The sequence below is a fragment of the Salarias fasciatus genome, chromosome 17, assembly GCF_902148845.1.
Source record: "Salarias fasciatus chromosome 17, fSalaFa1.1, whole genome shotgun sequence".
Classification (NCBI taxonomy): domain Eukaryota; kingdom Metazoa; phylum Chordata; class Actinopteri; order Blenniiformes; family Blenniidae; genus Salarias; species Salarias fasciatus.
Window position 1 is genome coordinate 14,097,312 of NC_043761.1, and position 70,421 is coordinate 14,167,732.

The window sequence follows — 70,421 nt, forward strand, 5'->3', positions numbered from 1 at the left end:
ATAGCGAGTGATCTTCCTCCTGAAGAACACAAAGAACTTTTCGTGTACCTGAGAATGCATTATAGCAGAGAAACCATGGGAAGCGGCAACAAACTGAAGCGTGGAAACCCGTGACATCGTTCTCAGACCCCAGGCTGAACACTCTTCGGGAGGCACGACGCATATTGCCCTTTTGGTCAATAGCGAGTGATCTTCCTCCTGAAGAACACGAAGAACTTTTCGTGTACCTGAGAATGCATTATAGCAGAGAAACCATGGGAAGCGGCAACAAACTGAAGCCCAGAAACCCCGTGATATCGTTCTCAGAACCCAGGCTGAACACTCTTCGGGAGGCACGACGCATATTGCTCTTTTGGTCAATAGCGAGTGATCTTCCTCCTGAAGAACACGAAGAACTTTTCGTGTACCTGAGAATGCATTATAGCAGAGAAACCATGGGAAGCGGCAACAAACTGAAGCGTGGAAACCCGTGATATCGTTCTCAGACCCCAGGCTGAACACTCTTCAGGAGGCACGACGCATATTGCTCTTTTGGTCAATAGCGAGTGATCTTCCTCCTGAAGAACACGAAGAACTTTTCGTGTACCTGAGAATGCATTATAGCAGAGAAACCATGGGAAGCGGCAACAAATTGAAGCCTAAAAACCCTGTGATATCGTTCTCAGAACCCAGGCTGAACACTCTTCGGGAGGCACGACGCATATTGCCCTTTTGGTCAATAGCGAGTGATCTTCCTCCTGAAGAACACAAAGAACTTTTCGTGTACCTGAGAATGCATTATAGCAGAGAAACCATGGGAAGCGGCAACAAACTGAAGCCCAGAAACCCGTGATATTGTTCTCAGAACCCAGGCTGAACACTCTTCAGGAGGCACGACGCATATTGCTCTTTTGGTCAATAGCGAGTGATCTTCCTCCTGAAGAACACGAAGAACTTTTCGTGTACCTGAGAATGCATTATAGCAGAGAAACCATGGGAAGCGGCAACAAATTGAAGCCTAAAAACCCTGTGATATCGTTCTCAGAACCCAGGCTGAACACTCTTCGGGAGGCACGACGCATATTGCTCTTTTGGTCAATAGCGAGTGATCTTCCTCCTGAAGAACACGAAGAACTTTTCGTGTACCTGAGAATGCATTATAGCAGAGAAACCATGGGAAGCGGCAACAAACTGAAGCATGGAAACCTGTGATATCGTTCTCAGACCCCAGGCTGAACATTCTTCGGGAGGCACGACGCATATTGCCCTTTTGGTCAATAGCGAGTGATCTTCCTCCTGAAGAACACGAAGAACTTTTCGTGTACCTGAGAATGCATTATAGCAGAGAAACCATGGGAAGCGGCAACAAACTGAAGCCTAAAAACCCCGTGATATCGTTCTCAGACCCCAGGCTGAACACTCTTCGGGAGGCACGACGCATATTGCCCTTTTGGTCAATAGCGAGTGATCGTCCTCCTGAAGAACACGAAGAACTTTTCGTGTACCTGAGAATGCATTATAGCAGAGAAACCATGGGAAGCGGCAACAAACTGAAGCCTAAAAACCCCGTGATATCGTTCTCAGACCCCAGGCTGAACACTCTTCAGGAGGCACGACGCATATTGCTCTTTTGGTCAATAGCGAGTGATCTTCCTCCTGAAGAACACGAAGAACTTGTCGTGTACCTGAGAATGCATTATAGCAGAGAAACCATGGGAAGCGGCAACAAACTGAAGCCTAAAAACCCCGTGATATCGTTCTCAGACCCCAGGCTGAACACTCTTCGGGAGGCACGACGCATATTGCTCTTTTGGTCAATAGCGAGTGATCTTCCTCCTGAAGAACATAAAGAACTGTTCGTGTTCCTGAGAATGCATTATAGCAGAGAAACCATGGGAAGCGGCAACAAACTGAAGCCCAGAAACCCGTGATATCGTTCTCAGAACCCAGGCTGAACACTCTTCGGGAGGCACGACACATATTGCTCTTTTGGTCAATAGCGAGTGATCTTCCTCCTGAAGAACACAAAGAACTTTTCGTGTACCTGAGAATGCATTATAGCAGAGAAACCATGGGAAGCGGCAACAAACTGAAGCCTAAAAACCCGTGATGTCGTTCTCAGACCCTTGGCTGAACACTCTTCAGGAGGCACGACGCATATTGCTCTTTTGGTCAATAGCGAGTGATCTTCCTCCTGAAGAACACGAAGAACTTTTCGTGTACCTGAGAATGCATTATAGCAGAGAAACCATGGGAAGCGGCAACAAACTGAAGCCTAAAAACCCCGTGATATCGTTCTCAGACCCCAGGCTGAACACTCTTCGGGAGGCACGACGCATATTGCTCTTTTGGTCAATAGCGAGTGATCTTCCTCCTGAAGAACACAAAGAACTTTTCGTGTACCTGAGAATGCATTATAGCAGAGAAACCATGGGAAGCGGCAACAAACTGAAGCGTGGAAACCCGTGATATCGTTCTCAGACCCCAGGCTGAACACTCTTCGGGAGGCACGACGCATATTGCCCTTTTGGTCAATAGCGAGTGATCTTCCTCCTGAAGAACACGAAGAACTTTTCGTGTACCTGAGAATGCATTATAGCAGAGAAACCATGGGAAGCGGCAACAAACTGAAGCCCAGAAACCCCGTGATATCGTTCTCAGAACCCAGGCTGAACACTCTTTGGGAGGCACGACGCATATTGCTCTTTTGGTCAATAGCGAGTGATCTTCCTCCTGAAGAACACGAAGAACTTTTCGTGTACCTGAGAATGCATTATGGAAGAGAAACCATGGGAAGCGGCAACAAACTGAAGCATGGAAACCTGTGATATCGTTCTCAGACCCCAGGCTGAACACTCTTCGGGAGGCACGACGCATATTGCCCTTTTGGTCAATAGCGAGTGATCTTCCTCCTGAAGAACACAAAGAACTTTTCGTGTACCTGAGAATGCATTATAGCAGAGAAACCATAGGAAGCGGCAACAAACTGAAGCCCAGAAACCCGTGATATCGTTCTCAGAACCCAGGCTGAACACTCTTCGGGAGGCACGACGCATATTGCCCTTTTGGTCAATAGCGAGTGATCTTCCTCCTGAAGAACACGAAGAAATTTTCGTGTAACTGAGAATGCATTATAGCAGAGAAGCCATGGGAAGCGGCAACAAACTGAAGCGTAGAAACCCGTGATATCGTTCTCAGACCCCAGGCTGAACACTCTTCAGGAGGCACGACGCATATTGCTCTTTTGGTCAATAGCGAGTGATCTTCCTCCTGAAGAACACGAAGAACTTTTCGTGTACCTGAGAATGCATTATAGCAGAGAAACCATGGGAAGCGGCAACAAACTGAAGCCTAAAAACCCCGTGATATCGTTCTCAGACCCCAGGCTGAACACTCTTCGGGAGGCACGACGCATATTGCCCTTTTGGTCAATAGCGAGTGATCTTCCTCTTGAAGAACACGAAGAACTTTTCGTGTACCTGAGAATGCATTATGGCAGAGAAACCATGGGAAGCGGCAACAAACTGAAGCCTAAGAACCCCGTGATATCGTTCTCAGACCCCAGGCTGAACACTCTTCAGGAGGCACGACGCATATTGCTCTTTTGGTCAATAGCGAGGGATCTTCCTCCTGAAGAACACGAAGAACTTTTCGTGTACCTGAGAATGCATTATAGCAGAGAAACCATGGGAAGCGGCAACAAACTGAAGCGTGGAAACCCGTGATATCGTTCTCAGACCCCAGGCTGAACACTCTTCGGGAGGCACGACGCATATTGCCCTTTTGGTCAATAGCGAGTGATCTTCCTCCTGAAGAACACGAAGAACTTTTCGTGTACCTGAGAATGCATTATAGCAGAGAAACCATGGGAAGCGGCAACAAACTGAAGCCCAGAAACCCCGTGATATCGTTCTCAGAACCCAGGCTGAACACTCTTCGGGAGGCACGACGCATATTGCCCTTTTGGTCAATAGCGAGTGATCTTCCTCCTGAAGAACACGAAGAAATTTTCGTGTAACTGAGAATGCATTATAGCAGAGAAGCCATGGGAAGCGGCAACAAACTGAAGCGTAGAAACCCGTGATATCGTTCTCAGACCCCAGGCTGAACACTCTTCAGGAGGCACGACGCATATTGCTCTTTTGGTCAATAGCGAGTGATCTTCCTCCTGAAGAACACGAAGAACTTTTCGTGTACCTGAGAATGCATTATAGCAGAGAAACCATGGGAAGCGGCAACAAACTGAAGCCTAAAAACCCCGTGATATCGTTCTCAGACCCCAGGCTGAACACTCTTCGGGAGGCACGACGCATATTGCCCTTTTGGTCAATAGCGAGTGATCTTCCTCTTGAAGAACACGAAGAACTTTTCGTGTACCTGAGAATGCATTATGGCAGAGAAACCATGGGAAGCGGCAACAAACTGAAGCCTAAGAACCCCGTGATATCGTTCTCAGACCCCAGGCTGAACACTCTTTGGGAGGCACGACGCATATTGCTCTTTTGGTCAATAGCGAGTGATCTTCCTCCTGAAGAACACGAAGAACTTTTCGTGTACCTGAGAATGCATTATGGAAGAGAAACCATGGGAAGCGGCAACAAACTGAAGCATGGAAACCTGTGATATCGTTCTCAGACCCCAGGCTGAACACTCTTCGGGAGGCACGACGCATATTGCCCTTTTGGTCAATAGCGAGTGATCTTCCTCCTGAAGAACACAAAGAACTTTTCGTGTACCTGAGAATGCATTATAGCAGAGAAACCATAGGAAGCGGCAACAAACTGAAGCCCAGAAACCCGTGATATCGTTCTCAGAACCCAGGCTGAACACTCTTCGGGAGGCACGACGCATATTGCCCTTTTGGTCAATAGCGAGTGATCTTCCTCCTGAAGAACACGAAGAAATTTTCGTGTAACTGAGAATGCATTATAGCAGAGAAGCCATGGGAAGCGGCAACAAACTGAAGCGTAGAAACCCGTGATATCGTTCTCAGACCCCAGGCTGAACACTCTTCAGGAGGCACGACGCATATTGCTCTTTTGGTCAATAGCGAGTGATCTTCCTCCTGAAGAACACGAAGAACTTTTCGTGTACCTGAGAATGCATTATAGCAGAGAAACCATGGGAAGCGGCAACAAACTGAAGCCTAAGAACCCCGTGATATCGTTCTCAGACCCCAGGCTGAACACTCTTCAGGAGGCACGACGCATATTGCTCTTTTGGTCAATAGCGAGTGATCTTCCTCCTGAAGAACACGAAGAACTTTTCGTGTACCTGAGAATGCATTATAGCAGAGAAACCATGGGAAGCGGCAACAAACTGAAGCGTGGAAACCCGTGATATCGTTCTCAGACCCCAGGCTGAACACTCTTCGGGAGGCACGACGCATATTGCCCTTTTGGTCAATAGCGAGTGATCTTCCTCCTGAAGAACACGAAGAACTTTTCGTGTACCTGAGAATGCATTATAGCAGAGAAACCATGGGAAGCGGCAACAAACTGAAGCCCAGAAACCCCGTGATATCGTTCTCAGAACCCAGGCTGAACACTCTTCGGGAGGCACGACACATATTGCTCTTTTGGTCAATAGCGAGTGATCTTCCTCCTGAAGAACACGAAGAACTTTTCGTGTACCTGAGAATGCATTATAGCAGAGAAACCATGGGAAGCGGCAACAAACTGAAGCCTAAAAACCCGTGATGTCGTTCTCAGACCCCAGGCTGAACACTCTTCAGGAGGCATGACGCATATTGCTCTTTTGGTCAATAGCGAGTGATCTTCCTCCTGAAGAACACGAAGAACTTTTCGTGTACCTGAGAATGCATTATAGCAGAGAAACCATGGGAAGCGGCAACAAATTGAAGCCTAAAAACCCTGTGATATCGTTCTCAGAACCCAGGCTGAACACTCTTCGGGAGGCACGACGCATATTGCTCTTTTGGTCAATAGCGAGTGATCTTCCTCCTGAAGAACACGAAGAACTTTTCGTGTACCTGAGAATGCATTATAGCAGAGAAACCATGGGAAGCGGCAACAAACTGAAGCGTGGAAACCCGTGATATCGTTCTCAGACCCCAGGCTGAACACTCTTCGGGAGGCACGACGCATATTGCCCTTTTGGTCAATAGCGAGTGATCTTCCTCCTGAAGAACACGAAGAACTTTTCGTGTACCTGAGAATGCATTATAGCAGAGAAACCATGGGAAGCGGCAACAAACTGAAGCCCAGAAACCCCGTGATATCGTTCTCAGAACCCAGGCTGAACACTCTTTGGGAGGCACGACGCATATTGCTCTTTTGGTCAATAGCGAGTGATCTTCCTCCTGAAGAACACGAAGAACTTTTCGTGTACCTGAGAATGCATTATGGCAGAGAAACCATGGGAAGCGGCAACAAACTGAAGCGTGGAAACCCGTGATAACGTTCTCAGACCCCAGGCTGAACACTCTTCGGGAGGCACGACGCATATTGCCCTTTTGGTCAATAGCGAGTGATCTTCCTCCTGAAGAACACAAAGAACTTTTCGTGTACCTGAGAATGCATTATAGCAGAGAAACCATAGGAAGCGGCAACAAACTGAAGCCCAGAAACCCGTGATATCGTTCTCAGAACCCAGGCTGAACACTCTTCGGGAGGTACGACGCATATTGCCCTTTTGGTCAATAGCGAGTGATCTTCCTCCTGAAGAACACGAAGAAATTTTCGTGTAACTGAGAATGCATTATAGCAGAGAAACCATGGGAAGCGGCAACAAACTGAAGCCTAAAAACCCCGTGATATCGTTCTCAGACCCCAGGCTGAACACTCTTCAGGAGGCACGACGCATATTGCTCTTTTGGTCAATAGCGAGTGATCTTCCTCCTGAAGAACACGAAGAACTTGTCGTGTACCTGAGAATGCATTATAGCAGAGAAACCATGGGAAGCGGCAACAAACTGAAGCCTGAAAACCCCGTGATATCGTTCTCAGACCCCAGGCTGAACACTCTTCGGGAGGCACGACGCATATTGCCCTTTTGGTCAATAGCGAGTGATCTTCCTCCTGAAGAACATAAAGAACTGTTCGTGTTCCTGAGAATGCATTATAGCAGAGAAACCATGGGAAGCGGCAACAAACTGAAGCCCAGAAACCCGTGATATCGTTCTCAGAACCCAGGCTGAACACTCTTCGGGAGGCACGACACATATTGCTCTTTTGGTCAATAGCGAGTGATCTTCCTCCTGAAGAACACAAAGAACTTTTCGTGTACCTGAGAATGCATTATAGCAGAGAAACCATGGGAAGCGGCAACAAACTGAAGCCTAAAAACCCGTGATGTCGTTCTCAGACCCTTGGCTGAACACTCTTCAGGAGGCACGACGCATATTGCTCTTTTGGTCAATAGCGAGTGATCTTCCTCCTGAAGAACACGAAGAACTTTTCGTGTACCTGAGAATGCATTATAGCAGAGAAACCATGGGAAGCGGCAACAAACTGAAGCCTAAAAACCCCGTGATATCGTTCTCAGACCCCAGGCTGAACACTCTTCGGGAGGCACGACGCATATTGCTCTTTTGGTCAATAGCGAGTGATCTTCCTCCTGAAGAACACAAAGAACTTTTCGTGTACCTGAGAATGCATTATAGCAGAGAAACCATGGGAAGCGGCAACAAACTGAAGCGTGGAAACCCGTGATATCGTTCTCAGACCCCAGGCTGAACACTCTTCGGGAGGCACGACGCATATTGCCCTTTTGGTCAATAGCGAGTGATCTTCCTCCTGAAGAACACGAAGAACTTTTCGTGTACCTGAGAATGCATTATAGCAGAGAAACCATGGGAAGCGGCAACAAACTGAAGCCTGAAAACCCCGTGATATCGTTCTCAGACCCCAGGCTGAACACTCTTCGGGAGGCACGACGCATATTGCCCTTTTGGTCAATAGCGAGTGATCTTCCTCCTGAAGAACATAAAGAACTGTTCGTGTTCCTGAGAATGCATTATAGCAGAGAAACCATGGGAAGCGGCAACAAACTGAAGCCTAAAAACCCCGTGATATCGTTCTCAGACCCCAGGCTGAACACTCTTCAGGAGGCACGACGCATATTGCTCTTTTGGTCAATAGCGAGTGATCTTCCTCCTGAAGAACACGAAGAACTTGTCGTGTACCTGAGAATGCATTATAGCAGAGAAACCATGGGAAGCGGCAACAAACTGAAGCCTGAAAACCCCGTGATATCGTTCTCAGACCCCAGGCTGAACACTCTTCGGGAGGCACGACGCATATTGCCCTTTTGGTCAATAGCGAGTGATCTTCCTCCTGAAGAACATAAAGAACTGTTCGTGTTCCTGAGAATGCATTATAGCAGAGAAACCATGGGAAGCGGCAACAAACTGAAGCCCAGAAACCCGTGATATCGTTCTCAGAACCCAGGCTGAACACTCTTCGGGAGGCACGACACATATTGCTCTTTTGGTCAATAGCGAGTGATCTTCCTCCTGAAGAACACAAAGAACTTTTCGTGTACCTGAGAATGCATTATAGCAGAGAAACCATGGGAAGCGGCAACAAACTGAAGCCTAAAAACCCGTGATGTCGTTCTCAGACCCTTGGCTGAACACTCTTCAGGAGGCACGACGCATATTGCTCTTTTGGTCAATAGCGAGTGATCTTCCTCCTGAAGAACACGAAGAACTTTTCGTGTACCTGAGAATGCATTATAGCAGAGAAACCATGGGAAGCGGCAACAAACTGAAGCCTAAAAACCCCGTGATATCGTTCTCAGACCCCAGGCTGAACACTCTTCGGGAGGCACGACGCATATTGCTCTTTTGGTCAATAGCGAGTGATCTTCCTCCTGAAGAACACAAAGAACTTTTCGTGTACCTGAGAATGCATTATAGCAGAGAAACCATGGGAAGCGGCAACAAACTGAAGCGTGGAAACCCGTGATATCGTTCTCAGACCCCAGGCTGAACACTCTTCGGGAGGCACGACGCATATTGCCCTTTTGGTCAATAGCGAGTGATCTTCCTCCTGAAGAACACGAAGAACTTTTCGTGTACCTGAGAATGCATTATAGCAGAGAAACCATGGGAAGCGGCAACAAACTGAAGCCCAGAAACCCCGTGATATCGTTCTCAGAACCCAGGCTGAACACTCTTTGGGAGGCACGACGCATATTGCTCTTTTGGTCAATAGCGAGTGATCTTCCTCCTGAAGAACACGAAGAACTTTTTGTGTACCTGAGAATGCATTATAGCAGAGAAACCATGGGAAGCGGCAACAAACTGAAGCGTGGAATCCCGTGATATCGTTCTCAGACCCCAGGCTGAACACTCTTCAGGAGGCACGACGCATATTGCTCTTTTGGTCAATAGCGAGTGATCTTCCTCTTGAAGAACACGAAGAACTTTTCGTGTACCTGAGAATGCATTATGGCAGAGAAACCATGGGAAGCGGCAACAAACTGAAGCATGGAAACCTGTGATATCGTTCTCAGACCCCAGGCTGAACACTCTTCGGGAGGCACGACGCATATTGCCCTTTTGGTCAATAGCGAGTGATCTTCCTCCTGAAGAACACAAAGAACTTTTCGTGTACCTGAGAATGCATTATAGCAGAGAAACCATAGGAAGCGGCAACAAACTGAAGCCCAGAAACCCGTGATATCGTTCTCAGAACCCAGGCTGAACACTCTTCGGGAGGCACGACGCATATTGCCCTTTTGGTCAATAGCGAGTGATCTTCCTCCTGAAGAACACGAAGAAATTTTCGTGTAACTGAGAATGCATTATAGCAGAGAAGCCATGGGAAGCGGCAACAAACTGAAGCGTAGAAACCCGTGATATCGTTCTCAGACCCCAGGCTGAACACTCTTCAGGAGGCACGACGCATATTGCTCTTTTGGTCAATAGCGAGTGATCTTCCTCCTGAAGAACACGAAGAACTTTTCGTGTACCTGAGAATGCATTATAGCAGAGAAACCATGGGAAGCGGCAACAAACTGAAGCCTAAAAACCCCGTGATATCGTTCTCAGACCCCAGGCTGAACACTCTTCGGGAGGCACGACGCATATTGCCCTTTTGGTCAATAGCGAGTGATCTTCCTCTTGAAGAACACGAAGAACTTTTCGTGTACCTGAGAATGCATTATAGCAGAGAAACCATGGGAAGCGGCAACAAACTGAAGCCTAAGAACCCCGTGATATCGTTCTCAGACCCCAGGCTGAACACTCTTCAGGAGGCACGACGCATATTGCTCTTTTGGTCAATAGCGAGTGATCTTCCTCCTGAAGAACACGAAGAACTTTTCGTGTACCTGAGAATGCATTATAGCAGAGAAACCATGGGAAGCGGCAACAAACTGAAGCGTGGAAACCCGTGATATCGTTCTCAGACCCCAGGCTGAACACTCTTCGGGAGGCACGACGCATATTGCCCTTTTGGTCAATAGCGAGTGATCTTCCTCCTGAAGAACACGAAGAACTTTTCGTGTACCTGAGAATGCATTATAGCAGAGAAACCATGGGAAGCGGCAACAAACTGAAGCCCAGAAACCCCGTGATATCGTTCTCAGAACCCAGGCTGAACACTCTTCGGGAGGCACGACACATATTGCTCTTTTGGTCAATAGCGAGTGATCTTCCTCCTGAAGAACACGAAGAACTTTTCGTGTACCTGAGAATGCATTATAGCAGAGAAACCATGGGAAGCGGCAACAAACTGAAGCCTAAAAACCCGTGATGTCGTTCTCAGACCCCAGGCTGAACACTCTTCAGGAGGCATGACGCATATTGCTCTTTTGGTCAATAGCGAGTGATCTTCCTCCTGAAGAACACGAAGAACTTTTCGTGTACCTGAGAATGCATTATAGCAGAGAAACCATTGGAAGCGGCAACAAACTGAAGCGTGGAAACCCGTGATATCGTTCTCAGACCCCAGGCTGAACACTCTTCGGGAGGCACGACGCATATTGCCCTTTTGGTCAATAGCGAGTGATCTTCCTCCTGAAGAACACAAAGAACTTTTCGTGTACCTGAGAATGCATTATAGCAGAGAAACCATAGGAAGCGGCAACAAACTGAAGCCCAGAAACCCGTGATATCGTTCTCAGAACCCAGGCTGAACACTCTTCGGGAGGCACGACGCATATTGCCCTTTTGGTCAATAGCGAGTGATCTTCCTCCTGAAGAACACGAAGAAATTTTCGTGTAACTGAGAATGCATTATAGCAGAGAAACCATGGGAAGCGGCAACAAACTGAAGCGTAGAAACCCGTGATATCGTTCTCAGACCCCAGGCTGAACACTCTTCAGGAGGCACGACGCATATTGCTCTTTTGGTCAATAGCGAGTGATCTTCCTCCTGAAGAACACGAAGAACTTTTCGTGTACCTGAGAATGCATTATAGCAGAGAAACCATGGGAAGCGGCAACAAACTGAAGCCTAAAAACCCCGTGATATCGTTCTCAGACCCCAGGCTGAACACTCTTCGGGAGGCACGACGCATATTGCTCTTTTGGTCAATAGCGAGTGATCTTCCTCCTGAAGAACACGAAGAACTTTTCGTGTACCTGAGAATGCATTATAGCAGAGAAACCATGGGAAGCGGCAACAAACTGAAGCCTAAAAACCCTGTGATATCGTTCTCAGACCTCAGGCTGAACACTCTTCGGGAGGCACGACGCATATTGCCCTTTTGGTCAATAGCGAGTGATCTTCCTCCTGAAGAACACGAAGAACTTTTCGTGTACCTGAGAATGCATTATAGCAGAGAAACCATGGGAAGCGGCAACAAACTGAAGCCCAGAAACCCCGTGATATCGTTCTCAGACCCCAGGCTGAACACTCTTCGGGAGGCACGACGCATATTGCCCTTTTGGTCAATAGCGAGTGATCTTCCTCCTGAAGAACACAAAGAACTTTTCGTGTACCTGAGAATGCATTATAGCAGAGAAACCATAGGAAGCGGCAACAAACTGAAGCCCAGAAACCCGTGACATCGTTCTCAGAACCCAGGCTGAACACTCTTCGGGAGGCACGACGCATATTGCCCTTTTGGTCAATAGCGAGTGATCTTCCTCCTGAAGAACACAAAGAAATTTTCGTGTAACTGAGAATGCATTATAGCAGAGAAACCATGGGAAGCGGCAACAAACTGAAGCCTAAAAACCCCGTGATATCGTTCTCAGACCCCAGGCTGAACACTCTTCGGGAGGCACGACGCATATTGCTCTTTTGGTCAATAGCGAGTGATCTTCCTCCTGAAGAACACGAAGAACTTTTCGTGTACCTGAGAATGCATTATAGCAGAGAAACCATGGGAAGCGGCAACAAACTGAAGCCTAAAAACCCCGTGATATCGTTCTCAGACCCCAGGCTGAACACTCTTCGGGAGGCACGACGCATATTGCCCTTTTGGTCAATAGCGAGTGATCTTCCTCCTGAAGAACACGAAGAACTTTTCGTGTACCCGAGAATGCATTATAGCAGAGAAACCATGGGAAGCGGCAACAAACTGAAGCGTGGAAACCCGTGATATCGTTCTCAGAACCCAGGCTGAACACTCTTCGGGAGGCACGACGCATATTGCCCTTTTGGTCAATAGCGAGTGATCTTCCTCCTGAAGAACACAAAGAACTTTTCGTGTACCTGAGAATGCATTATAGCAGAGAAACCATAGGAAGCGGCAACAAACTGAAGCCCAGAAACCCGTGATATCGTTCTCAGAACCCAGGCTGAACACTCTTCGGGAGGCACGACGCATATTGCCCTTTTGGTCAATAGCGAGTGATCTTCCTCCTGAAGAACACGAAGAACTTTTCGTGTACCTGAGAATGCATTATAGCAGAGAAACCATGGGAAGCGGCAACAAACTGAAGCGTAGAAACCCGTGATATCGTTCTCAGAACCCAGGCTGAACACTCTTCGGGAGGCACGACGCATATTGCTCTTTTGGTCAATAGCGAGTGATCTTCCTCCTGAAGAACACGAAGAACTTTTCGTGTACCTGAGAATGCATTATAGCAGAGAAACCATGGGAAGCGGCAACAAACTGAAGCATGGAAACCTGTGATATCGTTCTCAGACCCCAGGCTGAACACTCTTCGGGAGGCACGACGCATATTGCCCTTTTGGTCAATAGCGAGTGATCTTCCTCCTGAAGAACACAAAGAACTTTTCGTGTACTTGAGAATGCATTATAGCAGAGAAACCATAGGAAGCGGCAACAAACTGAAGCCCAGAAACCCGTGATATCGTTCTCAGAACCCAGGCTGAACACTCTTCGGGAGGCACGACGCATATTGCCCTTTTGGTCAATAGCGAGTGATCTTCCTCCTGAAGAACACGAAGAAATTTTCGTGTAACTGAGAATGCATTATAGCAGAGAAACCATGGGAAGCGGCAACAAACTGAAGCGTAGAAACCCGTGATATCGTTCTCAGACCCCAGGCTGAACACTCTTCAGGAGGCACGACGCATATTGCCCTTTTGGTCAATAGCGAGTGATCTTCCTCCTGAAGAACACGAAGAACTTTTCGTGTACCTGAGAATGCATTATAGCAGAGAAACCATTGGAAGCGGCAACAAACTGAAGCCTAAAAACCCCGTGATATCGTTCTCAGACCCCAGGCTGAACACTCTTCGGGAGGCACGACGCATATTGCCCTTTTGGTCAATAGCGAGTGATCTTCCTCCTGAAGAACACGAAGAACTTTTCGTGTACCTGAGAATGCATTATAGCAGAGAAACCATGGGAAGCGGCAACAAACTGAAGCGTGGAAACCCGTGATATCGTTCTCAGACCCCAGGCTGAACACTCTTCGGGAGGCACGACGCATATTGTCCTTTTGGTCAATAGCGAGTGATCTTCCTCCTGAAGAACACGAAGAACTTTTCGTGTACCTGAGAATGCATTATAGCAGAGAAACCATGGGAAGCGGCAACAAACTGAAGCCCAGAAACCCCGTGATATCGTTCTCAGAACCCAGGCTGAACACTCTTCGGGAGGCACGACACATATTGCTCTTTTGGTCAATAGCGAGTGATCTTCCTCCTGAAGAACACGAAGAACTTTTCGTGTACCTGAGAATGCATTATAGCAGAGAAACCATGGGAAGCGGCAACAAACTGAAGCATGGAATCCTGTGATATCGTTCTCAGACCCCAGGCTGAACACTCTTCGGGAGGCACGACGCATATTGCCCTTTTGGTCAATAGCGAGTGATCTTCCTCCTGAAGAAGACGAAGAAATTTTCGTGTACCTGAGAATGCATTATAGCAGAGAAACCATGGGAAGCGGCAACAAACTGAAGCCTAAAAACCCCGTGATATCGTTCTCAGACCCCAGGCTGAACACTCTTCGGGAGGCACGACGCATATTGCTCTTTTGGTCAATAGCGAGTGATCTTCCTCCTGAAGAACACAAAGAACTTTTCGTGTACCTGAGAATGCATTATAGCAGAGAAACCATGGGAAGCGGCAACAAACTGAAGCCTAAAAACCCTGTGATATCGTTCTCAGACCCCAGGCTGAACACTCTTCGGGAGGCACGACGCATATTGCCCTTTTGGTCAATAGCGAGTGATCTTCCTCCTGAAGAACACGAAGAACTTTTCGTGTACCTGAGAATGCATTATAGCAGAGAAACCATGGGAAGCGGCAACAAACTGAAGCGTGGAAACCCGTGATATCGTTCTCAGAACCCAGGCTGAACACTCTTCGGGAGGTACGACGCATATTGCCCTTTAGGTCAATAGCGAGTGATCTTCCTCCTGAAGAACACAAAGAACTTTTCGTGTACCTGAGAATGCATTATAGCAGAGAAACCATGGGAAGCGGCAACAAACTGAAGCCCAGAAACCCGTGATATTGTTCTCAGAACCCAGGCTGAACACTCTTCGGGAGGCACGACGCATATTGCCCTTTTGGTCAATAGCGAGTGATCTTCCTCCCGAAGAACACGAAGAAATTTTCGTGTACCTGAGAATGCATTATAGCAGAGAAACCATGGGAAGCGGCAACAAATTGAAGCCGAAAAACCCTGTGATATCGTTCTCAGAACCCAGGCTGAACACTCTTCGGGAGGCACGACGCATATTGCTCTTTTGGTCAATAGCGAGTGATCTTCCTCCTGAAGAACACGAAGAACTTTTCGTGTACCTGAGAATGCATTATGGCAGAGTAACCATGGGAAGCGGCAACAAACTGAAGCCTAAAAACCCCATGATATCGTTCTCAGACCCCAGGCTGAACACTCTTCAGGAGGCACGACGCATATTGCTCTTTTGGTCAATAGCGAGTGATCTTCCTCCTGAAGAACACGAAGAACTTTTCGTGTACCTGAGAATGCATTATAGCAGAGAAACCATGGGAAGCGGCTGCAAACTGAAGCCTGGAACCCCGTGATATCGTTCTCAGAACCCAGGCTGAGCTCGGGCCCATGTCTCTCTCATCAGAGATAGAGAGAGATGTGACAGCCTCTGACTCGCCTCCTGTCACTGAAGTCTCCAATTAAACGGTTATGAAGCCTCCCAGTGGCAAGATACGGCTGTGACCCACATGAGGACATTTTCCTCAGCTCATCCTCCTCCAACATGAGGAGCTAAGTTCTCATAATCCAGCTCCACACTTACTGAATGAACTCTGACACAGACAAACTGAACTGGACCTGACTGTCTGATGACATCATCATGAAATGGAATCCACTGCCAGTCCTTTATGACATCATCACGAAATGGAATTCAACCTACTAAGCCCCACTGACTAGCTCACTTTCCTGTTGCTAGGCAACAGATACCACTCTTCGGACCTGTCTGAGCAGACCTGTGCTCAGGGGCAGAGCCAAGGGGTCGCCAATGGTATCCACAGCCAACATGGAGAAATTGTAAAGTGCTTATCTGCATACATGCAGTAGCTACGGAATTTTTTTATTCATTCTTTTTTTTCCCACCTCTTTTTAACAGTTTGTGCATTTCATAATTAGACTTGATCAGATTGTGGTGACCGACAGAGGCACGAAATTTGTCCTCAAGTTTGGGGCTGAAATCAAAATTAGGAAGCCATGAAGTTCAAAGTTGCAAAACCAAGTGTTGACATGTGTTAAATTAATCCCCCTCTCACAAGGACTCTGTATGATGTGGACAACAGCATGCAGAGCCATGCCAAATCAGGCAGGTCCAGACTGAGTGGAAAGTGGAGACTGAAGAAGAGACAGGAAAGCAGAATTAATGATACCAGAATAGAGATAAGATATAAAGACTTCCGTTATGTTTCATCTTTTCTATTCAAAGAACATAGCTGCTTTTATGATCCACAGTAAATTAAAACAAGAAAGCAAAGCGATGCAGAGACACGAGCCAAGTGAGCACACAGCCTCCTGCTGTAATGTAGGAATTAAACTTGGTGTGAACTTTCGGCAGCAGCAGGACTTGTTTTCTCTCAGTAGACAAGAAACTTTGCCAGCGTGACAGATGATAAGATGAATCCTGGTTCACTCAAGGTTAAATAAAACAAATACCTCCACCCTTGCCACGATTAGACCTTCCTTCCACCCTAGCCATCCCTTTCAGCATGGATAATATCTGGATCTGAAGGATGGGAGGACTGAAATAATAATTCAGGCCAGAAATGTAACACCTGCTCTGGCCACCCTGTGCAAAAAACAGGCTGAAATATGGCTGACCCTGTTGTTTATGAAGCAGGGAGTTGAAATGTCAAGAATTTCCCTCTTGGATTAGCACAGTGTTTCTACATATTATAAATCTGAAAGTAATGTTATTAGGAAAGAGAAGTACGAGATTGAAAAATGTTCTGTTGATCATATTTCTGTATTATTTTCATTGCAAAAGGAAAAACCAGAACCAAATCTGACATGTATGATCACTGAGAAAATGACAGTTAAATTACAAGAGATATTTTGCAGTACTTCTTAGGATTCTTCTTAATGATGTACCAACAATGAAATCAAGGGGACAAGCTGCACTCTCTCCAGAAGACAAAAAGCAATAACCAATTAAAACTAGATGAAGAAATAAATGCACTGATCAACCAATACAACACAAATCAGCTTTGTTCACAAAATAGTTTGTTGACACACTTCTCCTTAATGACTGAAGAGCAGAGTAAATTTCCAAACAGAAGTCACACACAATGAATCTGATAATGCTAATACATTTTCTAGCATGTCCAACACTGATTGAGGAAATAAATTTGAGAAAATCCATCCACTAAACATTAATTATATAGAAAATATTTTTTTTCTTAAAGGAAAAAAAAAAACCACTAAATAATCAAACTTGCATTTACTCCCAAACCAATTAACTTAGGTTATTTGGAAATGAGCCAATCAAAAATTATCCCAAGAGAGAGTGGAATAGAAAGAGAACAGGGTATAAATGCTGATGGTATTTTTATAACTTACCTGGTCATTTTCTGCAGTTTGTGCTTCCTGCGTGATTCAGTCCTCCCAGTCCCACTTTCATAGACCACCAGTTGAAGAGTTGTCATAAATATTACCAGCAGGAATATCTGGGTGGCAGCAGGAGTCACGAAAAGTCCGTTTTTATTACAGTTGCTCTGAAGGCCTTCGAAAAAATAAAACTACTTCCTGGAGTGTTGGAGCACTTTAACAGGTAAACTCCGCTTTGCTCTGTGTTTTCCGTCCTCTGCAGAATTAGTCCACAAATTCAAAAACATATGTGACTGTACTTTAAGGTCCAAACGAAGCTTTCAATAATCTGCATGATTCTTGCTTTTAATTAGAGGAACGCCTGAACACGTGCGTACAATCAAGGGGTAAATTTTATTTAATGAGATTCTTCCCGAGTACTTTCAAATTAAAACAGGTTGGCAATGGCTCTTCAGATCTATTAGTGTCATATAGCATAGTCTTTTACTTTGAAAGAGGAAGCGAGGCCAGTATATCCTGTTTTAGTTTTTAACCAGCAACTGTCACGCCTGATAAGGCCCTCGTTACTTTTACATTACCTTACGTTCTATTGTTGTTAATAATGCATAATACAGTGAATATTTGTTTTAAAACTCAATTCTCTTGTTTTTCTCATAATTAAAAAATTACAGAATCACACCTTGCTGCAAATTGAAAAACTGCCACAGTTATGAAGTTCATCAACTTTATTTATTCATTTTTATTCATTTTATTTATTATTTTGTTTATTCATTTATTTATTCATTCATTATTATTCATTCATTTATTCTCCATCCATCCATGCAGGGCGCTGGAGACAAACCAGCTGACTCTCTGAGGGCAGGATATAAATGACCTCTGAACTGAGGTACCTCTGCTCATTAGAAAGTTTAATTAAGTTTTTATCATTAATTTTTCAAAGTCTTATGAAATCCCATGAAACACAGCCAAATGGTTATATCTCAGGAGTGACAAGAGATTTCAGCTAAAAGAGTTTTGCTCTGGATCTGCCAGCATTCTAACAAACTTGGTGCTGAAAAATCAAACCGTGACAAATAATCCAAGCTTTTCACCTCCCACATCGTCCCTCAGACTGCCTCCCCCTCTGTTTGTGTCCGGCGGAGCCCGGTGGGTCCAGGCTCATTAAGAAGCCCTAAACAAACCTCACCAGGATTTGGGGAATGGGGTTAAAAAGGGGGAAGGCCCAGGCGTCGATCTAAGCACAGGGGGAGGAAAGAGTGTATGTGTGTGTGTTTTTGTTTTTCCTGGGGGTATTGCGTCTCAAGGCTGAATGACAATGAGTGACAGAGTGTGAAAGAGGCCAGAGGAGAGTCTGAGTGCAGCGCTCTCCGCTCAGCTCCACACAGGACCTATCATTACCAGATGTCACAGTAAGAGCGGCTGCCAGTCGAATCACTGCTTATTCCCTTCAACTCTCTGCCTCTCTCTCTTCCTCTTTCTCTCTCTCTCTCCTGTTCACTCTGCTGGGTTTTTTTTCCCCTCCCTTCTCCATTTCCAGCTGTTTTTGGAGCCGGCAGCGAGAACGAGGGGAAGTTCTCCACCAATTGTTTCGGTCCTGAGAGGAGCCGGGCGGTTGGACCCTCCCTCCATCCCCTCTCTCCCCTGTTACACTCTTCCTCTCTCACCCCCTCTCTCTTTCTCGCTCTCTCTCTCTCCTCCCCTTGTTGTGACAGAACACACCTGCTTGATCTTGGCTGCACGCGCTCCGAGTCCAATTACCCCATAGGCCCTCTCAGCCACTCCACAGTCTCATCCCCCCACTCGGCTGGATTTTGGGAGTCAGGCTCATCTCAACCACTTCTCCTCTCCTCGCTTCTCCCGAGAACAGGTAAGTTCATCTGTGAACTTTTTGGGAAAACTGAAAAGTGTAGCCCTTGATGGATCATTTGGGACAGAGAATTCAGCTAGATGAGGCAGTGGGCTTATTTCCAAAGACAAAAACTTCTTGAAAAGTATTCTTGCAAGAGCTCTAGTTCATTTTCAGGGTTCCTGTGTCAGACAGGAACATAAATGCATGATGTGAAACTCACAGTATCTGCCGATGACGTTATTGTATAGTGATGGAAATAACTTATAGCAGCATGCGTGCACATGTGTGCCATGTTGGATTTCGGTCCGTTCTATTCTGGTTCTCAAACATCATATTGCTTCCATCTCCCCCTGCAATCATGTGTTGTGTGTATATTCCACGCATGTTGCCAGGCCTTGTTCCCACAGAACGTTTGGCTTTCGTGATGAGAGACCTTAATCATTCCCAGTCTGATCTGCATGCAGCCAAGTGAAAAGAGCAGCCGCTAGGGAAGGGGGTGTGGTGGCGGCGTTGATGCTGGTACCTCACTCCTCTGCCAGCATTTCTTCTTTTGACCCAAGTTTCCCACTGAATGGTCAGCCTGCACCTTTGTGATCCGTGAGATCCCTTTGTCCGACCGGAGTGTTTTGACATTTGTTTGTTAATCGATGTTTACCGTCTGTCAGTGTGTTCCTCAAGCTCTGTTTTCCCCATGTGTTAAAGTTTATGCATAGCTGTTGCAGTCCTTAAACACAGACAATGGTTTGAGTGTAAGAAAAGAGAGAGAGAAAAAAAGATGTGGTATTATTTTTTTCCCCCTCTTTCTGTCTTTGTTTAGCCATGTTTCATTCTTTCTCCCTTCCTCTCTGTTGCTTTCGGCCCAGTCTACAAACTAATGGGAGGGGGAAAAAAAAAAAAAAAAAAAAGTTGAGACGCTGATGAGAATTTCTTTGTGTTGATTCAGCCAATTACAACCTGTCAAGGTTGATTGGGAAACGTTGCTTTCGGTGCTTCTCACACTTTCCGTTCCAGCAGCTCATTTCAGATAGCAGCCAGACCGTTCTAACCCCAATCTCTTATCTGTCTGCCGTGCAGCTCTGCTTCTTTTCAGTGTGTGGCTCCTCTGCCCGGCGTGGCATGCTGCTGCTGTGTTTCCACAGAAGCAGAACAGCACCCAAATTGCTAGGGGCAACATCGAGCGAGAGGCTTTGAAGAAGAGATGAAAAAAAAAAAAAAAAAAAAAAGAAGTGCTCTACCTGGCAACACACAGTGCTATTAATCCTGTAATGGTACAGCTTCCTCTATCAAAGAGAGGTCTGACGGCTTCCCGGCAAGCCACCACACAACTCCCAGCTAACTCATTACATCCTTTTTGCCAGCAGGGAAAAAAAAAAAAAAATCTAATAAGGCTCAGCTGCGCTGAATGGAGTGGAATGAAACCAAGAAACAAAACAGAATCAAAAATGGCACTTAGGAAAGCGTACAGTCTAAAAGAAGAGCGTACTGAAATACACGCGGAGCTATAAAAGTTGTTTCAGGAGTTACATTTTTTTAGTCGAGCCGAACAGATGTTTAACATTTGAATCAGAAGTGAGTGAACTGAGGAGACAAGGCCCAGATTTGCACTCAGGGGCTTCATTTTTTCCATCTGGACTTCAATTCTCTGGGTCAAAGAGAGCGAAAGAACAATGAAATCAAATGGAAATCAGCCATGAAGTCTTTTTCCCCTCCTCACCTGTTTTTTTTTTTTTCTTTTTTACTGGAATACCAGAAAGTTCCACATGTCACTCTTTTGAGCCAAAAGTTTTAAGAGTCAGACAGAGAAAGAAAATACCATAGGCTGAAAGAGAGAAGCCGGGGAAGGAAGGGAAAGAGCATAAATAGGGAGGAGGAGATGGAAAGAGAAGAAAGGGGGAGAGGGTTGGGCAGTTCGTCCACGTTTCTGCAGCGCAGACGGTTGATAATGGGACTGAGGTTGATGGCAGGCCGACAGCTCTGCTCATGGAACAGCTGAAATGTGGTTCAACCACCTACTGGCTTTCCCATACAGTGACTGTAAAAACAAAAAAAAACAGGCATGCTTAAAAGACCCTGAAATGATCTGTCAGTAATCGTTATTGGTCAGACACTTTTTCATAGTTTTGCTGCTTAAAGACGGCACATTCATCACAGGGGGAAATTTCTTGAGCCAAAAACATCCAGATTGATGCAACGTTATTCATATTGCAAAACTTTTTGGCTCTTAAAATTGTTTACTGGCTTTCCTCTTTGGCACATTTTCCACCGCACAAATCCTTACTCATAAAATCCCCTGTTATATAGCAGGAATTTATTGAAAGTGTTGAGCACTGACTACTGTTTCAGCTCAACTTCAGTTATTCTTTTGTGTCTGAGCATGTGTGTTTTGGAAAGCAGGTAGGAGGGGGACCTATCATTCACTCTCCGATGGGTTAAAAGGGCCACACGTGTTTCAAATGTCCTGTGGCCTTGTAAATACCTTCCAGTGATTCATTGCCGACAGACGCTCTGCAGAGGCAGATGCAGGCCTGTGGAGAGTTTAGAGGGGAGGGGCAGGTAGCGGACAGGGGTGGAGGGTGGTAGCCAGTGTCTGCTTCACGAATTGTGGAATCACGGTGCGTTAATTCTCACCCCTGCTCCGAGAGGCTGCCGTAGAAATCTACTGCGATCTACAGTGATTTCGGTGGCCTCAAAAGTGTCAATGAGAAGCAGAAACAAGGAGGAGAAAGTGACAAAGCAACAGAGGGAAAATGACTCTGCTCCCTTATGCAAGCTCGGCTTCCTGTCTGGGAATCATTAGTAATGGTGGAGCCAGACTCGGGGAGGAGAGCGGAGGGAGGGAGATGAGACAAAGGAGGGAGACAGGAGAGTTGACACGAATGCCGACGCCACAGGAAATGTCAGTCTCCTCCCCCTTTTCTCCTGGTCGGACATGACATGATGAATCGCAGGTTTTGGAGAAACACCGTAATAATTAGTGTTCTATCTTGGATGGATTGTAAATCTTTCGAACATGGCTCCCAAAGTTTTTGCAGCTGCCTGAGAGTGTATCTCAACGTAATCTTTTTGAAGAGTTCCATCTCGTAATGTCCAACGTTCTTCAGGGAAATTTCAGAACAACACAGCGTGAAACAGTGACAAAACCGGGTTATATGCAGAGGATCTTCAGGGTAATTGGTCCGAGGGTTTCCCACTTTCACTCTCTGACTTAAAGGCCACGAACAGGAAGGTTATTGTCCACCAGTTTTTCACAATTAGTGTCAGTCCACTTCTTGGGAATAAAGACTGTCCCATTTTCATCCTGGACACTGGCGTGCAGCCACTGCAAGACAATGCAGGACATGTTTCATGAACGAAGCAACACTGACCTGAAACACACTGCAAGAAATGGACAAATCAAAGTTTATGATCTTGCAAACATGGTTGAAAACTATTTTATAAATTAAAATAACCAGGAAGAAGAGGCTTTCAGCTCACAACACTGTGTTATGTGTTGCTGAGTTGATCTGAGGCCCTGATACTGCTGAGACCTTTAGGTCAAGACAAGCTCCAGCACGCCGCTCTGATGTCTGGATTAAAGGCACACACACACACACACACACACGTCTGTCATATGTTTCAATTGATTCCCAAAATCCATGTGCGTGTGTGTGTGTGACTGTTTAGTAAGAGGAGATCCAAAATGTGATAACACACTCACATTAGTAGAATTTGAAAAAAAAAAGGAGACATTTTTAGGGTGAGACGTGTGTTAAGGTAGTGATGGATAAGGCTACAGTCAGTCTGCAGGAAATGAATGTGAGTCCACGTGTGTGTGTGTGTGTGTGTGTGTGTGTGTGTGTGTGTGTGTGTGTGTGTGTGTGTGTGTGTGTGTGTGTGTGTGTGTGTGTGTGTGTGTGTGTGTGCGTTCACATGTGTGGAGTTGAAAGAAGGGGACAGCGTGTCAGCGTAGGGTCCGTCCTGCAGGGGCCTGCTGTGGATGCACCGGAGCAGGCTGGTAATGAAAGAACCGACGCCTGGGGCTCAGCAAGTTTTCTCATGTATCTGTCCGTCGCTTCATCCCAGCTGGGAAAGCCTCCAATGTTAACGCTTTCAGTGAATGCTGGGAATCGAAAGACCCTGGCATTAGGTGACCACATACTCATTATTTTACCACTATTCATTTTTTTAAAAAAGCCATAAATTTCCACACAGTCCAGCCCAAAGTTCCCAAACTGAAAACCCCTTAAGTCAATTAACACTAATATCACTCCAAGTTTATTCTGCAGATGCGGTTAAAAATTGTTATTTAATGTCTGGAACACTAATCCTTGAAAATCCCCTATATTCACTTTTCCTGATTTCATTTCAAATTCACATAATCAGTAACTTCAGAGCCTGTTCATGGCTTCCAGAGTAACTCAAGCTTTTCCAGAAAAGCTGCACTAAAAACGTCATGAGATATCACTCTTCTGCCCGTTCTTCTTCTTCATGCGATGGTCCAGATGTTTGGGGAAGTCTTCTCCAAACAGATGTACATCATAGGGTACAGCTACAGCAAGAGAAACAAACAAAAAATGGGAACTTTTTAATTTTATTCTGGGCCAGTCAGAGAGAGCAGCGAACCGCAGCCGGCAAAACAAATTAGAGAAATCAACAGAGTGAGACGCGAACGTGTTCTTTGTGAGGCTGATTAAAGAAAGACTTTAACTTTAACTCCTTCAAATGGACAAACAGTGCCCAGGAATTTGTCAGTGTTTGGCATTTTAAAGGCATTTTGTCCTCTGTGGTTGAAAATGAGGGTTTTGGACGGTTCTCGATGTGAGTTCTAGGATTGTAATGAGTGCATGTTGGTGTGTACATGCATGTGCATGAATAGACTTTTGAAAATCTTCTTCTTCTCTGTCTGGCTTCCATTAAAGCTGTCGAGATGTTTATGGAGGAAGCCTGGCAGATTGATGGTGGGACACACGGAGGGCTTTCTGAAACTCGGCACCAGCAGAACAGGGACTTGTATATCTGTTTATGTGCTCCTGGTCACAGGTCAGAGCAGGGAGATAGGGTTCAGCAGTTGGCAGTAAAATCAGTGCTAGTTTGTGTGTATTGCCGTTCCTTCAAACAAAAGCTGGGATCCCGGCTTTGTACTTGACACACAATGTCTCAACATGCAAGATGAACCAGATGTGAGGATTTCAAAAGCTCTGCAAACCGTCTGATGAGCCGAGTTCCTAATGCTGTTACAGTATTGGCAGTTAATGTGTCATGCAACAGGACGGGCCCAGCCAGTCTGGCATCTCCGAGGGGGAAACATCCAAAGGCATCTAAAGCTATTGACCCAGGAGTGGCTCGCATCCCTAAATCCAAAAAGACAGCAGAGAGCCGCTGCCAAGTCTGCAAGACAAGGTTTTTGTTGGAGCGAACTTGCAGCTTTACTGAGATATGGGAGCCGAACACGGCCAAGATTAGTCAGCCCGACGACGGCTGGAACAGCATGTCCTCTGGATGCGCTGTACGTTCAGACCGGCGCTCTTTGTTTCACAACACCTCCCACTGCACCACATACCAACTGTATGGAAAACTGCATCGAGACGTTAAACACAGTGTGACACAACTGCAGGCTTCCTGCTTCAGCCCTTTGAGTATTTTTCCGCTTTGCAGCAACAGCACAAGAGTTAAAGAAAAAAGAAAAACGTCCATTTTGAAGGAGAGTCGCCTCATTCAACAGAATCTCCTCCTGAATGGAAGTGATTTCAGTCCCGGTCATACTGCATGGAAGGCCTGTGACCGCCGGACCGAGGCTGCACGCTGTGTCAAAGCGGCAACTGTTTCACGGACAAAGACTGTAATTACCGTTTGTGTATCGAGTCGCCCTGAGCCGTGATCCACATGACCTGATGCAACCTTAGCCAGGATTTACATTCCGCCAGCAAATATCCACGTCCCGCTTTTTCACTCATTCTCACCGAGGCGCCATTAAAACTCTTTTACGAGACTTTAACCCAGCCGTCGCCTGTGGCCTCGCACAGTCGGCACAGTCAGAGGAAATCATTTAATATTCCCAAACGCAAAGTTGGGCGAGTTCATGCGGTGTCACGACACTTTGGTGCCAACGCGATGCAGTCCGGCTCGAGTGCTCGAGATACAAAACATTGCTTTGTTCCACATAATTAAGCACACAGACATGGGAACATGCTAATTCACAGCAAAGATTCGGCGTGTAAAGCATCTTCTGAATGCTCACAGGCCATATAAACCAGCCCCAAGTTGCTCTCAGCTCTCTGAAACTGCTGCTTTTGGGTTAGTTTCATCATCCCGGTCATGATGTTCAGGTCAAGGTCTGCTGCAGTCCGGCTGCTCCCAGATCATTTGTTAGCATCTGCGGCTCAAATCAGCCCTTTAATTATTGTGGCACCGCGAAGGAAGGAGAAGCTGCAGCGAGGAGCCTGCCGGGCTTTCGAGACCGTCTGGATGTGTGTGAGCGGCAGGCTGTGTGTGTGCGTGTGTGTGCGTGTGCCATTGTGTTAAAGGTCAGGAGGTTTGGAAGTATGACCACACTGAGGGCAAGAGAGTGTGTTTTTGTGTCAACCCGGTTGTGGTAGTGTTCAGAAATAGACAACTGCGAGGAAGTTGGATTCTCCCAGCAACTCTGCATTCAGAGATATGCCGAGGATAAAAACTGTTCCCATTCATACACTGATCTTTAAAACGCCAGGGAGCCAGTTTAGCAGTCCTTCACAGGGAAAACTGACTGTCAGACTGTCGCACACACACTCATATTCACACCCACCAGCAATTTCAGGACACTAATCAACTCTGAATGCATGTTTTTAGACCGTGAATGGAAATACTGAGAGAAAACCAAAGAGAACATTCAAAACTCTCACAGAAAGGCTCTCCAAAGGACTGTTTGACAACAGCTGCACCTATGAAACTTAGAGCAATGGAGGTTAATGCAAATATTATTTATGCAAAAAGCAAATGGAAGCATTCTCAAAATTGTAAAAACTCTGTGTTTGTTAAATTCCGCTGCTAAATAGTGAAAAAAATACTTGCAATTACTCAAAACCTGCACAGAGAAAGAAAATTGAGAAGTTTTCTACTCCTTTTCCATGTTAGTGAAAGTGCTTTATATAATTAAAGGATTCCAGAATACACTTGTCAACTCAAATAAAAACCGTTTCTCATCTGATGAACTTGTGAAGTAATTTAAGTTGCTAAAATCAATGGATAAATGTTTGAAATCTCAAACTTCTGCTACTTTAATTGTTAAAAGACAAACAAGTTGCACAAGTTGCTTTTTTTTTTTTTTCCAAAAACTGGAATTAAACTGTAACATTTAGGACTTTTTTTTAGAATTGGGCTTGAAATCACAGTAAAGTTTAATTGATAGATTTTGTAACATGAAAAGGATTGCTAAGATGCAACAAATGCTGTGAACAACTCTTAAATTAGATATCACAAAGCCAAAAACATTGTTGGCCCGGCATCACAACTTCATGTTGTGTAATTTTCTCCTCTGGCTTTACATCAGCCGCCTTTCTCCACTTTTCACCGTCTGCCTAAAACGGCAAAAGATCCTGTTGTCCCAAAGATGTTAAATTGTTACACTGAAGTGCTTTAAGTTCTGCCTGCTGCCCTCCACCCTTCACCTTTGACCTCTGGACTTCAGTCAGTGTCTGTGCCTCTCTCTCTTTCTCTCTTTTAACGTCACAAAATCGAGATGCTTAAACACTATTTGGTAGTTTTGGAAATTGACCGTTTTCAAAGCGTTTCCACCCAGATCTTGTGGAATGTGTCATTTCAGGCTCCCTGCTCGCGGCGCCATGAGGTCAGCCTGTCTCTCTCTGCTCCTGGTCACGGCCTGCTGGGCTCTGCCCTTCCGCCAGTCGGGCTTTCTCGACTTCATGATGGACGACCCCGGATCCGGAGACGTCCCCGAAATGGTCCCCGGTGTCGGCAGTCGCTTCATGCCCGAAGGACCCAAGTGCCCGTTCAGGTGCCAGTGCCACCTCCGGGTGATCCAGTGCTCGGACCTGGGTAAGAGAACACACCCCTAAGCGTGTGCTATTGACTTAGAACCAACCGAATAACAGAGATTTCAAACTGTCTCGATTTGTGGAAAAGCGTTTAAGATGAGGGTTAACCAATGAAAGACACCACTTCAACATGACTTTCTTCTTCTACCTTCTGTTGGCCTTATGACGCAATTACTCACCTAATTCCAAAACTTATTTCCTGATATATAACCCACAATCTAAAGAAAACCTGACCGTCCTTCCATTTTCTTCGCCCCGTCCTCCATTTGGTGCTCTGGCCTGGATTCCACACAGCTGAGCTCACTTCGTCGGAGCAGATCTTGAGGTCAGACGGGTGGCTGTAGTACGTTTTTACTGTACATTTACTGCTCGGAGTGACACGGCTCGTTTTTTTTTAAGAGCAGGAGTAAGAGTCACCGACTCGCTTCGCTCCACCCAAAACCCCCAGGGTCGCTGGGAGGCTGTATTGTGTTGCACATTTTTTGCGAAGCCGTCCAGAGAACATGACACAAGTGTTGATACGCTAAACGCTCACAGATGTCTTGAGTCTTGTTCCACTTCCTGTAACAACTGCATTATCTTCTACTTCCCGGCAAATTGTTGCTTTTGTTTTTCTTAAAGCGCAGTAGAGATTAAGGGTCCGCCCGCTCTCAGGAAAGTCCTGCAAATATCCATCAATCACCCGGAACACGCTTCTTAACATAAAGCCCAGCCAATGTTATTTACCGAGGCTGAAAGACTACAATTACTTAGTCAGCTTTTCACCTCAGCTCAGTCATAACAATTTACTCAATTGCCGTCTTTGTTGTTTGGAGCTTATCTGCCGTGTTTTTCTAACGTGATGTATAGCATACACAAGCGTTTGAGTCATCTCACAACCGCCGCCACAGGAAAGTCCCCGACCTCATTTATTCTGGCCTATTATATAAAAGCGCTCCGCTGCTCCGTTGCTCCGTTGGGTTTGATAGATTCTTTTGGCCCTGCTCTTGTTTGGGAAGGGAGGGGCATGCGCTTCACGGAGACAGATAAAGGAGATGGGGAGCTGTTGGGGGGATATTCCGAGGCCGTAATGAAAAGGAGGAAGGAACGTATAGATTCGCATTCAGATCCGTGTAAAGACCGCCAGATGAGCAGGTGGTCTGAAAGTTTGGGTTCAGAGATATTCATAAAAAAAACGGTTCCATTACATCATGGCTGCAGACGAGGCAGTCAGCATCGGCTCTTTCCCCAAAGACCGAGTCCCATGCCCGGAATCTTCCATCCTGCATCCCGACTGCCGGCCCCCCGAGTCCCCATCTGCTCTCCAGACCCACTGGCACGCACGCAAACGCACCGCCCTCAGCATGCATGTGTGTGTGTGTGTGTGTGTGTGTGGACTCACGCGCACGCACAGGGAGGACAGAGGTGTCTGCTTCTCAGCGTGTGAGTTAGCAGGAGATGAAATTCAGCCAAGACATTAAATCTCGCCAACTCCATTAGAATATTTCAGCTGATTAGTCGACCCGGCAGCCTGTTTAGCTACAAGCACACAATGTTCCTGAAAAATGGTTTACTCTATCATTGAAAAGGCATGTTGTGAAAGGGGCGTATGAAGTGCACGGTTTGCATTTCTCATCCTCCCACACTTCTGACCCGGCTGCCCCCGAACAGTCCAGACTTGCTCAATCCTGATTGAGTGTTTGATTATGCAGCCAGATCGGCTTGTTCGACCCGTCAGACCGAGCGAGGAAATTGCATAACTGCCGCCGTTCCTCCTTGGAAAAGTCGTATATGAGTGTAAGTTGATTTGCCAATCGCCGCGATTACAAACCGAGACGAGAGCATCACTGAAAGTCTCATTTCTTCTGTTCAGGACCGGCCAAGTACCCAAAACCACCTTATTTTTAGTACACAGTGCAGTTCAATTGATAGATTCACTTGTTTTTTAAAGCAGGATATAAGAAGGAAGGGCTGCAATAGTTTGACTTTTGGACAACGACAATGAAGAGGAATGTGTGGAGGTATACAATGCGGTGCCGCGATGGTGGCGGCGACCGCAAACAGCCGGGGCGGTTCGTGGGTCATCCAGTGCCGCGCTGGAGAGACTGACAGGAAAACAAACGGAGCCGCAAGTAATGTTTGGGTGAACAGAAGCCGCCGTCACAGGTCCGAGACTAAATCCACCCAGACGAGCGTTCGAGGACAGGAGTCACAGAGCGTGAGCGCCGCTGTTAAACAGTTTACTCTACGCCTCTTCGTCTCAGATGTAAACCGGTCGTTATGAGTCTTGGTGCAGGTTTTGCAAAATGCATGAAGGTGTGTCTCCCCAGCCGGCCACGGTTTCTGCCTGCAGATGTCATTTTCTGTGTCACAGCGAAGGTGACGGGCAACGTCCAAGTGAAAAAAACAATAAACCTCAGCGTCCAGGTATGCAGCCGCCTGCAAGACTCCAGAAGGAAATTTACTTTCAGGTCCAATTCCGTCAGATGTGCTTTAAAGCACAAAAACAGACATATTTGGGAATGAGATTAACCCCACCCAATAAAATCTGATGAAAATATTTGCGACGGAGCAACGTTCAGTGTTTAACTCTTAGCTTTAAAACCCAATGAAATGAAAAATATCTGTTATTTTAGCCCATTTGAATCATCCACAGCTTCGCAGTGATTGCCTCAGATATCCGCTCAAAAAAAAAAAAAAAGATTTGTTATTCAAAATGTCAGTTAAATTGACAGTGTTTGTACATATTTTCATCAAATATCAGTCTTGCTATCTGTATCATGGAGTTTTTCAGGTTGCTGTGTTTATGTCTCTAATCCCATCGTGCCAGTTTTGGTTAGAATGTTTCAAAAAGCCAAAAAAAAAAAGTTCCTTCTTTCATTCCCATCAGCTACACAACTTCACACATCCTCTGTGTTGTTGCAGCATAAAGTCCAAAGATCGGGAATAAAACTCAAGCAATAGCTGCAACAGAGCTCAATACTAAAAAAAAGTAAAGAAAATTTGATAATAAAGTCACAAAGTGCCCACAACTGTCCCACTTTCAAATGAGACTTTAGAAGTGCTGCTGATAATGTTAAACATGGTTACAGGGAATTGATTGCACAATAACTTTCCATCATCTAAGGACCGTAATGTGCCACCAACAAAGGAAAATGTGTCGTAAGCACATTTACTCCAGCACAAGACATGACTCAGACGCTGAACTCAGGACTTTATGTGTGTCAGTTTATCAGATTTTCCCGACAGAATCCTTCAGCTTAGTCATTGGGTCAAGGCGGTAGCAAGTTTATATTCATTTCCTGCTGAGGTCAGTGTGTGGTTCCCCTTTCAGCTGAACCAAACGCCTCTTCTACCCTTTCACCCCTTGAACTGAATCCAGTTAATCAGGAGTTTCTCGTTTCAGGCCTGAAGTCAGTTCCTGAGGACATTCCTGACGACACCACACTGCTGGACCTGCAGAACAACAAGATCACCGAGATCAAGGAGAACGACTTCAAGAACCTCAAAGGGCTGCATGTAAGAGACATTCTGCCAGGTTTAACTGTGACGATGCAGGAAAAAGTCGAAGAACAGCAAAAATGAAACACTAAATTGGACATTTTTCTGAAGTATTTAGTGCCGAGTTGTGCGCTCTATTTGTCATCCCCAATATTATGCAACGGTTGGTGTTATGTAACCAACTGCAGCCCCTCTTCACAATCAAACTTTGAGCATCCACAAGGGAAAAAGTCCCTTTTTTTTAACTATGTTTTGGACAGTCTGGGCAGATGTGAGGGAGGGTTTTTGTGTTTGCGTATTCCCAGTCACAGTCCATTTACCGTGACTCCCAGCCGGTTCCCCCTCGTCCTTACAGTTAGCCGTACCGCTCTTCTTCATCAATCATTGCCACCTCGAAGCCGGCGTTCGCTCTTCCCCGAGCGATTCACCAGGTGCGTGGAAAGTATTCGCCCTGAGGCCTTTCAGCCTCGCAGCCTCACACCTCCAACAGAGTCCCGTCGCTTTCCCCCCCGGCAGTAAATACTTCTGTCTGCCGACCAGAGTCATCAGAGCAGAGCAGCAGGAGTGAGATTCCTCTGGAAAACTTGAACTTGACCTTCCATCTGGACGGCGAAGCGTCGACTGCTCCTGTCTTCTCACTCGTCTCGTGTCGCCCCTCACAGGCTCTGATTCTCGTCAACAACAAGATCACCACCATCCACGCCAAGGCCCTCACGCCTCTGACCAAGCTGGAGCGCCTCTACCTGTCCAAGAACCTGCTGAAGGACATGCCCGCCAACATGCCCAAGAGCCTGCAGGAGCTCCGCATCCACGAGAACGAGATCACCAAGATCAAGAAGGCCAACTTCCAGGGCATGTCCAACATCATCGTTATGGGTAGGACGACAAAGACAGCGCCTCCAAAGTGAAACCTGTCTTCAAACATGATGTTTCCACCAGTTATTAGGGTTTTCATTTTCTCTCAGATGGCTAAAAATGGCTCGGTTTTTTTTCCATTGTCTTATATAAGTCCAAATCCATAATTGATTCTTATGTAATGTCCTGAAAGACTTACAAATAAGAACATTTAACTCAATTAGGTTCCAGAAAGGCACAAAAATAGGCCGATACAAGTGTAAGAATATCAACCAGTCATGAAACACATTCAAAAAATATCTAAGATTAGTCCTACTAATCGTATGGCATCCTGTTATGTATATCGACCTTTGACACCAGTCGAGCCTTGAAGTCAGGATTATTTTGAACACATTGAACAAAGATATTCATCTAGTTTATAGACTGAGCACAAACCTAATTTTATGAACTGATCCATTCAAGTTTGATACCTGTTCCTTTTGGAAATACTAAAAACCTCTACTTTGTTTATTGCAGAAACGACAGAGGACTGACTCATAGTGTCCTGTTTTTGTTTGAAAATTGGAACTTACTGCATTTCTATTTCACCTTTTCATAAAAGAATCATATTGTAATCATCTTCATGACTTTGGTCACTGTTAAATATCATTCAGCTCCAACTTGTTCATGATCCAAGGTGTCTTTCTGTCATTGAAGCTCAAAAAGTGAATTCAGACCCTCTAAATGCATCAAAGAGAGAGTTCGGATCCCTCTGTGACTAACAGGGAAATCTGGTGTGAAGAAAAACAGATTTGCAAACACAAGCTATTGTCTTGCTCAGGAGTTTATTCATAAGTCAGCATTTTCTTCCCGGAACACACCAGGAAAGGAATTCACTTCATCAACAGGATCCATTCCTGCTCCTCTTCCTCGCCCTTCTTCACTCTCTGTATGGTTTCAATTGTTTCTTCATTCTTTCTTTTCTTCCCTGCTTGCTTTCCAGAGCTCGGGTCCAATCCTCTGAAGAGCGTGGGAGTCGAGGCCAGCGCGTTCGGCGACCTGAAACGGGTCTCTTACATTCGCATTGCCGACACCGAGATCACAGAAATCCCCAAAGGTACGGCCCTCATTCCACAAACGATTCCTGTAATGGAGGATTTAGTTTAATCTGGGTCCGGTCAGGTTCAGCCAGCAGCAAACATTTCCTGAAAATGAAATAATGGGCGACAGGGTGCACAGCGAAAACGCAAATCACAGTATCAGTGGAGAACATATGCATGAAAAACATGCTCTCGATATCATCTCGAGCTGAAGGTAGGGGTTAAGGACGAGTGAGCTCTGCTCCTGGTGGTCATCCAGCTCTTGTGCTTTGGCAGGCCTGCCCGCCTCTCTGTCTGAGCTTCACCTGGACGGAAACAAGATCTCCAAAGTAACGGCCGGGAGCCTCAAAGGCCTGAAGAACCTGGCCAAGTAAAAAACTATTCCCTTGTTTCTCCCACACGTTACCAGAAAATGAACAAACCACAACAAACAGAACTATGACGCAGTAAGATCTGGTGTGAAGAGGCTGTGATAGAACGAACAGGATTCTTCAACCGCCTGATTTCTGTCCTTTCAGGCTCGGTCTGAGCTACAACGAGATCAGCACGGTGGAGAACGGGACCCTCGCCAACGTGCCTCACCTGCGGGAGCTGCACCTGGACAACAACGCCCTGACCTCCGTGCCCCCGGGTCTGCCTGACCATAAGTACATCCAGGTACAAGCTGCAAACGCTGGACCGCTTGTTTATCACGCTGTCAGTAACTCAGGTTTGACCGACGATGCAGGACTGTTTCGTTCCAGTAAATTAACGCCGCCAGAGCGCTACAGCTACGGCCTTCGTTCCCTCAGGGCCCGATCACACTCAAACACAGCAAAGGTTTACTCCGCCGCATTTGGTCTGTTTAGGTTATCGCAGTACGATTACAAGTCAACCAAGGCTGCCATAACAAAAGCCACATGGATTCGTTTAGGGTTTGTTTGCCGAGCGGGCCGCTGGTAGCTTCCCATACTATACGGTTACCGGTCCTGTCTGGAGGGAACGGGCTGTGCAGACACTCGCTTCTGATAAACAACAAGCTTATCTCAACAAAACGCTTTTGTTTCAGGGTAATTTCGACAGAACAAAATGTGCTTTGTTCATTGAGAAATTACAAAACTCAAAAGTATCCCATGCTCGACATAGCGTTGAGTATGGGTTCCTATGGTAATAACACATTCTCTAACACAGTTTATCCTTGCTGAATTTTGAAGATTGACACATGATCACTTGAGTCAACAGTCGCCTTTAAAAGCAGTGAATATTCAATATATCATATACTGCAGATTACAAAATACTGACTTGTTTTGTGTTGTTTATTGCAGATCAATGATGGACAGCATTGAAAGACATCAGAGAAAAGTTTTATGTTTTTATAGGCATTTCTGACTCTTTGGAATAAATAATTAAAATGATTTTGATTGCTAAATACTATTACTGATAAGTGTTTAGTGAGACCTGGATCGCTGACTGACAGGAAGAGATGAGATTTCCTCTCGATATTGAGGAATGCTATAAGAATTTAGTGGTTGAGGTCATTATTGTAGAGAACTTAACCTGTTTGACTCTCTTTGCCACCACCATTTAGTCCATTTACCATTTATTTCTCATTTCTTTGTCGCCTTCTTCGGTTTTCCGTTGCGTATGCGTCACAGCTGCATGACTTGTCTCATCCCTCCTTTAGCTCATGTGTTTTTTATCTCCCTCCTCCTCTCTCGACCTCTTCCCATTAGGAAATTGGCTTATCTTCCTCCAATACTCTGTCTTTAGTGTCCTTTCTTGTCACACCAATCACCTACGCGCTCATATGTTTCATATGATTGTTTTTTTTCGCTCGGCAGCTGTTTTCATGCAGCAGTGATCTTCTTCTCGGTTCTGTCCAGGAAAGGCTTATCTGTGGTTTTAGAGAAATATGTTTGACTCAGCCATTTTGAGGTGTATCACTTTCACCTTCATCGGTTTTTTCACTGGTCATTTTCCCGTCCCTTCTCCAGGTGGTCTACCTCCACGCCAACAATATCGACGCCGTGGGAACGGAGGACTTCTGCCCTCCGGGCTTCAACACCAAGAAGGCCATGTACTCCGGCATCAGCCTGTTCAGCAACCCGGTGTCCTACTGGGAAGTCCAGCCCGTCACCTTCCGCTGCGTCTTCGACCGCTCCGCCATCCAGCTGGGCAACTACAGGAAGAAGTAGAGCGTGAAGTGGTGTGTTTTGTAAATGAGCGCGTGAACGTTTTTGTAAGAGTGCGTGTTTGACCACCTTCCCCCCCCCGAAACGACGACTGCCGCCCCCTTTCTGCAATATGACAATGTTGTTAATCCACACACGCTTTCATAAAAACTCTACCGGACATGGACCTTAAACACAACATATCATCTTAAATCACTCACACACACTCACACACACACACAAAGCTTCCAGTAAATTGAAATTCAGAAATAAGCCAAAAAAAAAAAAGGTGGAAAATGTCATGAAATCCGATCTACGTTTATCAGCCTTTGTGTAAATTCTATGAAAGCTGACCTGTAGAGCAGGCAGTGAAAGGGTTAACTTGTGTTTTACCTTTAACCACCGGTATACTAGAATGTACTAGAGATTTCCTGTGTACTAGGAGCGGAGTGTAACATTACCGAGCTGCACTCTCGGGACGAACTCAGAGTTTCTATTTGTATTGTGCTCAATTCAAGTAGAGATAAAAGCAACCTTGACTTCTATCACATTGTGATTTCTTGTGCTTGCTTCGGTGTTGCTTTAGTGTTTGGACCACTTCGTCACATTCCAGCCGCCGCTGACCCCTCTTGGTGTGTGTTTTCCATCGAGACAAGGCGAACACATCATCTAAAAAAAAATGTAGAATAAACCACATATGTTTTAAACGGAAGCCATTTCCAAAGATTTATATGCATGCTATTTTGTTTATGTTTTTTTTTCTCTCCTTCAACTTGAACCTGGTGCTTCCTGGATTCGCTTGTTAATGCGTTTATGTATGTCTCTCTGTTTTACCTGCCCTGTTTTCCTTTCCTTTTTTTTTTTTTTTTTTTTTTTTTCAAAAAGAAAACAGTCAAAAAAAAAGGAGGGTGTATGTAGACTGGCATGCCCGCGACACCCGTGATGGTGTGAATGTTGTATGTATAGACGCTGTATATAAATGCTGTATAAAAAAAATACTTCTCATTGCTTAAAAAAAAAAAAAAAAAAAGGCACAAGCACTTACCATAGCTCAGACTTAATATATCTGCAACAAGGGTGTTCCTCTATTTTTCCCGGAGCGAGGGCTCCAGCTAAGGTGTCCTGAACAAAATAAAACTACTAATGGAAAAAGTAGTAGTTTTTGATGGGTGTAATGAACCACAGATTGCTTTATTGTTCAGCGCAATGGGCAGGTAAGAAAGAGACGGTGAGTAAACCGGTTCCAGGCGGGCAAGGTCAAGAGGAGGCACGGGTGTGAAAAAATCAAGAGAAACAGGTAAGAAGCCGACGCGAAAATGTACAGAAAATGTCAGGTTCATCAGTTTGACGGGTTAAATCCCATTAATATGCTGTAAAGACGAATAATGTGCAGTCAGACACCGTCACCATTCAGCCAAAGGTTTGAAAAGTTTTAGAAAGTTTGTTATTTGCAGTATGAGGGACTTTAAATCTGGAATTTCAAAGTAGACAAACACTTTCACTCTCAGTCTTCCTCCATCTGGCAGCTGTGAGTCACATTACAGATGTTTCTACACATCGTGTACTTCTGTCCAAAAAAATCAGACCTGATCGATTTGTCCTCTCCAGTTAGAGAGATTTATGACAGGGCTTCCTGCTCCTGCTTTACACTTTAAAAAAAGGTTTGGCAAAGATTCCTATTTATAGTGATACCAGATGATATAGTGTACCAGATGCCTCGAATTCACTTGAACATAGGAAGAAAAATGGCTAAAAGAGGATTTGAAGGTTTCATAATAATACAGTGGGACTGATTAGAGCCGTTATTCAGCCATACGTTTAGAAATATTTGTCATTTCAGTCAATTTCTGAGTGAAGTGAAGGTTTTCTAGCAGCATGAACAGGTCAGGAGTGAGGTCTCGAACCCGGACGGGCCACAAGATGCTCTGCACACCTTCACAGGACCGATACGCATCTATATATACAAACACACAGACAACGCATTCAGTTTAGAGTCTTCAGTCCAGCATGTCTTTGGTTTGTGGGAGGAAGCTGAAGCTCCCTGAGGGAATCGCGCAGACACGTGCACACACGGCGCACGTCAGCGGGTCTGATAGTGAACGGACCAACGCCTGGGCGACCCTGCAACAACATTTGGATCAATCCCTGCGAGTGCAATCAGAACAATGGAATCTGCAAAAAAAGATTTAAAAAAATAAATAAATCTTGCAAGCCCTATGGTAGATACATTTGCTGCTCGTCCAGCAGCTTGTAAGTCATATTGATGGGTGTTTTTGTGGACTGAGGTAAGAAAAAATGTTTACATATGGACCATTTCTGGCCTGGGAGCCGCCGGAGATTTATAGGTCTCTGGCTGTTTTTAGAAACTTAAATGGAAATATTTAAGTTTAAGGGAAAATATTGAGCTCCTATGAGACGAGCGTAGTGGCTGAAGCTGCTGAGCCTGGTGCCGCTTGTTGAGATCAGTATCCTCAATTAAACTGATTCTCTGTTATTTTACAATGTTGGGCAAGATTTGATCACTGCTTGAATTACTTTTTGCTTTATCGTAATTAATTCTCCATCTGTTCATACATGTTCTATTCATCATACAACTTAGGGTCAGGGGATGCTGGAACGTTCCGCCAGCCCATCACAGCATGTTTGCGAACTGAAAACGCTCAGATAGAACATGCAAACCCCATACTGAAAGAGAGTGTGAACCGCTCAACGTAATGCTGAGCACGTTGACACGAAAATCAGCTCTAATCTGATGTAGAATTCCCCACACTCCTGAATTAATTTAAATAATTAATGCTAAAGACATCTCTTTCAATAAATATGAGTAATCCAGTTACAAATAAAGCAAACAGATCACCCTGTAAAAAAAAACAAACAAAAAAAAAGGTGTTATAAAAAAAGGAATATTTAAGACATGACTGAATATTCAGCACACACGCACGGACACGCACACGCACCCTTATTTTCTTTGGAGCGGAGGAGTGAAAAGCATCAGTGTTTGGAGCTCTGGCTCTCATCCCAGCAGCTCTGCAGGAGCTCGGCCCCGCAGCGTGAATGCACTTCGATCTGTTGCCCCCGCGTGGCGGCGGTCGGTACTGCACGCAGGCACGCACGCACGGCGCAACCTGATCTCCTCCACGGGCGTCTGTCTCTCAGACCAAAGGGCACTTCAGACGTGTTGCTTTAGGCTCGCCGCCAGCAGCTGTGTACCTTTACGTGTACGGAAGTAGTCGGCGTGTGTGCATCTGCTAATTTCAGCTCGCATTTGCACACACACACACACACACACACAGTCAGACACCTTGCTGGGTGTGTGTTTGCACATTTGCATGTGTCTGTCTTGCATCGCTTATGCAACCGGTGAAACCTGAGGTCTTTCAGCGTGATGCTGGAAAGCTGATGTGTCACAGATTTATGCAGATTTGTTATTTTTTTCATTCACTCTGCAAATCCAAACCACAACAACTTGCAAAGAGAGAGTCAATCCACCTATCAGGAGCGTCTGAAAACAGAAACTGTGCGCTTTAATGCGTCTAATTTTCAGTATATCCTATCTGCGTGATTGAAGCAGCTGATTTCTGCACCACGCGGTCGATCCGTCTGATTTCCCTGCTCTCATGTGGCGCATGTGAGCCTATAAGACACAAGGTGAGAGACTCCTCGCTCGGCCTGCCAGGGGATGATTCCCTCTGTTTTAAGCACCGTGCTTACCACATGACCACATGGTCGGAACAGAAGGTGGTGTCTGGGCGCTGTCTGAGATTTTATTAGAGGCTTTCTGTGTGTCTGTGCCAAGGCGTCCAAAAATATCCCTGTTTGCTAATATGCTTGTTTGAATCTCCATCTGTGCACCACTGTCGGAGCATGTGCATGTGTGTCCTAACTTGTCGAGTTATTTTCTTCAGCTTTACACGTTTGTGTAGCTCTCCGGGAACAAGTCGGCGTGCGCTGTTAACAAGGCGGACGCGGCCAGGGACCGTAAAGTTCTCGCTGCACTGTCACATGCTGCGGCGCCGATCTTTAATCCGTCAACTGGGATGAACTTGACCGATTAGCTCGGCGCGCACTTGTTTATTTTACCCCACACACAGAAAACTGGGTCTTTATTTGAATGTTTTTATGCATAAAAAGACTGCCGAACAAAGGAGCGTCATCCTGAAAAATCTAAAAATAATTCTGGATAATCTGCAAATCTAAACAAGCACCAAGAGCACCAAATGCTGCCAGGTTCACAGTGAAACGCCGTCTAACTATAAAATATACAGAGTGTTCTGGGAGAGCTGCAGTTGGAAGGTTCGGGGGGAAACGAGCGGACGTGACTCACTTTTTGACTTATTTCGGGATCAAGCTGCAATTACTATCATAATGAGTATAATTCAGAAGTACAGACTCACGGAATTTAAAAGTGAGATGATAATCTCTCAGATTTCTGTCAAATGTGTTGTTGGAATAGGGAAAGTCGCGTCTGTTCTGGCTCGGCCGAAGGAAATGAGGGCAGAAACAGCTCCGGTCATTAGTCTCCGAGAACGATTGCTTATGAAAACGAAGGAAAGAAGCACATCCTTCTTCACGAATTCATTTTTTTTTTTTTTTACTTTATGTAAGTATGCATGCTAACTGAAAGGTAAAGAACAGATTTCATTACAAGTAATTTGTAATTTCTCGAAACCATCTGTCGAAAAATGCATGTAGGTCATCACTCGGATTCAAACCTGTAGTGGAACGCCGCTTGATTATTCATGAGTGTTTGTTTGTGTGGAATTCATGACTTGGCATTGTGGCTATTAGGGATTATGTAAGTTACAGCTGAGGACAAACACAGTATTAGGAAACCAGCGTGGCGGGCCAACGTCTGCCATCTGGTCTAATGGAAAGGTTATGAGAGCGAGCGGAGGCAGACATCAACACTTTGAAGAAAATAGGTGACTAAGCAAGATGACAAAATGTCTGTTTTTCTGCTCCCGCTGAACAAAAAAACCCTAAAAAAGTCAGTCTGGAACAGTTAAAGAGGGTCTGTTTCACACAAAAATACTGACGGTAGGTAAGAACACAGCAACCTCCATGAAATGAAGATTGTGAACTGGTTTCTGATGAAGAGGCTCAACCACTGAAAACTACGTCTAATTATTATTTTTTGGGTCTTTGTTCTTCATATATTGAAAAAAATCCCCTCTTTTTTGTCAAATATATACATAAATATGACTATTCTAAAGTTTAGCATGCATAAATACATCCTTCAGGTTACAATCCAGAGCAATGCTTTCATCGACTGACCTACTGAGTTTAGATAGAACCAAGTCACCACGACTAAATCGAACACAACCCTATTTCATGCTCTTTTAACTGAAAATTCTAAAGCAAAATTCAAGAATATACGGTTCTAACTTCCAACTCGATCACAGCTGTGTTCTTCTGAGATGAGCCGGATTTAGCGTCGGCTCACCGGAGAGCTTCTTGGAACTGGGCCATCAATAATATTAATACTTCCAGCTGTGGGTTTCCTGCTTTGATAGGTCAAAACATGTGCCGTGAAGACGGCGTATTGTGGAGCCTGCTAAAGCGAGCTCCAGTCCGTGGGGAGTTGGGGATACGCTACTAACCTGCTGGAAAGACAGGAGGTCTTTTAGAGGAGCCTTCAGGAACCACCTGTGCTGTTGGGATAAATGACACCATGTGGTTCTGATTAATTGTAATGAACCTGTCACACATTTAACCTTTATCCTATATAATTTAACCCAAGTCTGACGGGGTAGAAACATGTAGGAAGCAGAAATCACACTTAGAAGATCTTCTTTTTATTTTAGGTAAATTAGCAATGTTTTCGTTACTCCCATCGAGCAGTCAGTCCACTAGGCTCTGATCAGAGGATGACAGCAGACTTCACACAAGTCTTGTTAACTTATGTCTGGAATGTGCATGTGGTGAATTACCTTGAAGGGTCTTTAAACTATTGACCCAGCATGAGTAATGGATTGACTCTTTGACTCTACCTTTAACTACCACCGCAACGCCAAAGCCCACAGAACTCCATTCATTTCTCAGCTGCATATCGATGCTTAGTCTTTGAAGAGATCGATTCCTCATGTAACTTCACGGTGGTTTATCATTCATCCATCCATCTATCCATCCATTTTTTAACCATTTATCCGGGACTGGGTTGAGGGGGCAGCAGTCTAATTAGGGAAGCCCTGACTTCCCTGTCCCCAGACACTTCCTCTAGCTCTTGGACCCAGCGTGTCCTGGGTCTTCCCCGGGGTCTCCTCCCGGTGGGACATGCCCGGAAAACCTCCCCAGGGAGGCGTCCAGGAGGCATCCTGAACAGATTCCCAAACCACCTCAGCTGGCTCCTCTCAATATGGAGGAGTAGCAGCTCTAGGTGAGGGTAAGAATGCAGATTGACTGGTAAATTGAGAGCTTCGCCTTTCGGCTCAGCTCCTTCTTCACCACTATGGACCGTTGCAACAACTGCATCACTGCAGACGCTGCACCGCCTTCTTCCAATCAAGGACCATGGCCTCGGATTTGGAGGTGCTGATCCTCATCCCCATCACTTCACACTCGGCTTCAAACCGCTGTAGGTCCAGGTTCAATAGAGCCAACAGGACAACATCATCTGCAAAAATCAGAGATGAAATTCTGTGGTCTCCAAACCGGACCTCCTCTGACACCTGGCTGGACCTAGAAATTTTTAAAAATTACAAACAGAGTCCAACATGCACCAGGAACAAGTCCGACTTACTTCCGGCAATGCCGACCAGACTCCTGCTTTGGTCATACAGAGACCGGACGACCCTGAACAAGGCGCCCCGGACTCCGTATTCCCAAAGCCCCCCGCCCCCCAACAAGGCATCCTGAGGGGTGCAGTCAAGTCCACAAAATGGTTTACCATGAACTTTGCTAAATAATTGTATAAACCTCAAAGATAGTTTAACAATCTATTGGCTAGAACAGCCATACACTGCCACAGCGTCACCAGCATGCTCACACACTGCTGCAGGATGGAGTCCATTCTGCAGTTGTTTGAAGTCGGCGAACGTTGCTGTTTTCACTGAGGCCGAAGTCCTTATTTCAGTCACTTTTAACTCCTTGCAAAGTCAGAGATCGAAGTGTCCCAGAAAAGACGCCTTGCCGTTTCAGTATGAAGGTTCTCAGATGCTTTGTGTACTTGAATGATAAACAGTTTGTTCTCTTCCTCACATTCTCAAACCACAGTGGCTTTGTTTGAATTGTTGTGGTCTACATGGAGAGTTCATGCATTTTGAACTTTTTCTCTCAGATCGTTTCACTCAACGTTTTGCTCTGTAAATTTCAAGAATGCATGAAGGGTCTGCACCAGTCCCCTGGAAGTCTTTGCCTGTTCTCAGTCTTCTCTTCATGCATACATGTTGATTACAAACCTCTAAACCTTTTTCCGATAGGTTGAGTTCGACTTTGAGTTATGAACATTTTCCAGTCCGACATGGCCCCGGAGTCTGGTATGTGAGCAGAGCAACTGGCTGCACTGCGACCAATCAAATCCAGACGCCAATTCCCAACAAGCACTGCTAGTGTGATGGACGTCCACCAAGAAATGGGAAAAAAACAACAACATTTGGCCGTTTTCTTCTTCCCACTGCAGCCCTCCTTCAGTTCCACCAATTAGATGAATCAGGAACACTTTGGGCTCCGTTTGGGTCGATGTTTGTGTGCATAGGAATATAATACCGAGGGGGATTGTGGGGTTTAGTATGTGGGTTTGAAAAATGGCAGAGCACAAGCCTGAAAAGTATCATAATTTATAGCGTGGACATATGGGATCAATTGGATCTGCTCGAACCTGCAGCTCTCTGTTTTTTTTTCTGGACAAAAAAGCGGAGAAGAAATGTTTGCGTCAAGTATTATGCAAGTCTGCTCAAACCGTTTTGTTTTTTTTCTTCTCGTCCTTCTTTTTGTCAGATTTTCCGACGCCTGGTTCACAGCTCAGGAGGTGCAGCTGAATTTCTTCGTCCTCACAGCCGGTGCCTGCCAGAGATTGTGTTCACATTTTTTCCACCCATAGATTCTCCAACTCTTTAGATTTTTTCCATGTGCAGCCCGCCATTTAAATCCGGGGTTTTCTCACAAAAAGTTCAATTTGAACGTTTTACAGACACAGAAGAGATGTTTGGAAAACAAAAATATATTTATGCAGTATTTAAAGTATCTGTTGCACCTGTTGTTCCAATATTAAATAACGGTTGTTGCCCCCTAATTCCAACACATGCCATGACATTTCCCATTTTAATGGCACCCTGATGGAAGCCTCCCATCCGACCCCCCCTCCTCTCCTCTCCTCCCCTTTCCCTCCGTCTGTCTCTCCATCCACCCCTCTCTCTCCTCCCCCTCCCTCCGTCTTTCTCTGTGTTTTTCTCCAGAGACCTCCAGCTTTTGAACACCACACTGTTCTTACCTACTGGCCCTCCAACCCCACACACACACGAAGACAGAGAAGCTCAGGTAAGCTCGGATTTGGAGGCATGGAGATGTGATTTCCTGTCCGACTATTCCTCTTTATTCTCCTTTTGCCTGAATCCATGTGCATGGACTGATGCTGCAGGAATACTAGTGCATGAAAGGAAAAAAGAGGTGGAAGATGTGAGCTGATTCTCAGTTCAGCGTGTGAGCCCTGAGCTTTTTACAAGTTTGTTTGGATGTACAGCACATTTTTATGAGCGTTTCACAGATTTTAGTGACTTCAGATTGTGGGAAAAAGAATCTGTTAGTCATGGACACAAGGCCAGTCTGCAGATTTCATGTCTTTGGACTGAATCATTCTCTTTTTGCATTGTCTGTGAACTTTGATTTGTAAAGTCATGATCGTTAATTTGAGCTGGATTGAGTAAAACTGCATATAAATTAAAAGTTTCACAATAAAAGCATGCATTAAATGGAGTTTATGGATGCAAATTGTTGGAACACTTTAACAGCATTTTAATTGCTCCTGTTGTCTGTTTTGAATCAAATCCACACCGTTGAATAATTGAACAGTAGCTACTTGATGGAGTTCAATATAAATGCATGACAGACAGTGCTTTTTATTTACCAGTCTCCTACTGTTTGGCATCAACTCTTGACGGATTACATAATACGCTGGGGAGTGGGTGTGGCAGCCGGTCATTGTGAGTGTTTGGGGGGGGGGCAAGTCGTCTGACATCTGTTTTCACCATCACTTCAGGTTTATTGACATGTCTGATATTAAATGTGAAGTCTTTTTTTTTGTTGCTCTAACTTAGTGATACTTTTGACCTGCAGAAACCATGATTCCTCTCCGTCTGCCCCTCTTGGCCGTGATGGTCAGCTTGGCCCTGTGCCAGTATTACGACTACGACTACCAACCCGCCTCCATGCTGGGGCCGTCGGGGCCCAACTGTGACCGCGAGTGCGACTGCCCCATCAACTTCCCCAGCGCCATGTACTGCGACAGCCGCAAGCTGAAGTTCGTCCCCGTGGTGCCGACGGGCATCAAGTACCTGTACCTCCAGAACAACCTGATTGAAGACATCAAGGCGGGAGTGTTCGATAACGTCACCGACACACTTCGCTGGCTGGTGCTTGACAACAACCAGATCACCAACGGTAAGATAGCCAAGGGCACCATCGACAAACTCAACGCCCTGGAGAAGCTGTTCTTCAGCTACAACAACCTCACGGAGCCAGTCATCCCTCCCTCAAAGGTGCTGGAAGAGCTGAAGATGACGCACAACAAGTTGTCCAAGTTCCCCTCCGGACTCTTGTCTGACAAGGAGAACCTGACGTCCGTCAACGTTCAGCATAACGAGTTGACCTCCGACGCCATCGGCGGGGCTTTCAAAGGGCCCAAGAAGCTGCTGTCGCTGGACGTGAGCCACAACAAGCTGAAGAAGCTGCCGGCCGGCGTCCCCAGCTCGCTGGAAATCCTCTACGCGGACTACAACGACATCGACGGCGTGGCGGCGGGATACCTGAACAAGCTGCCCGCCCTCAAGTACCTGAGGATCTCCCACAACAAGCTGGCGGACGCAGGGATCCCGGCCGGGGTGTTCAACGTGTCGTCCCTGCTGGAGCTGGACCTGTCCTTCAACAAGCTGCAGTCCATCCCCGAGATCAACGAGCAGCTGGAACAGTTCTACCTGCAGGCCAACGAGATCAACAGTGGGTGGCAACTTCCCTCTTCACTCGCCTCAACGCAATCGAAACGTTTCACACACATTTTCTCTGAAAAGGAATAAATGTATTCTTCTAAATTAGCATGTTAAATGTTCTTTTCTTCTTTTGTAATTGTTCTTCTTGTAGAGTTTGACCTGGCCAGCTTCTGCAAGTTTGTGGGACCCATCAACTACTCCCGCCTGAAGCATCTGCGTCTGGACGCCAACAACATCACGCACAGCAGCATGCCGCCAGAGTCCTCCAACTGCCTGCGCCAGGCTTCAGACATCATGTTCGAATAAGGGCCGCCTTCAGATCTGTCCCCTTTCACCCAGCCATGCCCTTTACTGGCCCAGCTCCAAGCCTTCTGGACCCAAATGTCTTGATTATATCAAAAATTTTCTAGTGCTGACAAATCTGGAAGTACTTTATATTGATTGGCTAAATGTATCTTCAGCTAAAATGAAAAGAAAATTTAACTTAATGTATTTAGGCATATGGATTCATTTTGCAAATTTATTACGCTTTTCATGCATAAGAATCGCTTTTCCAATATTCAAATGTATGAATTTATATTTTGATCGTTGGGAAAACAACAAGAGATTGCCAGATTTTCCTAACGACACACACTTCACACATTCCAACACTGATACAGACACGGTGGGGTTAGCATTGGCTGAAGTTCTCCAGTCTGTATCATTTTGTGTCTGTCTTGTCTGCAGTCTCGCAAGTGTAAAATACTAAGGGGAAAGTTTCATCCATTGCTGTGCAAAGGACCAGCAGGTACAGACTGCATGCTCACGTGTCATGGTGTAATGTGAAGAATTATAAACAGATGGAATAAAGCTGTCACATCGTCAAAAGTCAACGTGGAGTTTGAATAAATGGAGAAAACGAACACGTCGGCTCTTTAATGCCAAAAAAACAAACAAACCCTCGAAGTGACTTTTCCACTTTGAGGTCACGTTTTCTTGAAATCGCGAGTCGATTGTTCCTGTATGTTAGTTCATTCCTCGCTCTCTGCTGTCTTGCACATTTGCTGATTTGTATACGACGCTCTCACGACAGTTCTTCCACAATAAACTACAGCTTTTTTGCAGTTAAGGTGCTTTTCATTGTTAAGCCGCTGTCTACAGTGACATTTCCTCTTCATCACATCACCTTGGCGCCATTATTGATCCTCTGGTGTATTTCCAGTACGTTACTAGATCTTGTTTTTGTGTTTTCTCATTTCGTGGTGACTTCCTTTATGAGGCCTTTGACTTGGTAACTGTTCTTGGATTTGCTGTGAGAAAACATCACAAATTTGAATAAACTATGGTTCCAACATATTTGTATGATATCAGTTTTTACTGAAAAATGACTCAAGCCTTTCAGTGGTTCAAGAGAATTCACAGGAGCTGTTATGATTGGTCGACTTCATGGTGAGTAACACATAAATAACCTCAGCTTTTGTTCAGTTTTGTTCTAAAAGGAGACACCAAATCCCAGTTCTGGCCAGGCTTCTGACTCCTGGACTCCAAAGAATTTTTTTTTCATGAACAATAAATATCAGATTCTTGTGTTTATCCTCCCAAACCTGCTACTGGGCTCCTGGAATACAATTTAAACTCACTTAAAGTCATTTAAATGTGAATTTCTGAAGTCCAGAGAAACACCCTGCTGGTCCTGGAGGTATGCAGGGGTTGCAGGGTTTTCTTCACGACCACAGCTCCAGAAGGAGACACTGTCAGCGTAACTCTATCCCTCCATCTCTGTCCGATAGAAACCACAAATAGCTCATGATAATTGCTGAAGTATTTTATTTTCTTGCAGTAAAGATTCCCTAAGGAGCTTCGAAATAAACAGTTAAATCCTCCCACATCAAACCCTCGGTTGTACTGGACTGATTGGATTTTTTTTCCAGTGTATTTGGCTCGCTGTATGGTCTTTTGTTTGCTTTTTACCTCCTGTTTAAGCCAACACTAATAGATGTTATTAAATCGAAGCTCACATTCCTTTTGTCCACGGTGTCTTTTAACTCTTACGAACCAATGAGAATTCAAATTTGAGAGGAGTCCAGCCAGATTCTAAAACTCTGGAGGCCAGAGGAAACTAAGAGACTCTGAGCCCGAGTCACATAATTTCACCCTGGATAACAAAGACTTCTTTTCATGATATTCAGAGGATGAATCATACTCGTCTTCAGTGATCCCTTCACCTTCTTGTTAAGTCACTTTTTGTTTTTTGGGGTGAGAAATGTCCGGCTCTTTCTGGATTCCTGACCTACTGAAGGCAAATTTTTCAAGTTTTTGCATTAAAAGCTTCGTATTTACGTGGCAACATTTTGAAATCGACGTCCGTTTACACAGAAAGAGCAAAAAACGATGTAGTTAGCAGGTAGGGCCAGTAGTGGGGGCTGTTGGATGCTTTGAAATAAAACCACACACACACGTCTGAACAACTTGCTTTAAACAAAAAGTTCCTCCTTGATCCATTCTGAGAAAGATGCTTTTCACTGTTGTCACATAACTGGATCCCAAAAGCTCAACAAAAGCTTTCCTCTATGCAGCCTGTTTGACGCCGTCTCTTTTTTCAGTAACTTGAAAACCAGTATTTATTTCTGAGTGGCAATTATTCTTGAGACTTTTCTTTGACAACATGGAGAGCCGTGCTGCAAATATTTCTTTCACTAATCCTTAAATCCATTAATTCTGCACTGGTGGGACACAATCCCAAAGTGGGTCACTGGATGCAAGAATTTGCCAAGGAAAGGGCTAAAACTTACTGTAGCATAATCTGTTAACACTAGTTGGTGCTAATTTTCATGCCAAACTGATTCATTTTCTGTAACTTTTCCACTGATTCAACAGAACCCAAAGTACATTCATTCAGTCATACATTCAAACACCAGTGCTGACAGCTGCCATGCTGAGTGCTGAATCCATCTCAGTAGTAGTCTTAGTATCTTGCTCAAGGACACTTCAGCTGTTTCAGTGTGTGCATGAAATTCACTTGTCACTTTTTTCCAGTATAAAGTGTGTATTTGCCCCGATGCGACGCCACCGCTGATCCTCTCTGACGTGTACCATATGTACAGGAACCACTGGCTTCTTCTTAGATCATTAGTCAAGACTTTCCTATTAGATCAGACACTATTTAGAGACAGCGGCTTTCTTGATTATGCATGGCATTTATAGTTATTATGCAAACTCGCTCCAGATGCCCATTTGGTTCCTGGGAGGTGTTTCTAATCAGACCCAGCTGTAAAAGTCAGCTGTACTTAACCCACTTATGAAAATGAAAGTCAGTAGACACTGCGAATACTCCACTTCCCCCTGTTATCCAACACTAGAATCACCAGTTATCTCTGTTGTTGTACATGAAAACCTGATCCCAGTCAGAAGGTAAAAGAATTAGCAGCCTACCGTCTGCTGCCACCTCTTACAGCCGACCGCATGTTTGTCTTAGCAGCTTTTTTCACATCGCGCCTGTTTTTATACATTCGTTGGTGCCGATTCCCAATCTGGGACAATTTCCTTCCCTTCCTCCGGTGTCGCCATCGTTTAATTCCCCGTGTGGAGCTCCCGCTGCCTGCGTCTAGACAATAAAGTGCTTTATAAAACCTTAAGCCTCACATCTTCCCGCTGAAACGGTGAAAGTACAATCAGCTGTTGCAGCCCGGCGGCCCGACTCCAGGCGTCAGACCGACCCCAGCTGTTCGATTTCTTTACTTGTTGCTTCGTGTCACTCTGATCCTGGTTAACAGTTCATTCAGTTTCAAGCATTTTCCTCTGTTGATTACTCGTCCGTAATGAAGCCAATACTGACTTCTCGATGACACAAACAGAAAAGAAAAAAAAAACCCACATCCTCCATCCATGAAAATCTAGACCATATCTTTCCCATCTGGGTCCAAGTAGCCGGCAGGCCTTCAAATACTTTATAGATCTAATACTGACAGATGTTACAAACACAGCTGGCCTGGATTCAAGGGAATGGACAGAAATGTGCATACCTACAACTGAATCAGTGCTTTTGTTTTCATATATAGGCTAGAATACCTGATTATAGATTTTGTATTGAGTTGTTTTAGTGGTTCGAGGCTTTTGTTTCGCTGTGTTAAAATATTTTCCAACATCACTGAGTAATATATCAGCGAATGGCACGATGGGAAAAGCAACAAAGTCGAGACTCAGGCTGTAAAATTCCCCTGTAAAAAATGCAGGGTGTGAATGTCTGAGGAAGAATAGCGCTAAGCCCCTCTCTCAGCTCACCTGGCAGGCTAGTAAACACACCCCAAGGCCTGCGAGCTGAAAGGAGCCATAAATCGGCCGTGCACTCACCCCCCCCCCCCCCCCCCCCCCCCCCCCCGAGTCATGGCCGAGGAGCAGATCCTCCGCTGAAGACCAAAGGGTTTGGCGGGGAGGGGTGACAGCACTTTAACCCTCAGCGGCACGCTGATGACTTCAATTTGTACAAAAAAGGAAAAGGAGGAGAAAAAGAAAGGAAGAAGAAAAAAAAGCCGTGGAGACAAAAAAGAAAGAGGTGGGAAAAAAGTGCTGGGCTGGCAGTAAAGTAAGAAACACAAACGTTCAAAGGACATCCCAACTCGTGCACAATTGTCCTCCCACCAAACAACACATGCTCCATCTTCTCACTGCGACTGGTGTCCAAGGTGCCGCCTTGGGGGAATCTAACCCACAAGTACCAACTGGGTCCAAGGTAGCAGGACCGACAGCTTCAGAGCCGCTGAGACCTCAAGAATCAACCGGCACCTGGCTGCACCCTCCATCCGAGCTGGACAAGCAGGTACATTTAGTCTCTTTTCTGCAGTAAATCAGTGTTGGGGGTGGGATGAAAGGCTTGGAAACTAATGCCGAGGATTTTTCTGCCTGGACTCATTTTGACCTTTGATGTGGTTTCATTTTACAAGCCTCTGGTTGTTTATGTCATGGTAAAATTGAAGGCTGCATGCTTTAATTAATCAATTTAAACAACAATTGCACACCTGCAAATGAATAAACTGAGACTGGTTTTCATCTTTTGAAGTATCTATAAGGTAGCACATCTTGAAACATCACTCTTACCACTAAACTGGCTTTTTCCACATAATAATCACTCATCAACACGGCAACTCTCTCAGATCTGGTTAAAAGTAAGCTGTGCTAACGCTTCCAAATATTTCATGGCCATGAAATGGATTTCAGCAAAGCCATCAACTGGAAATAAATCCACAAACTCCATATAGTGCAAGCAAAAGCCGATGTGTAATTAACATAGCTGGCTCAAACACAAAGCCGCTGGCGGGAAATTCACATTATCATATTCCTTTGCATGTGTTTCTCTTCAGTCTTTCAGGCAGACTTTGCTGAACATTTGTTTTGCAGTAGATGAAACCCTGACTCAACATTCTCTGTTATGAGTTGTGAATCTTGTGCACCGTGTTTTGGGATGAGGACAGGAGGATGCCTCATCTGTTCGCTGAGTGCGCAAGTAAATAAAACAGTTTAGTTCAGCCTTAGCAAGTTTCAGTAAAGTAAAATCCTTCAAACTTGCACCTGGAACATCTACAAGTCACATCAGAAGAGAGGAAAAGTGAAAAAAAAATATTCCCAACCTTGAGGACAGATGGTGGTACTCTTGCATAACAGATTGACTTGCGGGCGAGGAACGTTTTAGGATTACTTGCAGCATCTGCAGCCTGACAAATTTGCATGGTGCTATCGGACATGCTAGGTATTTTAATAGTATACTGTGAGAGGTGTGCCAACATGCTTACCTTAAAATTCAGCGTTGGCCAATCATTGGCCCCAGAGGGTAACAGTCTTGCATGTTTGGATATCTTCCTGCTATAGAACACCTCAATCTAAAAACAGCTGAGTCGGCGTGAAGCCCTGCAGAAAGACACTCATCACAGTCAGGTGGGTTGCAGACATTCAAGACAAATTATTGCTATCTCTATCAAAGGCTCATTTCAAACAAGTATTCTTCACATTGACTCCTTGATAGATGCATCCTGTTAAATACATTCTGCAATTTTATTGATTATGTGTTTATTTGGTTTATTGTTTATGCACATGTTTTGGGCGAGAGCCTGGACATTTAATTGCCCACGCAAGATTACGAACATGTGTTAGGGAGTGATCGCTGCACATAAACACGGCTTGGCTAACACCGGAGGAGCTCTAATGGGCTTGCACGGCTGATCGTGGAGTGTTGCTCCTATCCTCGCCTCTGAGCCGGGATTATCCCGTTGCATTCGACCCTTTGCCGTCATCGCAAGAAATTAGTGCAATCTCATGTTTGCATGTTGAAGGGTCACCAGCGCTCGCCTCTGCAATGACAAGCCTGCCGCAAAATATCCCCAGCTTAGGCGTGCCCTGCCTCCCATAACTGCATTACCTCTCATGTCTGCAGGCTCTGTTGGGGAATGAGTACAGTGCGTCATGTTTGTGCCGGGCCGCCTCAGCAGTCGTGTTGACCAACGTGCCTTCCCTGGTGACAATATCAGACAAGACCATCATAAGTCGACTATTTTACCATGAAACCAAGAAAGGCTTCCCCTGTTTCACACAGAGGTCTAACCTGTTGGTTGATTTTTAGTTCCTGCTAAACACTGAATCTTCTATTCAATGAATGAGAGACCAAACCAAACATCCTCCCTCATGACACCAAGTCTTGTTTTCTTGATCATCTGCACACTCCATTGAGTGTATTTGTGGACGCTCTTTCGTTCGTCGCGATTACTCTAAGCTGCGTTTCTGTCTCCTGTCCATCACACGCTCCTCACCGCCAGCACAACTTTGCAATTTGCATCTGGTAATTTGATTAATCCTAATCACACTGTGGACAGCACAGGCACAAAATTAGCACAAAGGTTGGTAAAGGACACGCAGGGATTTGTGCGTGGAGTTAAAAAGAGATCAGTCGTGCCACTCAGGGAGGAAGGGTTCTGCATGTGGGAGTCCGCGAACAAAGAGGTACACCTGCGCTGCCTTGCTTCTTAAGTGGGCCACGTCTCAGGGACTAGAAAGGATTAGCACACTATATGCCTCCTTAGGATTATGACCTTTGATCCTGCGGTGCTGTGATTGGTCAGGAGAGGCTTTAGTGTCATCCTGAGTGACAGGTTGGCATGTGCTGAATGAAAAACGTAGTGGTACAAATACAGGGAGGAGCGGAGTACTCCCGTACTGTTTGGGACCACGCTTGAGCAGCACAGCAACAGGAAACTTTGGTAAGTTGTACTTCTGGAATGCAAAGGCATTGATAAATCTGTGTGACATTGTTTGTTTCTGTTGTATTGTATATAGTATTTTTGGAGGCATTGATGCAGTTTTGAGTGCTTGCACCACATTTTGCATTGGAGAGTCTCGGGGTCCGGACTTTGAGAAACTGGGAGCACAAAGGGGCGATCTGGCTTCTTCTTTGAAGTGCGCCCATCTATGCAAAAGCGTGGCCTTCCCGAAATGAGTTCCAGACAAACGTGGAGTGCATCAAGAATTTAAACAAGCACCAGATGGCAGCCGAAGGGAATCAAGTGGAAGCTTTGGAGATGGATGGATGGAAGATGGCAGGGCAGACTGTGGATTTTGTTCCCATGCAGCATTTTGGTGCTTCTGCTTTGCATCACTTCCATCGTTCTGCACCCAATCCAGTTTTCCTTCTCCGCACCTGCTGTTTGCCCTTTCACCCCAACAACCAAGCTCTAAAAATCCAGTTCTCTACTGAACATGTCAAAAATGTGTTGAAACATGTGGACACTTGCATGTGTCAAAGCGTCTGCTCTACGAACCAAAGCAGTGTGTGGTGGGCTCAGTCGTATAGCCTGGTGAACAACGTGGAGATTACAACTGACATGCAAAGTCTTTCAGTCTGAGCTTTAAAGTCTCCCTAATACAATTAAAGTTGACCTGGCTCTGCATCCTGTCTTTTGAACCTTAAAGCACCTGCAGCAGGCAAGGCAGTGAGGGACCGGCAGGGCTATTTTCCTCTGTTGGCAGCTGCTGCTGGAAGTGAGTGATAAAGACATTAGCGGCAGAGCTTAGGACATACCCTCATAGTGGAACGGTTGACACTCCGTTCTCATTGGTTCAGTGTTTCAGTTGCATTTGATTAAGGTGTAGTTTCATCATACATTAAAATTTTTATCAGGGCTGCTGTTGAACTCAAATCTTATTTAGAAATCTTAACCTTTTCTCTTCCTTCTCTAACACAGGAGCAGCAATATGGCACATCTTCTGCACCTCGTCTTCGTCGTATCCCTGGCTGGAACTGTTCTCACCCAGGACATGCCTTATGAGGACTTCTTGGCCCAGATTCAGGCCTGCCCCAAGGAGTGCACGTGCCCCCCCAACTTCCCTCGTGCGGTTTACTGTGACAATAAAGGCCTGAAGAGCATCCCCAACATCCCGCCACACACGTGGTACCTCTACCTGCAGAACAATCTGATCGAGGGGGTGTCGGGAGACGCCCTGAAGAACGCCACGCAACTGCGCTGGATCAATCTGAACCGCAACAAAATCACAAATGAGGGCGTGGAAGAGGGCGTCCTGGGTACGCTTACTGAGCTGGTGCACCTCTACATGGACGACAACCTCCTGTCTTCGGTGCCGTCGCCACTGCCGGCGAGCCTGGAGCACCTCCGCCTCTCTCGCAATCGAATCTCCAAGATCCCCGCCGGCGTCTTCAATGGCCTGAATAAGCTTAATCTGCTGGATCTGCAGTCCAACAAGCTGATGGATGACGCTGTAACTGAGGTTAGCCTTAAGGGGCTAAGCAGCCTGGTGCAGATTAACTTAGCCAAGAACCAGCTGAGCAGCATGCCCCTTGGCTTACCCCCAACCACCACTCAGCTTTTCCTTGATGGCAATAACATCGAGAAGATCCCAGCAGACTACTTCAAAGGTTTGCCCAAAGTGGCGTTTCTGAGGCTCAACAACAACAAGCTCGGGAACAACGGCTTTCCCAAAGACGTCTTCAACGTGTCCAGCATTCTGGACCTGCAGCTGTCCCACAACCAGCTCACCGAGGTGCCCATCATTCCCTCCGGGCTCGAACATCTTCACCTCGACCACAACAACATCAAAAGTAAGCGCTGCTGAATGTAACATCTGATTTGAACTGAGAACGTAGACGTGACCATTCCTAAAACTCTCTTCTTGTGATTTCCAGCTGTGAGCGGCTCCAGCGTCTGCCCCGTCCCCGTCACCGAGACCGTGGAGGACTCGCTCAACAGCAGCGCCCCTCGGTTGCGTTACCTCCGACTAGACGGCAACGACATCAAGCCACCGATTCCCCGGGACGTCATCCTCTGTTTCCGCCTCCTGAGATCCATCGTTATCTGAACTCAGAAACATTTATTCGAAGCATCGTTTTCCACAACAACCCGTGACTTGATTCGGACGCTGATTGAAGCCATACGTATTTGCATGTCAGTGAAAATATCTAACACTCGTTGGCATCCACTTTGTTTTCATCTCAGATTCCTCCAGTTGAACTTGAGTAAGTTTAAAAACAAATGGGAACATTTTGGTTGGCTTTACTGGGTTTTAATACGACTGTGACAGTCTTCCGACTGCTGGCTGTGCCTTATGTGGGTGTGAACATTTGCATGTAAAACTTTGAACCAAGCTTTACTACACTCTAGCATCACGTTATATGAATAGAGGGAAATGTGTATTTATGGCATGTGGAGAGTTTTAAGGACTCAGTGACACTACGAAGAGGAGAAACATCTCTTGATTTTTACCTTTTTACTTTATACATATTTGTAGACTTGAAGCTGAATGAATGTTTTGTGTTTTAGGTTCAAGACTTATTTACTTTACAAAATCCAACAAAAAATATATATATCTACTCTCGATAATTTATTTTTTATTTAATGCAGGAGAACGTAATTAAATTCCTGTGAATTTTCATGGCCAACATCCTTTATTGTTTTGTACAGGAAATTCAATTCCAGCTGTTTTCAGTTTGAATAAACTTCACAGAATGAACACATGATTCTGGCTCAATTTTGTCTTTTTTTTTTTAAATTTTGCATTAATATAGTCAGTAGTCGTCGAGATAGTCAGTTTCACACATCGTGGATGATTAGAAAATTAATATTTATTTACAATTAGTACTTAATGGCTGATTTACAAACTAGGGACTAATAAAAACTAACAATGCAGTGTTGATTTGACACATGATTTAGAAGTTACTTGACAATAGTGAGTAGCTGATGATGAAGATCTCTGCACTCCATCAGATCAGGTTTAATGTTTGACAAGTGGTTTGAAATACTCATTTAAACTCTTCACCTAACATTAAGACTAACTAACTAAGGTAAAAAGTGTTTCTACTAGACATTTACTACTGGATAGTATCATGTTTTAGGTTTTAAAGCAGGTGTGTTATTACTGTGGGATTGGATCTGAAGCCCCCTCGGCCCGCAGTTGTTTTACATCATTATGCAGCAGGTCAGATGTATAAACACTGCTGAACGGCCTCCTGGTAAAATGAGCTCTGTGCAGCCGGTCAGTCAACAGCGCGGTGAAACATAGCCGCCGTTCTGTGGATTGTTACCTGAACGCATCGCCGGAGGGGACCGGCTCAGCCGGACTTTGCAGGTCCTCCACAATGCACTTCTGTCATGCTCTGTATTCATCAATCACTGTCTGCAGATATTATATTTTGGTAACATTTCATTCAGTCTTTTCCTCTTTTTTTTTTTGTATGGCCGGCAGGAGAAAAGCCTTGAATATAAATCCAAGTTTATACAGCAGGTGTAGAGTGAATCCTGGCTTTCCCACTGCGTCCTTTTCCTCTCACTCATCAAAAGGTTTCGAGTTTCCCTGGGAGTGAGAGAGGCAGCTTGAGACAAATCTGTGTCCAAATTTAAGAAAGTCTGCTCATGAAAAACCTGTATATCCTAACCATAGAGACCCGACGATCGTTTGGAGTCTTGCTCCCGGGGCGTCTTCCACACCTGAACGCCAACTCTGCAGCAAGTGCAAAGAGAGAGCTGCTTCGACCAGAGAGCAGAGCGGAGGCCTTGCTCCGAGCGGGGACTTCCTCTCAGCACCGCGCTAACAGGGGCTCCTCACAGAGCTCCCATTGTGTACTCGGGCCCCGTGGATCCCCCTTTACATGAAAGCAACACATGCCAGAGTTTCACTTCAGGAGAAGGCAGACAAATATTTCAGTCTGATTGAGGCACTCTTACGAAAATAAAGGATACTCTTGTAAGGGATAGAAAGGTATTTATCCATCGGGGGGGGTCTTTTGCGCTCCAGCTTCTTTTTGTGTCTGGTGTGTGTGTGTGTGTGTGTGTGCGGTGTAGAGAGGGCTGTGCATGCCGGTGCACGGCGTGGGGTGGGTGCACTCCGAGTGACCAAAAGCAATCTGCTCTGGTCCAATCAGTCTCAGTGCCTACCTTCACACATAAGCGGCAGGGCACTCAGGTCCGCCAGAGCGCACAGACCCCACACACACACACACACACACACACACACACACACACACACACACACATACACATGCACACACCTACACACACACATACACCTTTCACACACTTTCCACAGCGCACCCTCCCTCCTCAAGGCACCCTGGTCGACCTCTCACCATTGGCCAGGCCCCGGAGCCCTCAGCATCTCCATCACGGCTGAAGGGACCATTCGGGAAAGCAGGAGACAGAGGTAAGCGTCCTCGGCGCTATCTTCACGCCGCCTGAATGGCTCTCAGACAATCAAGGGCTCGATTAAAGAGCCGCTCTGCTAATTGGCTGGAAGTGCAGCCGCTTTATTTCCACCCTTTGGTTTGTTTGGGGAGTTTGCGGGTGTGTGAAATACGGCTCTCTCGGGTGAATGTTGTGATTGTGACATTCGGGCGTTGGGTTTCAGGTGTTTTTAGAGATGCTCTTCAGGTGTTGGGAGTGTCGGACAGATGCTTTTGGATATCTGCAGTTTTATCCAATTTTCACAACTTTTGTAAACTGAAATATTAATGAAGATATAAAAAAAAAATGCCTCAAGAGATTAATGCAATTCTATTTCCATTTTTAAGCAAAACTTGATTATTGAACAGTTTTCTCATATCTGTGCAAAACAGTCTTTCATAGCGCTTCATCACCTGCTTTGCCAGACACTGTTTCAGTAACTCTGACTGTTTCATGCTGGATCATTCTGGAACCTGCAGCGAAAGGACATCACGAAGTTTGTTTGTGGTTTTTAAGGGAAAAACGGTAGAATCACTGGAAATCGGGAGCGCTCAGCTTAGCCAAGCATAACAAGAGTGGCAATCTGGAGGCTGCACGGCGTCCACACACTGCATGCTGTGACGGCCTGTATAAAAGCACACCTCTGTCTTCAGGTTCCAGTTTGCTCCAGCAGCAGGGTGCATCAGGTTCGAACTGCAGTTATTGGAGGCTGATTTGCTCAATAAATCTCTTCTCCTATCGTAGAGGTCGGGTTCACCGCTGAAACACCTCAGGAGGGTATTTTTTGTTTCATATCTGCCTTCGTCCCCAAAATAGTAGCTGAGGTTTCTCAGTTTTCTCTCTCTGAAGGATCGGTGTATTCGGACAGAGCGTGCATCTGTGTGAGGATTGCGCCCTTCCAAGTGTGTGTGTGTGTGTGTGTGTGTGTGCAAAAGTTTATGTGTCTGAGCAGAGTCACGTCTGAATGAAGCTTTTCCTTGCAGCAGAGACTCGCTGCCATCCTGTCCACAAACCTCGGTGGAATTTGGAGTTTGAGTGCTGAGGCAGGCAGCGAGCGGGCCTCATAAAGGCCCTCTGTAAAGGGTGAGGGGTCGACTTAGCCTGGAAACCTGTCTCCCCCCCCCCCCCCCCCCCCCCCCCCCCCCTTCTCAGTTTTTGCTCTCTGCAGCTCTGCTTTTTCTTTTTTTTTTTCCTCACTTTCTCCATCTCACCCTGAGGGCCAACATCTTGTCTACGTCTCTCTCTCTCTCTCTTCTTTTCTTCCTCTCCTCCCTCGCTCTCCATTTCTCTGCCGTGGCCTCGTGGACTCTCTTGAAAACTGAACTCCCCTCCTGCCATCTATAGATACACCTGCTGATGATTAACGCCGGCTAATTAATCAGTAATTAACATATGCTAATCTCATTAGAGCCTCCCACTTTGGAGTCACTCTCATGAACTTAATCAGCCTCGCTAAGCTCAGCGGATCTGCGCTGCGGAGGAAATGAAGGAGATTATAAACATCCAGCTATTTAGGTCAGGGCAGCGCATAGCAGATCTGCGTGGAGTGAAATTCATACACGCCAATTTTAGATCCAAGCACAAAGAGGCATTCTTGTCTGTGCCCCAGTTTCAGCTTCGTAGCGTGATTGTTAAATAAGAATTAAAGCCAACACGGAAATTGTAAACCACATTTTTTTGTGCCTGAAAAACATCCAAGATCATCAAGTCAAAGCAAACCCTTCAAGGTTCTCATGGTTCACTATCAGATCGACTCTGACTTTTGACCTTTGACACACGAGAGCAGCGATTTGAGCCAAGATGGCTGCTCCCTGAAACAGCGAGCCTCCAGCTGAGCGAGCCGAGAGGCCCTCTCATCCTGAGCTGTCTGCACCTCGCTAATGAATTCATTGACCTCAGTGATGGGACCCAGAGACAAGACTCAGTGTGTGCTGCCAATATTACAAACCGGTCATGGAGTCAGGGACAAAACACACGTCTCAGTATTTTGTGATTGCATGCGATTCCTCAATAATTGCACAAATCTCTGTGAAGGGGGACCATGAGGATGCTCGTGCGGCTCGTGTTCGGACTCCTCGTCCTCAAAGCGGCGGCGGCCGGCCCCAGGTTTTCCCGGCAAGCGGACTTGGACTCGTACGACGGCGCCAACTACGACGAGGATCTGGACAATATCAATCTGGAGAATCAGGATAACTACGAGGACTACGAAGACGAGCTGACCATCGACGAGCCTCAGGTAAGAAAAGCAGAGGCTTACCTAGATTTGCACGACATTTATTTTCTCGTTTCGGTGGTGTTAAATCTTAGAAAACATCTTCAGGAAGTGGTTTCACCAGTTCTAATCAAGTCCGGTTGTGTGCAGGAAAGGGGAGAACCACGTCACATCAGTCGGATTAGTGTTTAAATGAAATCCCCGACAGCGACGTGGCCAAAGAAAACGATCTGATTTCACCATTTGCAGTCGTGAGTGTTATAATCCGAGGTCGCCAAGTTCGCCTGAACAGGCCCCGCCTGGCCGGGAGCTGGATGAACCGCTTCCCAGCTATTTGCCGTTGAGTCCGATATTGTTCACTTCCAGGAATTTTCAGCTACCTGCTCTGAAATCTTCCACACATTCGGCCCATCTGGTGCAGCTTCCATCCATCCAGCTTTCGGCCCTGCCAGCTCAGAATGGGCAAGATATTTACGGGCTCCGAATGTTTCTTTTTAACTAATATCGGTTGAAGATGAAGAGGGAACGTGCAAAATCATGTCATTTGGGCAGCAGTTGCTGCTAACTGATAGCCGCATCCTCCTAGGTCTTGCTAGCTTTCCTCAATCTGCTCCTCTTCTGTTCAGTTCCGGAGATTTTTCAAATTCAAAATTGATACCAGCGTCCCTCCAGTTGTCTGTGATGTGGCAGGTCCACGGGGCAGGCGGCGTACGGGAAGCTCCGGCCAGATTCCTTGTTCCCATTTACACGTCTTGGTAATGAGGAAGTGGGGCCGAGGCGCTGCTGACACGGCGAATCGTCCACACGGACTCTCCACTGAGCCAGAGGCTTAACTTAAACCCGACGTGGATTTCGCTCACACCACGTCACACAAGATGTCAAATCGTTCCACCATCTAATAATCGACGCCGCTGAGCTTTCCGGCGTTCCAGCTGAGCGCCACTTGGGCATCCGCTCAGCGTGGGAAAGCTGTCACGCCGCTTTGATCGTGAGTCTCTGGATGTGACGCAGCAGCGCATCGCTCTGCAGGAACCGTGTGGCCACCCACGAGAGAGAACCAGAACTACCAGGGACAGCTGAAGTCTTCCTGGTCTGGATATAACCGGACTCAGCTTGGTTCTGTAGAGAAAGTCAGAAGAATAACACACACAAACACACACATACACACACACACACGGTGCGATGATGAGCTCCATGCCTCTGGAATGCTGAGTCATTACTTTCCGCGTCCAGATCTCATTCGGTGTTTCTTTTCTCTCTTCTCCAAGCTGCTGTCTTTACAGAATAGTAAAGACTCGTCTCCTCAAATACTTCACTCACCCACCTCTGCCTCTTCCAAACACTTTCATTTGACCTGGAATTTAACCTGTCCACCACTGTTCTCCTTTCTCTTCTCCAAAAACATTTGGAAGCACATTAGCTTTTCTCATTAGAAGCTGAGTTGTTCGCATTCTTCGTACAAAGTTGTTTTAATCCTGGAAAATGTTGCTCAAACTTAACGGTTAAATGTGTCTGAAAGCTGTTTGTGGCTGTTATTATCTTTGCATTTGCACCAAAACGCCTCGCGATTAAAGTAAAGTAGCCTCTTAATTCCTCCAGCTCCTTTAATACCCAGAAACCATCACGATGTGCTGTTTAAGACAAACAGGAACACTTGGTGAGCTTGCAAACTTTAACTAATAGCTGCGTATGTCGGAAAACGATGCTACAGAAGGAAAACAACACTTCCTTCATACATGCGCATTAGATAGGAAGCTATTTAATGGGCAAACTATTTTAATTTTAACTTTTCTTGAAGTCATGCATAAATTAAAACGTGAATGAACGAGGTTTCACATGCACACAAAAGAATAAATAGTTTTTATACAAATAAGCTGAACTGAATCTGGCATTCCGTCTGATCTGCATCACTTCATTAAAAACGTCTTAAACAGCATTCTGCAGACTTGAGATTTAATAGTTCGTGTTAATAATGTGTGCCGTCCGTAAGTTAAACTGCAAATGTGACGTTCTGCTGGAAACACACCAACTGAGACCTCTTATTCATGAACGTATGTACTGACGGGTATATCATACATTACAGCAGCGTAACATTTATTTTTTAACGTTGATGGTCACGCTCCCTGTGCATTCTGTATTCCCATGCCGCTTCCACAGGGGCTTTTCTTTACTTCCCAGGGTTTCTGGTTGCCAGCCGCTCGCCTCTTCTTCCCCCCCGGGTGCATATGTTTGCTTTGGAGAGAGGGGGAAATGAAGCGGAGGGCTGCAATGTGCCAGGGTTTTTTCAAAGGCCTACCTTGTTGTATCTCAAACTGCGTCTCATTCAAGCTTTTTTAAAAAAAGGGACACTCTGAGTTGAACATCCTTCCTTTGCTGCAGTTATTCTAATTATTCAGCCTCATTTCTGCTGATCTTGATGTTTTTAACACCCATATTGAGTTGAATATCTTCGGTCTCGCTGTAATCTGATCATATTTTCTGCGATCAGCTGAAAGGACTCACATATGAAAATATCTGCAGCTACCATGTGAGTCTTGGTTCCACAAGGACCATTCCCTGTTTGGAGGGCTGGGTCAGCCTCAGTGCGCGTGGAGGAGTGTCAGGTACTACCTGTGGCGCTGTGTGGGAGTTCGTTGCCCCCTTCTGGAGGATGGCAGAACTGCATCCCTCAATAACCACAACTGGAAATGCCATTAAAGCAGCAGCAGGACAAACCAGAAGGGACTGTAATTCAAAAAGACTTCACAAGTTATGCAGTTATTGCATTTTTTAATAACTTTTTTTCAGCAATTTTATTTTTTCTCTCTTGGAGGCACGGTCTCTGTTCTTAAAGGTCTTCTTTACTGTCTTTTCAAAGTTGCATCCACATAATATTTAGATTTTAACTCAATAGTGTGAAGGGAAGCATTTTCAATATTGCAAATCCTCCTCATCGAATAATGAGATCAATGCTCAGGGACTCATATTGATTTTGGAGGCAAATTAGAAATCTTTCTGCACAATCTGCTCAGTTTGCTGCCATCAAGTGGTGAAAATATAAAAACTATGCTGCAGTTAAAGTTCTCTGGCTTCATTTTCAATCATACTTTCAACAAAGACAATTTCCAGTGGAATATTCCTTTATTTGCCTTTTTCAGTTCAGCTCGATAATGAGGATTCAGTTCCAATACAACACTTGTTTTTGCCCATTGCTTATTCGCTTAGTGTTCATATCTTGCAGATTTAAATCAATGATGTTTATCTATCCGGCAGCTGACTGTAGTGAGGCCAGGATTCACCCTGACAGGGCAAACACACACAGACAGACGACCACAAACACTCACACTGAGGGAGGAAAACCCACAAAGACACAGGGAGAAAATGCAAACTCCTACACAAAGTGACTCTGAACAGATGTGACTCTCTCTTTAAATCAGAAATATGTAGATGCATGTTTTTTTTTTTACCACATATAGTTAAAACCGGTCTGCATGGCGGAGCAGTGACGAGCATTTTCACCTCAGAGCCATTCTCCGGTTCGACATTCTATCGAGTTTTCTGTTGCCGGTTCTGGTTCTGAGAGTAACTGGTGTCTCTGGATGACTGCATTTCTGTGTGTGAGTGTGTCTCAGTGTGACACTCTTCGTGTTGGTCCTGTGATGGACGGGGAAGCTCTCCTACGTAGAACCAGAACACCCAGCAAGCCTCTGTGGGTTTAATGATGATTAGAAGAATAAAAGAAGAATATTTGATTGCACAATGGTTTCAAGCTATATTATAGTAAATATCTTCACATTCAGTACATTTTATATTTAAAGGTCAAATATTTCTCTTTCCTGTGCCAGCTGGTACATATTTGCAGCCAGAAAGAGTTTAAAGACATGGAATGTACGTGAAGATATGCATGAAACACAGAAAGGTTTGAGCCTGGATTCAAACTCAGACCTTTTTACTGCGACCGCACAGTGCTAACCACTGCACCGTTAAAGACTGACTGCAAAAATAAAACCGGCCTCAGTCCCTCAATTTGGAACAAAAGACCAATTCTGAGAGATAGTTGTGATAAGCTCTTCAGAATCTGTAAATGTTAAATTCTCAAAACTCCTTTGATTTAAAACATTTAAGATTACAAGTCATGTGCTTTACAGTGATATGTAGTATTGATGATATTGACTGTTAAATGCACATATCGCTCCTGTTTTCTGACTGAAAATCAGAAAGAAAGAGAAGGAATGAATAAATGATGATGGTTTAGACGGTAAAATTGTGCAAAAAGTTGGGCCGTTTACTGGAAAATAAACAATCAAGATGAGTTTAACTGAAGCCAATCCACAAAGAGAAGACTATTTATCTTTGCTTAAAGTGAAGGAGATGTTTCTGTCTCACTGCCGTTCTCTGTGTCTTTCTCTCAGATAGAGATTGAAACGCTGGCCCCGCCGGACTTTAGCTACCCCGCCCCAGAGGACTCGCTGGAAGCCGAGAAACAAGAGGAGGAGGAAGAGGAGGAGGAGGAGGAGGAAGAGTTGCCCCTCACACCCCAGCTCGTCCCTCAGGGCTCGGGGGGATCCGGGGTTCTGATGGGCCCAGACACACAGAAAGGTCTGAAAGAAAAAACACCGAGATTTTTGGCTTTTGATCTCTAGAACGTAGCTGTTTGATACATGAGGAAGTCCTCATCATCCTCGTGACGGAGGGTTGGTGAAAGCAGCGTCCCCTAAAACGACCAAAAGTCTCAATTAATCTGTCCTTTCAACTCATAATTTCCATGTGCATGTCATCCATTTAACTAGCAGCTAAAGGTTAAATGTGTCCACTGTGTCTCTTTGTCGTCCACAGTTTAACCCAATCATCACTGTCAGCCCTGATTATTGATCTTTTCCAGCGTCGCCGGTCTTTCTATTAATACCTAATCTTGTCTCTAACAAGAGGTGGAGCTGCGTCTGACGCCCATTGATATCCTTCATGTCTCCGGAGACTTTGGGGGCTCCGTGGGGTCTGGGGCCTCGGGAGCTTCTGGGGCTTCCGGGTCCGGAGGCTCGGGGGACGCGATGGTCTCCGGTGCCTCGGGTGACGTCATCCTGATTTCCGGGGACTCCCAGGAGCTGGTCGGCTCCGGAGGATCCGGAGAGTTCTTGAAATCTGGGGGTCTCCTGATATCTGGGGATCCGTCGGGATCCGGAGACACCATGGGATCCGCCGCCTCCGGGGATTTCTCCGGAGGATCCGGGATAATTATTGACCTGGGCTCTGGAGGGTCGGGGGACCAGTCTGGTTCTGGGTCCTCTGGAGATTTTTCAGCCTCTGGGGAATCTGGAAGCTCTGGGAGTTCTGGGGACTTTGGGATTATTCTGATATCGGGAGGTTAGTATCCATTCAGAGCTGTGGAAAAATCAAATTCACATCCTGTCATTCTTTGTGATTCATGTTTATTAATTGTCTTAAATGCCATTTAACTGCTTCCTCACAGCTGTAGTTAAATGTTGAGCTTTTTTTCTGTTCTTGAGTGTATAAATGTGTTTCAATGCCTCTCTCATGTCCTGTCACGTCTGACCCTGTCGCCCCCTAACCTCGTGTCTTCTAACCTCGACCCTTGGCTTTAACAAGAGGAGGAGCTGCCCCTCACCCCAGACACTATCCCCCATGAGGCATCGGGTGCTTCTGGGGAGTTTTCAGGAGCGTCAGGAACCTCAGGGGCCTCAGGGGACACTGGAGCCTCTGGAGATTTAGGGGTCTCCGGCGCCTCGGGGGGATCCGGGGTCTCTGGCTCTGGAGACATCGAGGTCCCTGAGGTCACTCTGGTCCCTGACATTGATAAAGGTCAGTATCTGGTCCGGAGACATGCGACGCCCTGGTGGTACACCCAGTTGAGTCTGAGCATTGAACGTGAATCTGGTATAAAAACTAGCTTCAAACAACTTGCAGCTGAGCAGACGCTCCTTCAGGATGGATAACTTGTGTTGTGTCTAACATTCATGTTGCTCATAACCTCCCATCACATGACATCCAGTGTTGATTAACACCACAATCACTTCATGTAACCTCTCCTACAGTTAACTGTCACCGACACTGTGTTAACGCTGCCGAAGCCGTGTCGTGTAACACCCGATCGGCTTCTCTCTGATTTGCCAGACCTTCTCGTCCCAAATCCTTCGCTGATCTAACCTGTCTCTCTAACGCCTAATCTTGTCTCTAACAAGAGGAGGGGCTGCTTCCGACTACGCCAGAAACCCCTCAGGAGGGTGCTGGCACTGTAGAAGGGTCAGGGAGCTCTGGATTGCCAGAGCCGGGTGAGCCCGACGAGCCCGATGAGCCTGTGGTTGTCAGACCAGGTCAGTACTGAAGAGCTCCGAACCCAGAGCCGAATTCTAAAAACTCCCTTCTCTTTGGAATTTCTCCATCAAATCTCAATATTCAGGAGCCTGATTTGTGCTGACTTTACCTTGAGAGTTAAAAGCTATAAACTTAATGTGATTTGAGACTTTCAGTCCTCTTTCTCCTCAGGTATGCCCACTTGCTTGTTGTGCACGTGCCTCGGCGGATCGGTCTACTGCGACGACTTGAGGCTGGACAGTGTGCCGCCTCTGCCCAAAGACACCACTCACTTCTACGCCCGCTACAACAGGATCACCAAGATCAACAAGTCGGACTTCGCCTCCATGAGTATGTCTCTCTTCCAGTGAAAATACAAGAATATCAAGCAAGAGGTACATTTGGTTTGCTTTGTACCTCAATCCAGACAAGCTGAAGAGGATCGACCTGACCGCCAACGAGATCACGTCCATCGACGAGAAGGCCTTCGTGGGTCTGCCCGAGCTGGAGGAGCTGGTGATCCGGGAGAACCACGTCTCACAGCTGCCGGCGCTCCCGGAGACCATGACCTTGATCGACGGCAGCCACAACAACATCGGCACGAAGGGCATTCATAAAGAGGCCTTTAAAGTATGTAGGCGCTACTCACTCGTCACACACGAGACCCCTGCTTCATCCAACTGTCCTTTGATTGAAGACTGTAATGTCTTGTGTCTCTGTTCACAGGACATGACCAGCCTGCTGTACTTGTACCTGACGGACAATCACATCGATTACATCCCAGTGCCTCTACCAGACAGTCTGAGATCTCTACACCTACAGGTAAATCTACTTTACATTCACGCCCAGCCATACGCAAATTAAACCTGATTCCTGTCCAAGCACTTCTTAAAATACTGGATTTAAATCAAACATTTTCCTGTTTTTTTTATCATTTCTTGCAGCGTAATAACATTCAGATGATGCACGAGGACACGTTCTGCAACCTGAAAGACTTCAACTACATCAGGAACGCGTTGGAGGACATCCGTCTGGACGGCAACCCCATCAACCTCAGCAGGACCCCGCAGGCCTACGTCTGCCTGCCCCGCATACCCATCGGGGATCTTATTTAACCACACACACACACACACACACACACACACACACACACACACACCCACGCCCTTGCACACAGATTCAACCACATGCACACATATTTGTACATAATGGCGCTCAAGACAACACATGCCGACTCACACATTTCGCTCGCTCCTCAAGTGAAACCCGCGGTTACCGATAAGCTGTCACACGCGCTGCTGACAAGTCAGTGCAACTCTGTGGAAACGGTTTGATAAACACATAAATGATCAGTCCGACTCCGACGATCAAGCACATACACACTGCTTTACTGCAACTTCTCACTTTTTTTTTTTCATCAGACGTTAATGCCAGGAAACGACACACACACACACACACACACCTGAAGCATTCATTCACATGCATGTACATACACATATAAACACACACACACATTCACAGGAACTTCCTGAAAAAGCCAAATCGCTCCACAAACTGATGAAATGCAAATTTTTTGGCATTTGGAGAAATCAGTTTTTGTTTTTTTGTTTTTTTTAAAAAAAGAGAAACCCTTGAATGGCATGTACGTATGGCATCCTGTTAGTGTCTTTTCATGACTAGAAAATAAAGAAACAACCAGTAATATATTGTTTAAATATGTTTGTTTTGTAAAAAAAAATAAAAATAATGTTATTATTAATGACGAATCTAACACTTTGGACATTGTATACTAGTATAAACATTTTGAAGCCGCAGCTTAATGAAAGGTAAATTGAGTATCCAATGCAATAAAAGACGCATTTAAACACTATCATTGGTTGTAAAGTCTGTACTGTAATATAAATATATATTACCAAAGGAGGAAAAAAGTTGTTTTTTTTTAAGATGAACTGCAATATTTGGGATACTACACTTCAAGGAGTGTTGTTTTTAAACACAATAGCTTCCACCAAAGGCTCTGCTGTCGAGAGTCGATGGAGTCCAGACGTTTGTTGGATTTGGGGAGGGGGGGGGGCTGTTGAATTTGATTGTGGATGGGGTTAAGATTAATGCTAAAAGCTTGCTATTGTGTGCTCTGTATGGAATAACCACAAGTGAATAAAGTCGTTTTAAAGACCTCTCCAAACAAGGAGCGGCTCAACGTGTTCATTGATAACTTGGAGATGAAAGTAGCATGTTCTTTAACATTCTTTGGCAAAAATTGTTACGTGCTGCATTCATGGGTTTGTTCAATATAAATTGCAATTTACAAAAGTTCACATGATATGGATATCTTTATTTAAAAAAGAAAAAATAACCTGCTGGTAAAGCATCTTTTCTCTGGAAGCATTCAGTAAAACAATAAGAGGCTGAATATGTGTGCATTTTTCAAGTGTTTTTAGAAGTTTTTTGAGAGCAGCTGTCTTAAGTCAACAGTGTTCAGTCTCAGCATCTCCGTCTCTCTCCATCATCACCTTCTCTGTCTCCATCACTATCATCCTCTCTCTCCTCATCTTGCCCTCTCGCTCTCTCTCCAGAATTGCACACAAAAAGAACGACTACAAAAGAAGAGGCTTTGGGTTGAAATGGGTTGAAAAATCACCTCAGTCGTGCTCACTGGTGGAGGCTTTGAGGACATGGCATCATCCATCAGCGAGAAGTACAGCCATGTTTCAGCAAACACTGACACTGAGGTCACCTTAGGTCATAAAGAAATACATAAATGTCAAGTTTGAGAAGAAAACTTATCAAATCCTTTATAATATTAAGAAGAAGAAGAAGAAGAAGAATGAAAGAAACAGGATCTCAAATGTGTGACTGCTTCTCCTCAGCATCCACTATATTATCTGTAATGCAATTTACATTTCAGCAATCTCAAAGTGCTACAGGGCAGGAAAGGTAAGTTTAAAAGGTGATAACCGATATCCTGATAAGGATAATAAAATGATTAAAGGAGAACCATTGAAAACATATGGTCAAATAAATAAAAACAATTGGTTTGAGGTGTGGTCTTGTATCAGTTCTTCGTTTTCCTATTTCTCTTCAGTTTAATTATGGGTCATCTTATGCTGCAGTCCCATATGTTTGAGAACAACCTGGAAAAATAATAAAATCTCAAAACTGCACTGAGATTTTCGGACGAAGAAATGAATGATTCCTTGGTCAAACGCAAAATTTCTATTTAAAGTAAAACAGCAAAGACAGAAGATTATTATCCAGTAAACAGAATAATAAGCCAGTTTCACTGATTAAAGAGATCGCATTTACAGTATGATATTGATACCTTCAAAGAGTATTATGAGTGTAAACTTTTCAGGAATTAATGCATTTTGCACAGCTCAGTCATGGATCCACGTTGTCTTCAGAGTTGATAGAGGCGTGACTTTCTTCCTTTTCGCCTCCTTCGATTCAGCGTTTTCCGGCAATGCTTCATTTCCCGGGAAAAAAAAAAAAACAGATGAAGAATTGTGACGTCAGACGCAATGGAACGTCGTCTGACAGGGGGCGGAACCTTTTGTCACGCCAGCTCGTTTTTCGAGGGGAAAGAAAAGAGCGATGGAACATTTCCGCCAATAACAAACCTGCTAGCCTGCAGCTAGCACTGCTTTATTGTGTCTCTTTGGCATTTTTACATGTCTACACATCATCTTTCTGCCTTGTCTGGAAGTGAATCACACGGAAGACATTAAAATACTCGACACACAGGCGACATCATGGAGAAAAGAACCCACCGCTGAGTTTAACGGTGAATCGGCAGATAGATGGTTCGGCCTCCTGTTAGCTTCAAGGCTAACATGCTCCTTTAGCAGGTCTCCGAGTTAAAGGTGATTATCATGTCCTGAGACTCAGCGGGCGGCCGGAGAGCGAGTTTTCACACCTGATCGCGACTCTCAGGAGGAGTCGCCTCCTATTTTATCCACTGTAGGGTTTTTTATTTTTTTAATTCCTTATCCGGAAAATCTTGCGTTGGCAAGTTTTTCTCCAGGTGAGTTAAAAAAAGAGAGATACACTTATACATTGCTGTGTTATGTAGATGAATTTATGGATATTTTTTTACCTAAAAATTAGCATTTATTTGTACTAACTGAAAATTTTTCATGTAGTGTATTAGATAAATTATTAGATAAATAATGACAATAATCCGTGGTGCCATAGCGAAACAGCTGTATTCTTCTGTCACTCCAGCAGATCGTCCTGCTGTGCAGACCTGAAAGATGAAGATGTTCTCAGTGGCACATAAGACGGTGTTCGTGGTGGACCACTGCCCCTACATGGCGGAGTCCAGCCGGCAGCAGGTGGAGTGCGACGTGCTGACCAAGAGCCGGGCCCAGGGGGTCATCCCTTTGGCCCCCGTGTCCAAGTCCCTGTGGACCTGCGCTGTGGAGTGCTCCATGGAGTACTGCCGGATCCTCTACGACGTTTACCCCAGGGACAAACTGGTTAGCTGCTGATATTTACGTTTAAAGTGCTGTGAATTAAACGAGATCGAAGCATTTAAGTGTTTTTTTTAACAAGCTGCTGTACAAAAATGTGTGTATTCTACAGGTTAATTACATAGTGAGTGATTCAGAATTCCACATATTGAATAGCTGGAGGCGGGAAGATCAAACCACTCTTGAGGTAATACGGTTGACTAATCCAGATTTGAGTATCAAACAAAAGCGACCTCCTTTTGGCAGACATTCATTTCTGTCATGGTTTCTCTCGCTGCAGCTCATGTCGGCGCTGGCGGCCGTCGGGCCCCCGAACCCTCGAGAGGACCCAGAGTGCTGCAGCATCCTGCACGGCCTGGTCGCCGCTGTGGAGTCGCTGTGCAAGATCACCGAGCTGCAGCACGAGAGGCGCACCGCCATGATGGACACGGCCGAGAGGGTGTCCAACCGAGGCCGGATCATCTGTCTGACCAACGCTAAAAGGTAGACGGAGACGGTGGCCGGAAAATCAACATCTCCTGAAATTGTGCACAAAGCACTCGGTGTATATTTGTACAGAGGACGTCATTCATCCCAGCTCTGTCTGTGTTTTCTTGCTCAGTGACACTCATGTGCGGATGTTGGAGGACTGCATTCAGGAAACCATTATGGAGCAAAACAAGCTGGCAGCAGGTTCAGACAGGTCGGTGAAAGCAAAAAGCAAAAAAAATATCACATTTAAACACTATCACTTTAAACTACACTCGAATGAAGTGTTGACTTCATTTCTATTTCTGTTTTTTTTTTTCCCCCCTATATCATAATTTTCAGACTGATGGCGATCCA

The 70,421-nt window shown here is 45.4% G+C and overlaps 5 protein-coding genes across 7 annotated transcripts in view; all 5 read left to right on the top strand.

Annotated features, from left to right (window-relative positions):
* Positions 1-18,986: 18,986 nt before the first annotated feature.
* dcn (decorin) lies at positions 18,987-35,825 on the top strand. Its single transcript, XM_030113397.1, has 8 exons — positions 18,987-19,237; positions 27,000-27,232; positions 30,617-30,729; positions 31,374-31,587; positions 32,549-32,662; positions 32,922-33,015; positions 33,164-33,302; positions 34,619-35,825. The coding sequence occupies exons 2-8, from the start codon at positions 27,019-27,021 to the stop codon at positions 34,817-34,819; spliced, it is 1,089 nt and encodes a 362-aa protein (XP_029969257.1). The 5' UTR covers positions 18,987-19,237; positions 27,000-27,018; the 3' UTR covers positions 34,820-35,825.
* A 7,289-nt stretch (positions 35,826-43,114) lies between these two features.
* lum (lumican) lies at positions 43,115-46,267 on the top strand. The gene is made up of 3 exons (XM_030113982.1): positions 43,115-43,270; positions 44,066-44,944; positions 45,086-46,267. Exons 2-3 carry the CDS (start codon positions 44,071-44,073, stop codon positions 45,238-45,240), a joined length of 1,029 nt encoding a protein of 342 aa, XP_029969842.1. The 5' UTR covers positions 43,115-43,270; positions 44,066-44,070; the 3' UTR covers positions 45,241-46,267.
* Positions 46,268-53,117: 6,850 nt separating this feature from the next.
* kera (keratocan) lies at positions 53,118-54,425 on the top strand. The gene is made up of 2 exons (XM_030113430.1): positions 53,118-54,010; positions 54,095-54,425. The coding sequence occupies exons 1-2, from the start codon at positions 53,149-53,151 to the stop codon at positions 54,265-54,267; spliced, it is 1,035 nt and encodes a 344-aa protein (XP_029969290.1). The 5' UTR covers positions 53,118-53,148; the 3' UTR covers positions 54,268-54,425.
* A 1,951-nt stretch (positions 54,426-56,376) lies between these two features.
* Positions 56,377-67,162, top strand: epyc (epiphycan). Of its 3 annotated transcripts, none has more exons than XM_030113581.1 (8): positions 56,377-56,604; positions 58,659-58,860; positions 63,228-63,414; positions 65,317-65,475; positions 65,552-65,754; positions 65,851-65,946; positions 66,069-66,240; positions 66,275-67,161. In XM_030113581.1, the coding sequence occupies exons 2-7, from the start codon at positions 58,666-58,668 to the stop codon at positions 66,237-66,239; spliced, it is 1,011 nt and encodes a 336-aa protein (XP_029969441.1). In that variant the 5' UTR covers positions 56,377-56,604; positions 58,659-58,665; the 3' UTR covers position 66,240; positions 66,275-67,161. The 3 variants fall into 3 exon arrangements, with proteins under 3 accessions (XP_029969441.1, XP_029969439.1, XP_029969440.1); XM_030113579.1 differs by lacking the exons at positions 56,377-56,604; positions 58,659-58,860; positions 63,228-63,414 and adding exons at positions 63,600-64,176; positions 64,420-64,632; positions 65,013-65,144 and having other exon boundaries at positions 66,275-67,162; XM_030113580.1 differs by lacking the exons at positions 56,377-56,604; positions 58,659-58,860; positions 63,228-63,414 and adding exons at positions 63,601-64,176; positions 65,013-65,144 and having other exon boundaries at positions 66,275-67,162.
* Positions 67,163-68,716: 1,554 nt separating this feature from the next.
* ints13 (integrator complex subunit 13) overlaps positions 68,717-70,421 on the top strand; it is a 6,000-nt gene continuing 4,295 nt past the window's right edge. The window contains 6 exon segments of the mRNA XM_030113578.1: positions 68,717-69,148; positions 69,349-69,602; positions 69,709-69,783; positions 69,877-70,079; positions 70,198-70,278; positions 70,407-70,421. The exon segment at positions 70,407-70,421 is cut by the window's right edge and continues 76 nt beyond it. Of these exon segments, the coding sequence (XP_029969438.1) occupies positions 69,378-69,602; positions 69,709-69,783; positions 69,877-70,079; positions 70,198-70,278; positions 70,407-70,421 (599 nt within the window). The 5' untranslated portion in view covers positions 68,717-69,148; positions 69,349-69,377.

What these genes read in the sequence shown, in the direction of transcription:
- epyc (XM_030113579.1), top strand. Translation starts at nt 63,864, where the DNA reads ATGGTCTCCGGTGCCTCGGGTGACGTCATCCTGATTTCCGGGGACTCC. An exon ending in GATTATTCTGATATCGGGAG is followed by an intron (nt 64,177 to 64,419) that starts GTTAGTATCCAT and finishes GGCTTTAACAAG; the next exon opens with AGGAGGAGCTGCCCCTCACC. An exon ending in GGTCCCTGACATTGATAAAG is followed by an intron (nt 64,633 to 65,012) that starts GTCAGTATCTGG and finishes GTCTCTAACAAG; the next exon opens with AGGAGGGGCTGCTTCCGACT.
- kera (XM_030113430.1), top strand. Translation starts at nt 53,149, where the DNA reads ATGGCACATCTTCTGCACCTCGTCTTCGTCGTATCCCTGGCTGGAACT. An exon ending in CGACCACAACAACATCAAAA is followed by an intron (nt 54,011 to 54,094) that starts GTAAGCGCTGCT and finishes TGTGATTTCCAG; the next exon opens with CTGTGAGCGGCTCCAGCGTC.
- dcn (XM_030113397.1), top strand. Translation starts at nt 27,019, where the DNA reads ATGAGGTCAGCCTGTCTCTCTCTGCTCCTGGTCACGGCCTGCTGGGCT. An exon ending in GATCACAGAAATCCCCAAAG is followed by an intron (nt 32,663 to 32,921) that starts GTACGGCCCTCA and finishes GTGCTTTGGCAG; the next exon opens with GCCTGCCCGCCTCTCTGTCT. An exon ending in GGCCTGAAGAACCTGGCCAA is followed by an intron (nt 33,016 to 33,163) that starts GTAAAAAACTAT and finishes CTGTCCTTTCAG; the next exon opens with GCTCGGTCTGAGCTACAACG.
- lum (XM_030113982.1), top strand. Translation starts at nt 44,071, where the DNA reads ATGATTCCTCTCCGTCTGCCCCTCTTGGCCGTGATGGTCAGCTTGGCC. An exon ending in GCAGGCCAACGAGATCAACA is followed by an intron (nt 44,945 to 45,085) that starts GTGGGTGGCAAC and finishes TTCTTCTTGTAG; the next exon opens with AGTTTGACCTGGCCAGCTTC.